General features: G+C 34.5%; 8 protein-coding genes across 10 annotated transcripts; 3 read left to right on the forward strand and 5 right to left on the reverse strand.

Annotated features, from left to right (window-relative positions):
* Window positions 1-8749: 8749 nt before the first annotated feature.
* Window positions 8750-10573, forward strand: LOC145111125 (uncharacterized). Its single transcript, XM_079047424.1, has 3 exons — window positions 8750-9094; window positions 10089-10471; window positions 10564-10573. The coding sequence occupies exons 1-3, from the start codon at window positions 8750-8752 to the stop codon at window positions 10571-10573; spliced, it is 738 nt and encodes a 245-aa protein (XP_078903550.1).
* An 11485-nt stretch (window positions 10574-22058) lies between these two features.
* LOC145117576 (uncharacterized) lies at window positions 22059-25067 on the forward strand. The gene is made up of 8 exons (XM_079053876.1): window positions 22059-22378; window positions 22540-22704; window positions 23144-23209; window positions 23319-23387; window positions 23667-23750; window positions 23861-23929; window positions 24008-24120; window positions 24949-25067. The coding sequence occupies exons 1-7, from the start codon at window positions 22100-22102 to the stop codon at window positions 24098-24100; spliced, it is 825 nt and encodes a 274-aa protein (XP_078910002.1). The 5' UTR covers window positions 22059-22099; the 3' UTR covers window positions 24101-24120; window positions 24949-25067.
* Window positions 25068-30278: 5211 nt separating this feature from the next.
* LOC145111127 (V-type proton ATPase subunit C-like) lies at window positions 30279-33713 on the reverse strand (the record flags this gene model as incomplete). Its single annotated transcript, XM_079047425.1, has 8 exons — window positions 30279-30650; window positions 31187-31266; window positions 31351-31434; window positions 31913-32038; window positions 32226-32342; window positions 32455-32596; window positions 32731-32798; window positions 33666-33713. Coding segments are annotated over 8 exons (762 nt in total), but the record flags the coding sequence as incomplete, so codon positions are not given.
* LOC145115503 (uncharacterized) lies at window positions 32731-35712 on the reverse strand. Of its 2 annotated transcripts, XM_079051799.1 has the most exons (8): window positions 35652-35712; window positions 35120-35193; window positions 34977-35031; window positions 34756-34806; window positions 34446-34537; window positions 34279-34356; window positions 33666-33855; window positions 32731-32798 (listed from the first exon to the last, which is right to left on the reverse strand). In XM_079051799.1, the coding sequence occupies exons 2-7, from the start codon at window positions 35173-35175 to the stop codon at window positions 33714-33716; spliced, it is 474 nt and encodes a 157-aa protein (XP_078907925.1). In that variant the 5' UTR covers window positions 35176-35193; window positions 35652-35712; the 3' UTR covers window positions 32731-32798; window positions 33666-33713. The 2 variants fall into 2 exon arrangements, with proteins under 2 accessions (XP_078907925.1, XP_078907926.1); XM_079051800.1 differs by lacking the exon at window positions 32731-32798 and having other exon boundaries at window positions 33477-33855.
* Window positions 35713-37427: 1715 nt separating this feature from the next.
* On the forward strand, window positions 37428-41678 carry LOC145117468 (Glycosyltransferase family 29 (sialyltransferase) family protein). Of its 2 annotated transcripts, none has more exons than XM_079053757.1 (13): window positions 37428-37656; window positions 37750-37823; window positions 38443-38532; window positions 38675-38752; window positions 38987-39087; window positions 39309-39501; window positions 39587-39677; window positions 39753-39817; window positions 39906-40060; window positions 40174-40255; window positions 40372-40481; window positions 40811-41118; window positions 41431-41678. In XM_079053757.1, exons 1-12 carry the CDS (start codon window positions 37569-37571, stop codon window positions 40998-41000), a joined length of 1317 nt encoding a protein of 438 aa, XP_078909883.1. In that variant the 5' UTR covers window positions 37428-37568; the 3' UTR covers window positions 41001-41118; window positions 41431-41678. The 2 variants fall into 2 exon arrangements, with proteins under 2 accessions (XP_078909883.1, XP_078909884.1); XM_079053758.1 differs by having other exon boundaries at window positions 41554-41678.
* A 997-nt stretch (window positions 41679-42675) lies between these two features.
* Window positions 42676-43823, reverse strand: LOC145111335 (uncharacterized). The gene is made up of 2 exons (XM_079047623.1): window positions 42902-43823; window positions 42676-42799 (listed from the first exon to the last, which is right to left on the reverse strand). The coding sequence occupies exon 1, from the start codon at window positions 43786-43788 to the stop codon at window positions 42952-42954; it is 837 nt and encodes a 278-aa protein (XP_078903749.1). The 5' UTR covers window positions 43789-43823; the 3' UTR covers window positions 42676-42799; window positions 42902-42951.
* Window positions 43824-44683: 860 nt separating this feature from the next.
* LOC145111128 (uncharacterized) lies at window positions 44684-45106 on the reverse strand. The gene has a single exon (XM_079047426.1). It carries the CDS (start codon window positions 45104-45106, stop codon window positions 44684-44686), a length of 423 nt encoding a protein of 140 aa, XP_078903552.1.
* A 189-nt stretch (window positions 45107-45295) lies between these two features.
* Window positions 45296-47260, reverse strand: LOC145111129 (PKS-NRPS hybrid synthetase cheA-like). The gene is made up of 4 exons (XM_079047427.1): window positions 47228-47260; window positions 46105-47149; window positions 45575-46015; window positions 45296-45495 (listed from the first exon to the last, which is right to left on the reverse strand). The coding sequence occupies exons 1-4, from the start codon at window positions 47258-47260 to the stop codon at window positions 45296-45298; spliced, it is 1719 nt and encodes a 572-aa protein (XP_078903553.1).
* Between the last annotated feature and the right edge of the window lie 24829 nt (window positions 47261-72089).

Below are 72089 nucleotides of genomic sequence, written 5' to 3' on the forward strand. Positions count from 1 at the left end.
TGTAAACCTTGGAAATTATTATTTGCATGTATTTTAGAGAAAACATAGATCCAAGGTTTATTAGGGTTGCATGTACACTTAGGTGTGTTAGAATGCTCAAAACCCAACATGTTTTTATGAGTCAATTAATTAAAAAGAAATTTTTGGACTTGAAAATTGGGATGTTACACGGAGGGTTGTCATACGAGGGAGAGTAGGATGGAGTAAGTGGAGCTTGTGCTATAAGAGACAGTGGTCCTCCGAAGTCAGCACATTCTTTAAGTACGGTGGATTCTTGTGCTTGCAGCTCACCGTAGAGCTTGTAGAGAGATAATGAATGGATCTTCCTGTCTCCTTGGACTATCATCTTCGCAGTCGTCCAGTGTCTACCCAAACCATTGAGAAACTGTAGATTTGTCTCATGGTTACTTCGGACCGTGCCAGCATTAGATAACTTAGTGACAATCAGGTTGACCCTTTTGAAGGAGTCTTCCAAACTTTCGCCAGTATGAGCTTTGAAATTGTTGAACTCATTGAGTGCGGTTGTGAGCTTCTTATATTGAGCTTGTTCTGTGCCCTCATATAAGTTTTTGAGAACATCTCAGATTTCTTTTGCTGATCTGCAGTTTATGATAATGTCGAAGTTGTCAGGAGCAACTCCACAATTTCATAAAAAGCAACAGCATCATTTTCCATTTTATCGAGATCATCTTTGGTGGGACGATTCATGGTTGGTTGACCTCCTCCTAGTCTAGCTGTGGCACCGTCGATTTGAACTAGTGTAAGAACAGGGACATGTGGTCCTTCCTCTACGGATCGCCATACATCTCTTTCAAGTCTCTTTAAGTATCTTTCCATTCTCTGAGACCAGTGATGATATTCATTTGCCACCAATATTGGGGCTCTATTAGAACCACCAACACTGTTGGAAACATTGAGAGATAATGCCTGTGCCATATTTCCTTGTTTTGAAAAATTTGTTGTTTTTTTTATATGTTTTAAGAAACGAGCTTCAGTGGTATACAAGGCCTTTTGAAAATCAGAGTTTTACTTCAAAAAGCAACCACTTTGGCTCTGATGCCAATTGTTGAGAGAAAAACTTGAGTCACACTTGAACAAACGTTAGAACAAGTGATAATGCGGAATAAAGTTTAACTCAAAGGATCATTAAAGCTCAACAATAATAATAAGTTAGAGTTATAAAGTTATAGAGTTAGATGCGGAAATATAAGGAAATATAAAGACAACAAGTATTATATCAAGTATACACTTAAGTTGATTCATAACAAGGAATGCAATCAGACCAAGTTAGTAAGTGAGATCAAACTTAGTGATTAAGTCTAGAAAGACTTGCTCCAAAGAGAGATTTCAAACAGTTACGATTCTATATAAGTGATAAGTAAGAAGAGAGTAAGATGAGTGATAAGATTCAGATGCGTAAGAGAGGTAATTCATTGAGAAAGAGAGAACTCTATTTATAGAGTCTCGAAGATTACATACAGTCTAATCTGTTAAAGAATTGCCATGCAGGACACACTGGATAAAAGGAAGTACTTATAGAATAACAGATAAAAGACTGAGACTAAGAGTTGATGATTGTGGCTGCTGATCTTGATTGCGGTGTTGAAATTTGACTGCGGTTCTTGAAAGGTAGCTTCAGATCTCTTTTAAGTTTAAGAGGGTCACTTTTATGTTTCAAAAAAAACATTTGAACGTTTTTACAAGACCAGTCCCTCCTCACCAGATCTTCTTCAACTTTAATCCAATATTTACCCTTTAGCCCTTGATTCTATAATTTCATTTCTAAAACTTACCAAACAACCCATTAGCCTCCACAATCTCTTCAAATTAAGTCCCAATAATTTACCAAGCAGTCCCTGTCTTCATAAATATTTACAAACCAATCCGAAACTTACACTTTTAACCCCCAACTTCTATAATTGTAACAATTAACTCCTCGAGACCAGCACCTTGCCATATTATTATTGATTTTTAGGGCTACTATTCATTCATTAATTCGTCTATTTATTTATTTAATAAACGGGGTGTTACACTACAATCCTTAAATGAACCCTTGCGGTGCTGCCACTGAACTTTCACCAACTCAACAACCTTGTTCCTCAAGGTTTTCGTCTTTCTGTTAAGAATTGTCACCAGTTTCTCGATATAATTCAGGCGATCATCCACCTGAATATACTCCAATGAACCATCGTGGAATCATCCAATAAACATTTCCGTAACTGAGAGACGTTGAACGTACTATGGATCTTACTAAGCTCCTCGAGAAGATCCAAGCGATAAGAAACCCGACCCACCCGGGTCAAAACCCTGAAACGACCGATGTACCTGGGGACCAACTTTCCCCTCTTCCTGAATCGGATGACACCTTTCCAAGGTGATACCTCCGCTGCTCTGCACCATAACTGTCACGCCTGTCTCTTTCACGCTGGCGAAGGTCCGGCCTTGGCCTCGGACTTGGTCCGACTGAGTTCAGCTCAGGCCAAGTCGGGTACTAGTTTTGACTTCTCTTTTTGACGTTTCCTCTGAGGGATACATTAACAATTTGATTGACTAGCACAGGGATTTTCCGGTTCAGCAGCCCGATCATTTGTTTGACTGTCAGCAGACTGAGGTGAGTTTGCTCACTATACTATAGGACACTAGCATATGTTATGTGCTTGTTGTCTTTGTGTTATATGCATGTGTGCCTGTTTGCTATATGTATGTGGGGTGAAATAGACCTGATATAGTCTCGTGCTGGCACATAAATTGAAATAGACTCGGGAGTGAAATAGACCTTGTACGGCTTTGGGTCGACACAAGAGTTGAAATAGACTCGGGGGTGAAATAGCCCCGGGGGTGAAATAGCCCCGGGGAAGAAATAGACCCGACACAACTTTGAGCTGGCAGATATGTATGGTATGCGGTATTTTGGGGAACTCACTTAGCTTCATGCTTACAGTTTTTAGTTTATGTTTCAGGTACTTCCGGATCGAAGGGGAAGAGCTCGGATGATCACATCGCACACACACACACACACACACACCATGATTTCCGCTTTACGTGACTTTGATGTATTTGGGGATGTTTGATTTATATACACTGTTTTTCTTATGGATTTATGAACATGTTTGATTGGTGATTTTAATATTAAAACAAAATTTTTGGTCTTAAATTTTGGGACGTTACAACTGAGCTCCTCACGTTAGATCCAAATGGTAGGTAACCTTGCCTACGTGAATAATAAACCATAAGGGGTCTAATATACCTAGGGCCCAACTTGCCTCACGTCCAAAACTGTATGACACCCTTCCAATGTGACACCTTTAGAACCACAAAATCCCCAACTTGAAACTCAAGATCAGATCTCCATTTATCTGCATAGCTCTTCTACCGACTTTGCACAATCTGAAGTCCCCCACGTGCGTGTTGAATAAGCTCGGTAGTCTTGAGCATGTCATTAGTGCTACTCATGACTATCTGAATAACATTTCCCCAACAAATTGAGGTCCTACACTTCCCCTCATAAATCATTTTGAAGGGAGACATTCAAATATTGGATTGAAATTTGTTGTTGTAGGAGAATTCTGTCAACGTTAGATACAAATCCCAACTCCTACCCATGTCAAGTACATAAGCCGTTGACATATCTTCTAAAGTCTAAATCGTCCACTCACTCTGTCCATTTGTCTGAGGATGATATTTTGTCCTGAAGTGAAAATGAATGCCCAGATCCTCATGAAATCTCTTCCAAAACTTGGAAGTGAACCCGACATCCCTATATGAAACTACTGAAATAGGCACGCATGACTGGAAATCACCTACCCGACATAAATATTTTCTAGCTTCTCGGTTGAGGTGCTCTCCTGAATAGTAATAAAATGGGCCCTACTGGTTAACCTATTGATGATGATCCAAATCGCATCAACATTCCGAAGAGTCTTCGACAACTTCGTAATCAGATTAATCGTGATGCGATCCTATTTCAACATCGGAGTATCCAAAGGTTGCAGCTTTGAACCTTGAGTTTCCAGCAAGTCAAACACCTCTCTACATACCATGTCAGTGTGCCACATCCTTCTTCATAGCCGCTCACCAACAATCATCATGAAGGTGTCTATACATCTTGGTCGTGCCCGCATGGATCAAAAATTTGGACTTGTGAGCCTCATCCAAAGTCTGAGGAGCCACATATGACACCTATATCTGACCAAATCAAGTCAACAAACAACAAACCTCGACTGTCTCTAACATACGAAGGGACATGTCCCTTGACTCTCTTTCTCTTATGATTCTCAATGCTGACCGGCTTGGTCTGCACCTCTTTAATAATTTCCAACAATATAGTAACTATTGTCATCGTCAAAGATAAATCACGAATAGGTGCACTAGTCGTCTTCCGACTCAATGCACCAGCCACAACGTTGACATTGCTTGGATGATAAAGAATTTCATAGTCATAGTCATTTACTATGTCCAATCATCTGCACTGCCTCATATTCAGATTTGGCTGATCTATGGAATTATTTTAAAAAAAATATCTTGCTTGGATGATCTTTGAGAACCCAACATAGAATTTCTCTATCACTTCACACTCCAAAGTACACAATATTCAAAGCAAGATCACCTTCTTCTTCCTCCTTAGCTTTTACAATTTCTTCGAGAACACAAAGACCAAAACCCTAGCTTATGGAAGCTAGGTTTTACACAATTTTAAGGGAGAAGAGAGCCAAATTTCATGGCTTGACTTAAAGAGAGGGAGGGGACACCAAAGGGTTGCCTTATATAAGTAAACCCTAATGCCAAACTTGCCCACCAAAAAATCTTTTAATTAAGGACATAATTATCTAAAATTAAATGATAATTATCTAGTCATAATCAAATGTTCTTAATTACAAATTAAATATTTCTCTATTTTGTAGTTTCTAATTAGACCATCAAACTACTAAGAATAACAAAGTAATTCCTTTATTTATATTTATTTATTATTCTTGCTTTTAGATTTTATTTTGTGTGCAACACAAGTCACCAACATATTATGAGAGTGGACATACCTCCAACAAATGGATCCTATAGGCTTCTTGGTTAATTTGAAAAAAATAAGTTTTTTTCTTATAATTTCCATTAAATTATGGTTGGTTAGTTTACTGGATATCTCAAAAGTTTATTTCTTAGAAATAAGTTATTTAATGAAAGAATTACCTATTAGTTGTTTGCTTCTCTATCAAACAGATACAACCAGATACAGTTAAAATTCTAAAAGTGCAGTATACTTTAAAGGGAATAAGTATTTTATCAGGAATGTGGTGTCACCACACTATCTCAACTTTTGAGGGGTGTCCTACTTAATCTAGACAACGATTTTTAAATTTTATCTAATAAAAATGAAGGTGCCACACAACTTTGTTTTGTTATTTTAGGAGAATAAAGTTAATCAAATTATTATTTATTAGAAATTAGTCAATTACCTATTTCAATTAATAAATATCATTTTTAATTAAGAATTACCTTATCATGCATTTAATAATTGCTATTCGTATGTTTACTTTTAATTTTACGTGTTCATTAAAAAAAAAAAAAAAAAAAAAAAAAAAAAAAAAAAAAAAACAAGATATATAATTAGCCAAATAGACAATATATATAATCTATGACCATATTAAAATTTATTTTTAAATAATATAAAGGTCCAATTTAAGAAATCATATATATATATATATATATATATATATATATATATATATATATATATATATATATAAGAATGATCATTTGAGAACCTATATTTTCCCGAGAACCCGAGAACCAAATAAGGACCGTTAGATCAAAATAACAGAGGGTCAATATGATTTGTGGCATTTTTGTAAAAACTTGAAAATAAAAAACACGGGGGTATCTTATTTCAATTTGTTAGAGGGCATTTTAGGGATAGAAAACTTATACCTGATCCTGTCAAACCCTTTCCTTATACTATTTCTCTATGTTCGTCATCAAATCTCTCTCCCTCTCACGTTCTTCATTGACGACAAAGACGACTGCATCCCCCATCATCCGTCGTCGATCGCCTCCCTCCTACCTTCACCAGCCACCTCTACCTCTGTCGACACCACACTCCTTGATCTCACATTCTTCATAGAAAAAATTCCACTGAAGATGCTTTGATTTTGAATCGTTTTATCCTCCATCAATTCGTTCCCCGGAGTACACCATAATCGCCGATTTCATCTCGGCCTCCTCTGTGGATTGAAGACCTGAACGGAGAAGAAGATCCTTTGTCGATCAAGAATTCAAAGTGCAAACAATATGAAAAGTGCATCTGGTCTCGATCGCTATACTTACGCCTGAAGCACTTGACCTTAGCCTATCAGACTATCCCTAACTCTCGATATCGGTCTCAATTTTCCTCCACTAGAAGTTGCCTAAACAGAGGTTTTTATTTTTCTGCATTTCTTCGGTTTTTTAGATCAGATGTCACTTTTGCTTTTCTGCATTACCAAAATTAAGTTGACAATCTATATGTTTGTTCGTATTCTGATTTAGTTATCAGATTCAATATAGTATGTGATATTGAAATTACTTAGAGTTTAGAAGTTTTCTTATTAAGAAGAACATTTTCGTGAAAATATAAAACTCTAGTGCTCTTTTCCTTCATGTGTTGCCTTATGAATATTGTTGTTCTCTTTAACATGGACCTTTCTGGTGAAAATATAGTCAATTTGTATTCAAAGTGTTAGGTTTTCTGAAGTGCACACAAGTTGCTCGATGAAAGTCCTGAACCAGATTTAGTTCCTTTGCTTTAATTTTAAGGTAGATTGGCTTAATACAAGTATACAACTTTGCATTCCTTTGTTCACTCTAATAATCCATGATATTTTCTTAGGATTTTACCACAGTTTCAACAATTAAGGCACCAGACTTTGGTTAGGTGGGAGGTTGGTGGTGCTGATATCAGCCACGAGAGAAGTTTTTCCAAGGACAAAATGGGAAGTAAAGAGTTATTACCTACTTTGAGAAGTATATTTATTCCAACAGATAAATATAGAAAAGATGATATTATATGTCTTTCCCCATTTGGAATCACCCGACTTAGTAAAAAATATAGTACGGTTGTCCATTTCAACTACCATGTAGACTCGGCTATGATTATGAATGATGGTGGTCAGGAAGAGGAAGTTACTGTAGGAGATGCAGTTGGATGTGTGTTTCATTGATGTTTTTATTTGGTCACATCAGATGGTATTTCTGTAATTCTACCCTCTATTTCATTGGAATTACCTTTTGGTTGTATTCCTGTTGAAGCTATTGGATACCGCCAGAATAATATCTGCTCTATGGATCAAACTGTAAACCTAATTGAAATAAAAGGATTGAAGCAGCTATGGCCAACTTGGAAAATTGAGGTTTTAGATAGAGTTCTTTTGTATGAAGGATATGAAGAAGCAGATCATTTATGCTTGGAAAACGGTAATTTCGTTTTAATTCTAAGTGGAATTAAGATAAACATATGATTACAAATTTGATTTTCCTTGTTAATGTTTAATGTTGATATCTATCTGTAGGGTGGGACCTGAAGGTTTCCCGGATTCGTCGGTTGTAACTGGCACTGGATTACTTGAACTTTCAGGAGATTGAGATGTAAGATTTATTATTTATAAACTTCAGTTTGATTGATACATAACCAAATATGACATCATCTCATTTTTTTATGGATAATTAGTTCGTTAGAGATGCTTGCTGGTGTGAGTTTGGCAGAAGAAGGCGTCCTGAGATTGGTCTTTGCTGCAGTTTATTTGTCATTGAATAAAGGTGGAAATGATAATGATGTATCATCTACATCAAGGTATGATTCTTTTTATACATCTTATATTTTTTATATGGTGTATTTTCTTATAGAATAAAGGTGGAAAGTTGCGTAAGGCAGCTGGTTTTTGGCACTGTTAGGAGATCTCTTCGAAACCAAATAACTGAAGTGATGAGAAGTCAGGGGTATTTTGGACCATATGAGTCGAAGATATTGGAAGGGTTATCATTTGTTGAGGTATATGTGTTTTCTCAATCCTATTATCAACAGTTGCTCTTGATTCTGATCGTGCAACTTTTTGTTTTGTGATAGAGGGTCTACTCTTGCAGTAGTTTTCACGCAACATTTCTTTCCCAGGAAAAGGACTTAATTGTCAATTTACCAGAAGACATCAAGCTGCCTGTGTTGCATATACTATCTAACAACCTTACGATTGAGTGTGGTGAAGTTGATGGAGTTGCTTTAGGTTTATGGAGAGATGTGAGCAAATATTCAGAGATTCCTGTGGTTGATGATGATGACACTCATGCTTGTTACTGGGCTTCTGCTGCAGTCTGGTCTGATGCTTGGGATCAATGAACCATAGATCGTGTAAGTTTGTTTATATCTTATTTTTCAAACATGCTTGAAAAAAACTAGAAAGTAATTTATATGTTTGTCATTGTGCAGATAGTGTTAGACAGGCTTTCTCTTGTTGATTTTGATGTATCATGGAAGTCACAATTTGAGTACCACATAAGCCACAGTAACTCGGAGGAAGCTTCTAGACTCATTGACATAATTCCATCATACTCATCACAACATGGAAACCTTCGAATCAGTTTAGATGGTTTACCAAGTGCTTCTACTGAAGCCAAAACCGATTTCAATGATTATTGAAACTACATATATTCTATACAAGACTTAGATGTTGTATGCATGGATGTCCAAGATATAAAAATACTAAGGTTCCCATCGATTAATACATCCTCCATGTGGCTAAAATCACTTGTGGAATTACATCTTGCTAAAAAATTCATATTTCTTAAAGAATTATGGGATGGTACTGCGGAAATAGTATGTCTTCTCGCAAAGTCAAACTTTGTCACAAATTCCAGTGATGCAGCTTCTGTTGACCAGTCAATAGAAGGAGATTCAACAGATCTTTATTTCCCAAATATTGATAAAGACATGAGTGGAGGTTGTTTCCAGGGTCTTCATAAGCTTTTTCTGCACCATTGTATTCAACATAACTTGCCACACTTACTTGATCTTTACCTTGATCATCATAAGTTGGGTGCAGATCGTGAACTTCTTTCTGCCTTGCTAGAAGCTGCTGTAAGTTCTCATTAATTTTTGTCATTGTTTCCAGTTGTTTTTCTTTATTTATGTATTTCTCATCAACATTAATTAACTTGTACTTTTATGAGCAGACTACAAGAGAACCACTATACTTTTGGCAGTTTTGCGGTTTAACCACTAATACTTTTGTTTTTCCCAATCAAACCATGAAAGTTTCATTTTGACCTTTTATATTATGTGTCATTTTTATAAAAAGTGAAAATGGCATGCCATTAGTTATTAACAATTATATATATACAGCAGTTTAAATTTTGTGGTTTAAAATAATTTTTTTTTCTTTTCAATCAAACCATGGAAGCCCCAGACATTAAAACAAATTAACCATTTGACATGTTGTTATATCAGGTTTCACCTGTAATTTTGCTTATGTGGCATTTAAAAAAGAAAAGAAAATGACATGTCAATTATAATTAGGGTAAATTACAGAAAAAAAACATTTTATATTTAGCAGTTTTGCGGTTTAACCAGTACTTGAATATTATTATTATTTTTTTATTTGTTTTTTTTTCAATCAAACCATTATATTTTGAGTAGTATTAGTAGTTAAACCGCACAACTGCCTATTTTTTTTATTATTTTATTTTTTGTAATTTGCCCTAATATTAACTAACATGTCAATTTCTTTTATTTTTCTTAAAATGCCAAATAAGCAAAAACTAAAAGTACTGGTGAAACATGAAATAACATAGCAGGTTAAAATGGTTAATTTAGAAAAATGTCAAAACCTTTTATGGTTTGATTGGAAAAAAAATAAAGTATTATTGGTTAAATTTCATTTTCTTCTCTTTTTAGAAAAAATGCCACATAAACAAAGTAACCGGTGAAACCTGTTTGGAAACATGTCTTAAACCTCATCTCTATGGTTTGATCAGAAAAAACAAAGTATTAGTGGTTAGACTGCAATGTAATTCACCCTAACTTTAAGGTTATGAAGCAATTCTTAATTAATTTTGGGAGAAATGATTCACAGGGAGATTGTCAATGGGCAAAATGGTTGGTGTTATCAAGGGTTAAAGGGAACGAATACGAGGCATCATTCTCAAATGCTAGGTCAATTGCATCACGTCCTGGAAATCTGGAAATAGAGGAGGATATAATTCATACAGTTGATGACATTGCTGAAGGAGCAAGAGAAATGGCTACAATAGCAACATTGATATACGCGCCTCTTCCTATTCAAGACTGTTTAAGCAATGGTAGTGTAAATAGAAACCGCAGCTCTTCAGCTCAGTGTACTTTAGAAAATCTAAGGCCAGCCATGCAACGATTTCCTACACTATGGCGCACGTTAGTTGCAGTGTGTTTCGAACAAGATCCAACTTCCAACTATTTTACCTCTAGATCAAAAAGCAAGTTATTTATTTATTTATTTATTAAAATGTGTTGATTTTTGACATGATTGATTGTTTTTTTAAATACAACATTCAGAAATTTTGCTTTATCAGACTATCTTAACTGGCGTGACAATATCTTTTACTTTGCTGGACATGATACTTCACTTGAACAAATGCTCCCTGGATGGTTCTCTAAGGCTGTCCGTAGACTTGTTCAGCTTTATGTGCAGGTTATATTTGATTGCATTTATTTTGATTTTGAAGGGTTATTGTTAAAATTAAAAAGCCCTTATTCTTTTCCAAAAAAGGCACCTTTTTTGTCAGTGGCTTTTGTGAAAAAAATGTGGCCTTTTTTTTCAAAAAGAAAGAAAGTGGAGTCTTTTTTGGTCAGGTAGGAAAATCATAAAAAAGAATAAGTTTTTGCAGGGTCCTCTTGGTGGGCAATCTGTACCGGGGTTACAAGTGGAAGAATCTTATCTTCTTAGAGATATTGATTATGAAGATAATGGTAATGAACAATCAAAGATCAGCACATTGTCTTGGGAAGCTGCTATTCACATTATCGTTAATTACTGAAGTCAAAGGAGTTCCGACACACCGGACAAGTAGGATGGACCTTCAACCAAGTATCTATACAACTTAAATAAATAAGTGACAACATTCCGGCAACAACCTGAGGACGTCTGATTGTTTATAATCCATCAAGCAAATAGCGCAACCGGAGCAACAGTTACTGGTGTGGGTGTCTGTTTCAGAGTCAGCGTTGTGAGTCATCACGTGTAACACCGTAATTTTTCAAACAAAATTTTCATATTAAAATCGCATACTTTTCGTAACATATTGTATAGAAATCTCGTTTATTCAAATTACAAAACACAACTCCATTAATAAGCCAGGATCCTCAAAACGTGACTCTTTCTCTGGTGTGTACAATCAAACCGGTGCCTTCCCGCGATCCTCTGAGATACCTGAAACACATAACACATAACACGGTAAGCACGAAGCTTAGTGAGTTCCCCAAAATACCACATATAACACATATTAGCCACTCGAGGCTATAACTCTGTGGGCCCACTGGCCCTAACTCTGTGGACCCTGTGGTCTTAACTCTATGGACCCTCTGGTCCTAACTCTGTGGACCTTCCGTTCCTAACTCTGTAAACTCTGGAATACACACAGCATAAATCACATAGAAATAATGCAGTGCAACACATCACATACATAGCATACAAGATACTCTGTCACATAACTCTTCTTACCACTCAAGGTAAGGTATAGTGAGAAGACTCACCTGACCAGCAGCAAGTAAAGACCCCGCTCCCGGATCTCGAACTAGCCTCCACCTAACACAAGGGATGGATATCTCTAAGTGATACTCTAATCACAACTCTAATGACCGAAGGCTATTCTTCCTCTCTTTAACTCTTTGAAGTGGATAAAAGACCATTTTAGCCCTCCATGGTCTCTACTACTTATGTTGATCAAAGCCCCAAAGTCAACAGAAGTCAAACTCGAGTCAACAGTCCATGTTTGACCCGAATCGTCGAGTGCACCCTTGCGACTCGTCGAGTCCACTTACTTTCCTCAGAAATCTCGTGACAGTCAAACTCAGCTCGTCGAGTTGACCCCCAACTCGTCGAGCTATCGCCTGATTCGGTTCCTCGGGACAAACCCTAACCAACTCGTCGAGTCGGCTCATCGACTCGGCGAGTTCATTCAGACCAAATGTTCATTCAGACGATTTAAGGCAGATCCATCACCCCAAACACTAGATCTACCATCCTGAGGGTCGATTGTCACGTAAAGCTGCAAGCTTTACGTTTAAACATGGCATATAAAGCTCATAATGCCAATATAACTCTAACAAGGATGATTAACCACAATAACTCTTCTATGGTTAACTAAAGCTATAATCTTTGGACTCTCTGGACCTCATAAGGTCCAGATCTGAAGTCTAAGCCTCATGAGAGACCTTATGCATACAAAGTCCCAACAATGGTGGAAGAAACCCTAATCTTCCATATCTACAAGATCTAAGCAAAATAACAAGAAAGGTGCAAGCTTTTACCTCTTACTCAAGCCCTTGCACGAAGTTACACCAGATCCACTGATTCTCTAGCTCCCTTGATGGGTGATCTCCTCTTCTCCTCAAGAGATTCACTAGTTTACTCCAAGTTTTAGCTTTTAAGACTCTCATGGCTCTCCATACACGTTTAGGGTTTGCTCTCAAGGAAGGGTAGCCGCAAATAAGGCTATAAGTTCCTTTAAATAGGTCTCAAACCCGGGAAATTAGGGTTTCTCTGCCCAGCACCTACTCGGCGATTCCCTCCTCTGACTCGTCGAGTCCATTCATTAAGTTCACGTGATCAACTCGACTCGACTCGGCGAGTTGGTCCCTCAACTCGTCGAGTCCCTCCTTAAATCTCAAGATTAACATATGAACTCCTCCCTGGAAAAGGACAGACCCATCTGCCATTATGCTACCCCTTCTGACTCTCAAGAATCTGGAACTCTAGTAGCCTGACACACAGCCAGACTGCCATCTCCAGATGTCACCACGTTATTCGCTTCTCTGACTCTCTAGTGGGGACCGATAAAACAAGTCCATGCCCAAAACTGGAAACCGATCACTCGTCCCAGTCATGATAAACAATCTCGGTCATATACCAAGGAATGGAAGGATCACATCACACCAGAGACTCATCCACTGAACTGCAATCAAACCCCAGCTCCCTTCTCCAAATCCCTTTCAACACTGAGCACCAGGTCATCTCTCGACCTAGCAGTTGAACCTCCAAAGGTTACCCATTGCGTGTACCAACACGCCTCACTGAGTTCCTTATCAATGCAACTATCTCGGCTCTGTGTGACACACGAGTCACGAAGTTCACTTCACCTCAAGCGAGTACGGAATTCGACTCGCTCTCGACCTCTGCCGTCTACTACTCATTAGTTCCATGTGTTTCGCGGTTTTCTCATACCAACGAATTGACCCACTCCGGTCTAAGACACCAGATGGAACAATACCCCCTTCCAAATGAAGTGCATCTCTGAATCTGGAATCTCATTCCGTCTACTCAATACACCACTAGAATCGAACTCAACTCAAGAGTCTGATCCGGCACAGAATTGGAACCACTCGTCCCAACGAACCACTCAACTCATGACTCATGACCCGCAACTCATGCGTTCCTCACTTATCTACGTCCCTTTGGTTGCGACAACCATTACTCAATTTCAGAATATAACGACTCCCGACAAATATGGAGACTCCAGTCTCGCCCCTGGTTCGACCACCAGGCTCCCACAAAATCAAATATTAGGGCTACCCAAGCCCAAAACTCTTCTGCGCCACGCTCTGATCAAAGAGAACTTCGTCACAACATTCTCTTGCTGACTAGCGGGTACCACGGCTCCCCGCAGTATCACAACGACCTCTCACTGAACAGTGAGTACTACGTCTCCCCGCAGCATCACCATAACCCCTCACTGAATAGTGAGTACTACGGCTCCCCGTAGCATCACCGCAACCTCTCACTGAATAGTGAGTATTACGGCTCCCCGTAGCATCACCGCAACCTCTCACTGAATAGTGAGTATTACGGCTCCCCGTAGCATCACCACAACCTCTCATTGAATAGTGAGTACTACGGCTCCCCGTAGCATCACCGCAACCTCTCACTGAATAGTGAGTACTACGGCTCCCCGTAGCATCACCGCAACCTCTCACTGAATAGGGAGTACTACGGCTCCCCGCAGCATCACCGCAACCTCTCACTGAATAGGGAGTACTACGGCTCCCCGCAGTATCACAACACCCTCTCCCTGACTGGCAATTACTGCGGCTTCCCGTAGTATCACCGCACTCTCTCGCACTAACTCATGGATGCTATAGCTCTCTGTAGTCTTACTGTGCTTTCTCTTACCACTCCACGATCTCATCCTCAAGTCGACGCCATCCTGCGTTCACTCACTCATGCTTCGCGGCCGAGCGTAGATAGGTACACACACGCATCCCGGCTATGCATCACTACTTCGGACGACCACCGCCGTGGCAAAACTTCTTTTTCTCGTTGCCATTCACATTCTCAGATAATCCCGTTTGGTGACAATTAGCTTAAGGGCCCCCACCGGAACCATAGACACTTATACACCACTCGACATCTCATAACTCAAGTCTCGAAATAATCCGAAACTTATAACATTAAACTCGGATACCTCGAAATACTCCATCTCCCAAACTGAAACACGGAGAAATCGCCAACGGCTCAGAACACGAAAATGACCCTCCGAAACTCTTTCCTCTATTGCTCAAAACCAAGCGAGATTACGCATGTCATCCCGGAAATTGGCTGCCTAATCATCTCTTACCCTTTCCAAAGAGCATAGAATAGACCATTCATCGAACCAAAATCTCCCAACTACCGAAGTATCCCTATGAACCAACCACCTCGAAAAATTCTTATCTGCCACAAGGCCTCTGACCAACGGCCACCTGCCGTGCAGACACTCATCCTTTCTTGAACGAGGACAACATGCATTAACTCCCTCTACAACTCACCTCGACCACCGATAACCCTGGTCTCGGGAATCCACACCGCATGTCTCTATATCCAGTTTCTCTAACCACTCTTGAACAAACCTCTGATCTCCTCAAAAAGTACCCGGTTCTCCCCTACTCAGGGTTCGAACCATCACTAATTGGTTCACCAACAATCTATCCCACAGACTATTTTTACCAGTAACATCGCACCTACTCTTGGAAGGTGATACACTATGCTCGATGATCTCCCCGATGGAGATCAAACAACTCCAAATACCCCAAATCTCAGATGGAATCCTCAGAAGCTTCTCATCATTACTGCCTCTAGTCGTTCAGAATCTCGCACCATCCCACTACCGGACATCTCAACTGTCCAGTAGTAACCCTAACTCTCTGTCTGAAAATAATGAACTAACATACTCCTCATCCTCGACTCCTCAACTGACGTCCCATCACGTGAGTTATCATAAGAGCAGAGACCTCATTTCCATACTCGATACCCATCATAGACACTAAGAGCCATTGCTCCGATATACTCCTCTTGACCGTCCGTTGCTGCAGCTAACACATGCCCTACTATGCTCAAATAGGGTGTATCCTGGTCCTTAACCATCTCAGTCCCCACTGACAACCTGCTCTTGCTCTAACATTATCTCTCGGCAGACATACTGCCCAAATACTCTGATGGAAGGTCGCCATCAATGCTAACCCGCAGGGTTCTACCCCCAAGCTCGGAAACTGAATTCTCAACACCTCTTATGTTTCCCACAGGAAACAGAAATAATACCATCCATGTCACAGAAGATGACATCTCCACTATCGGCTGATTTCTCAACTCATGCCGCAATCCTCCATAACTGCCATCTCTACTCATCCTTGAGCCTTGCGACTTCATCTGCCATCTTACCAAAAATCCCTCGGAGCTAACTCAATTTCCCTCTCAAGGGATGCTCCACTAAAACTCGTTCATCATGGCCCTCTGGCCCCATACTCTTTCACATCTGATCTCAGTCTAACCAATTTCAACGGAATAACTGGTAGAACCAGTAACACTAACCGCCACGGGTCATGGTACTCGAACCATGTGGCCACTTCTCGATCTGATATGAATCATGGTACCCGAACCATGTTATCTCTTCTCAATCCGCTACGAGTCATGGTACTCGACCCATGACATCACCTCTCGATCTGCTACAAATCATGGTACTCGAACCATGAAATCACCTCTTGATCTGCTACAATTCATGGTACTCGAACCATGAAATCACCTCCCGATCTGCTACAAATCATGGTACTCGAACCATGAAACCACCTCTCGATCTGCTACAAATCATGGTACTCGAACCATGAAACCACCTCTTGATCTGCTACAAATCATGGTACTCGAACCATGAAATCACCTCTCGATCTACTACTTAAAACCTCCGGAATGTTCCCTGTATCGAGTATGGGTCCTCTGCTTTCAGTAGTACGGGCCCATACTACCTGCCACATCTACCCATACTTTCCACACGGACCATCCCCGAGTTCCTAAGTAGCTGCTCGACCTTCTCAATCACCAACCCCGTCATGCGTATTCGCGCCTCTTGCGAAATATCCAACTCTGTCAGCGTACTCATCTGACTAGGGTCACCCTTTCCTAGGCTCTTCCTAGGTTTTCACACTTCTCCGCCATCAACTGCTGAAGAACTCCTTATGATGCCAGCCGTCTACCTCCTGAATATCGTCATATTCACTTAGTAGCTGACTCTCATCATTAAGAGTTCCACAAAGCACGAATCAAGCAACATTCGGGCATCGAATAATCTCTACCAACATGTAAAACCATTCTACGTTATTACCCACTTGCTCTCCTCATACTCAAAGGATACCACCGAACTCAAGCAACTTTACCCCACGCGGGCGTCTGACTACTCTCTCAGTAGACCCCTCAAATGCTCATCTAGGTATCTCTCCTAGATTACTCCTCTACTCAAATCCCTCTCTAGAGGATTCCTGCTGGATACTCTTACTCAACACATGCTCGAAAGCACATCACATATAACAATAACTCCTAGGCTAAGGCATCACAAATCAGGCCACTCTAGTCCTAACATATGAAATACTTAGCCTATATCTAGCATGCATAATATCTCATAGCATATCTCATAAGTATCTCATAATACAAACGTAAGGGTATTTTGGGAAATCACCGTTCGGGCTCTGGCTGATTGTACACACTGCTCCAACTCGTATTCTTTTAGAAACTCTTGCTCGTTTTAGAAAAATCATTTCCTTGAAAAATTTTCTCAAATCCTCAGTTTGAGTCCAGATCTACCCGAAGGTGCATCCGAATCCCTCAAACCAAGCCTCTGATACCAACTTGTAACACCGTAATTTTTCAAACAAAATTTTCATTTTAAAATCGCATACTTTTCGTAACATATTGTATAGAAATCTCGTTTATTCAAATTACAAAACACAACTCCATTAATAAGCCAGGATCCTCAAAACGTGACTCTTTCTCTGGTGTGTACAATCAAACCGGTGCCTTCCCGCGATCCTCTGAGATACCTGAAACACATAACACATAACACGGTAAGCACGAAGCTTAGTGAGTTCCCCAAAATACCACATATTAGCCACTCGAGGCTATAACTTTGTGGGCCCACTGGTCCTAACTCTGTGGACCTTCCGGTCCTAACTCTGTGGACCTTCCGGTCCTAACTCTGTAAACTCTGGAATACACACAGCATAAATCACATAGAAATAATGCAGTGCAACACATCACATACATAGCATACAAGATACTCTGTCACATAACTCTTCTTACCACTCAAGGTAAGGTATAGTGAGAAGACTCACCTGACCAGCAGCAAGTAAAGACCCCGCTCCCGGATCTCGAACTAGCCTCCACCTAAAACAAGGGATGAATATCTCTAAGTGATACTCTAATCACAACTCTAATGACCGAAGGCTATTCCTCCTCTCTTTAACTCTTTGAAGTGGATAAAAGACCATTTTACCCCTCCATGGTCTCTACTACTTATGTTGATCAAAGCCCCAAAGTCAACAGAAGTCAAACTCGAGTCAACAGTCCATGTTTGACCCGACTCGCCGAGTGCACCCTTGCGACTCGTCGAGTCCACTTACTTTCCTCAGAAATCTCGTGACAGTCCAACTCAGCTCGTCGAGTTGACCCCCAACTCGTCGAGCTATCGCCTGATTCGGTTCCTCGGGACAAACCCTAACCAACTCGTCGAGTCGGCTCATCGACTCGGCGAGTTCATTCAGACCAAATGTTCATTCAAAAGATTTAAGGCAGATCCATCACCCCAAACACTAGATCTACCATCCTGAGGGTCGATTGTCACGTAAAGCTGCAAGCTTTACGTTTAAACATGGCATATAAAGCTCATAATGCCAATATAACTCTAACAAGGATGATTAACCACAATAACTCTTCTATGGTTAACTAAAGCTATAATCTTTGGACTCTCTGGACCTCACAAGGTCCAGATCTGAAGTCTAGGCCTCATGAGAGACCTTATGCATACAAAGTCCCAACAATGGTGGAAGAAACCCTAATCTTCCATATCTACAAGATCTAAGCAAAATAACAAGAAAGGTGCAAGCTTTTACCTCTTACTCAAGCCCTTGCACGAAGTTACACCAGATCCACTGATTCTCTAGCTCCCTTGATGGGTGATCTCCTCTTCTCCTCAAGAGATTCACTAGTTTACTCCAAGTTTTAGCTTCTAAGACTCTCATGGCTCTCCATACACGTTTAGGGTTTGCTCTCAAGGAAGGGTAGCCGCAAATGAGGCTATAAGTTCCTTTAAATAGGTCTCAAACCCGGGAAATTAGGGTTTCTCTGCCCAGCACCTACTCGACGAATCCCTCCTCTGACTCGTCGAGTCCATTCATTAAATTTACGCGATCAACTCGACTCGACTCGGCGAGTTGGTCCCTCAACTCGTCGAGTCCCTCCTTAAATCTCAAGATTAACATACACGATAATGTCCCTAGAAATCCGGATGTTACATCACAGCCTCCGAGTAGAGAAGCATCGGAAAAGTCGAAATGACGTCATCGCAAAGACCAAATATGTATGTATAAAGTATCTTTACGTCTTTAAATATTAGCTATTTATGATTCAAAGCCAAAACGCATGTAATTTTCAAGTTGACTAAAAAAATTTCATTTCTTAAAAAAGAATTAAAAAAAGTTACTAAAACGCGTTCCTTTTTTATTGATTAATTATTGTTCTTGAATCACATGTACTTCCTTTACAGTAACCTAGACAGTTAGTTACATTACATGTCTGATTGATAAAAATCACATGTAATTCACATATGAATTATATGTAATTCACATATGAATCACATATGAATTATATGTGATTCACATATAAATCACATGTTATTCACATATAAATCACATGTTATTCACATATGAATAACATGTAATTCACAAGCGAATCCCATATGAATTACATGTGATTCACATATAAATCACATATAAATCACATGTGATTCACATATAAATCACAAATGAATCACATATGAATTACATGTGCTTTACATATAAATCACATGTGATTCACATGTAATTAGCCTCTTAACAGACATGGCATGTCAAACAATAAAAATGTCATCCCACTCACAACCCACTCATCAAGGTACAAAATATTTGGTGGAAAACAAAGTAGGTTGCACAAATAGGAACTTGGATTTCTTTCACCATCAATTCTCATAGAAGGACTTTGAAAGATTGTTTTGAGGCTTATTGGGTGACTCAAAACATGGTTTAATCTAAACAAACAAACAACAAAATCATGAGCACTCTTGTATTTATTTCTTTTCTTTCTCTGTCTCTATTGTTGGTTTGTGAGTATGCAGAAAGCAATTTTTCTGACTCCTTGGACATGCTTGAGGATAAAAGTTTTAAAAATAGAAGATGATTCTGACTTGCCATCATGGTCAGGTGATGAACGTGGTGTCAGGATGCTTATGAATGTTGATAGCTTTGGTGCTGTTGGAGATGGAGTTTCTGATGACACAAAGGTGAATATACATATATAGTCTTTCTTGAGTGTATTGATGGAGTCATTAAGGGGATTCTTTTTATTTTCATGTATGTTACATAACAGGCCTTTGGAGATGCATGGAAGGAAGCATGTTTTACAGATTGCATTCACGGGAAGCAGTGCAATATATAATGATATGTGCATGAGAACTCAACTGTAAAAATGGAAGAACAAGACTCGGAAGAAGAACAAGGATCTCCATGTGGATATGATTCAAAGTGTCATCCAACAACTCTTCTATCAGGTCAATCATAATTGATAATGGTTCATGTTCGAATTTTCTTGAATTTTTGTATTTGTCTGAATCATGGTGTGACGGTTATAAGTAAATCACATGTAATTCATATGTGAATTACATGTGATTCACAAGTAAATCACATATGAATTACATGTGATTCACATGTAATTATGAATTACATGTGATTCACATGTAAATCACATAAGAATTACATGTGATTCACATGTAATTCACACATGATTCATATGTAAATCACATGTAATTCACATATGAATTACGTGTGATTCACATGTAAATCACAAGTGATTCACATATGAATTACATGTAATTCACATATGAATTACATGTAATTCACATATGATTCACTTGTGATTCACATGTAAATCACAAGTGAATCACATATGAATTATATGTGATTCACATGTAAATCACTAGTGAATCACATATGAATTACATGTGATTTACATGTATATAATATCTAATTCACATATGAATTACATGTGATTCACATGTAATTCATATATGATTCACATATAAATTACATGTAATTCACATATTAATCACATGTAATTCACATGTAAATCACAAGTGAATCACATATCAATTATATGTGATTCACATGTAAATCACAAATGAATAACATATGAATTTCATGTGATTCATATGTAAATCACTAGTGAATCACATATGAATTACGTCGCACACATGCATTTTGTGTGAGTGGTCTTTGTTAATTATACTTTTTTTAATTTTCTTGTGAATTTCACATTTGAATCTTAAAAGATACAATCACATGTGAATATCACATTATATAATCACATTTGAATCTTACATGATATAATCACATGTGAATCTTACATGATATATAATTGTGTATTTTTCTGAGTGTTCTTGCATTAATCAATTTTTTTTAAAATTTTCTTGTAGGTTTTGAAGAATTTGTTGAAAATATTGAAGAGGTGAAAAGTCATAAATTGAAGAAAATATGGAAATCTTGATATAAATAAATGATAACACTGCGAATCTTTGTAGTTTTTTTATATTTTATTTTGTATCGAATAAAATACTTGTATTATATTTATAGATTGATTAATAAAAATGAGATTTTTTATAATTTACTTACGAATATTATAGTATAAGAAATATGCATATATGCATTTGAAAAATATGCATATATGCACCTAAAACGTTGATTTTTTTGTTAAAAAAAATGCAGTTTTGAAAAAAAGTGCACTTTTTTATAAAAATCGCAGTTTTTCTGGAAAAAAAATGCAGTTTTTTTTTTTTTAAATGCAGTTTTTTTTTTGAAAAAAAGATGCCGTTTTTTAAAAAATACTTTTTTTCATTTTTTTTTGAAAAATTCATGTTTTTTGAAAAAAATTAAAAATACTCCATTTTTTAAAAAAAACGAAAATTATTATTTTTTTTAAAAATAAATCCGAAATTTTGAGTTATTTTGTTAATTTTTAGACATTTATATTAATATATTAAATAACACAAAAAATTAAACATTAAATGAGATTGGTAAGATGACGATCATGTCCTTAACGAATTACTTTTGATCCAACGCTCCACTTTTAGTTCTCGGGTTCTCGGTAAACTTTGAGTTCTCAACCGATCTCAACCTTTATATATATATATATATATATATATATATATATATATATATATATATATATATATATATATATATATATATATATATATATATATATATATACTTGAACTTCCATGATTGTCAATCGACCAACATTTTCTTTGTCAAAATTCTCTATCTTTCTACCACAAAAAACCATCAATGGAAGCTTCCTCATTCCACGAGCAGCACCACCCTTTTCTTCTTGATCAATCTCAGCTTTACCCAGCGGCCACTGGCACCATCACCGCCTCCATTGGTTTCTCTAATGAGTTCCAGCTATCCCATGACGATCATATTATCCCCAATGGTGCCATTGAAATGAATGCTAATAGCAACCAAGTCGACATTTGCAACAATTTAAAAAGCTCAGAATCTCCGATGCCAATGGTGGTTCATGGTCACATACATGAGAAGACGATGCCCACAACTGATTCTTATGTAATCAATTAACTTTATTCAATAATTTATTTTTATTTTTAAAAGTTTCACAACCCACATTCCACCTTGGCAATAGGCCGTAGGTGAATAATAAAGTTACTTGATTTTTCTTATTTTGTTATAGTTAATTAATTGATTAATATTTTGGTTTTGTTTTGTAGGGTATGACAAAAAACACTTGCAACAAATGGAGGAATCAAAATAAAAGCAATATTGAGCAAGAAAAAAACAAAAAAATGAGATACTCTAAAGAAGGGCAAATTGGGTACGTTTACGTTAGAGCAAGAAGAGGTGAAGCAACAGATAGCCATAGTCTTGCTGAAAGGGTACTACTATATTCTTGAATTTTCATTTTTATCCTTCATCCACTTATTCCAAAATGTAGTTTGAATTATATTATATGTACAACAACACTACTTCCATCCATCAATGTTTATTGGAAAGCAGTTATTATAGATGACACATTTTTGTCTTGTCCGTTTTACACTTGAATTGAATCTTTTAATAAGATTGTGTTCATCTTTTTCTTTACATGCACCGTCCATGTGACAAACAAAAATCCTGGCTTCGATCATAAATGTAGATAAAATATTTAAACATATAAATATATATAGGGGGTCTTCAACTCCCAACTATAGAATTAAATAGAGGTTTGAAATATGGAATTTTGCATAAATGTATATATTCTTTTATTCTCGTAAGTTTTGTTTTTTATATAATTAAAAAAAGAACAAAATGCTAAGATGGATTTGTAATTTTTTTTAGGTGAGGAGAGAGAAGATAAGCGAGAAGATGAAGGCATTACAAGCCATTGTTCCGGGGTGTGATAAGGTAAAATCAATTAACTTTAAGTTTTTTTTTTGTTTTTTTTATGTTTAAGTATGAATGAATAGTCGATTATGAATAACTGATTTTTTTATTTTCATATTTTTATAATCAGATAACAGGAAAAGTTCTTATGTTGGAGGAAGTTATTAATTATGTCCGGTCTCTACAAAATGAAATTCAGGTTAGTATTAAATTAAATATTTTTAATGACAAATATATATAAAAGAAACATGTTTCTTTAATTAAGTTTTAATTACTTATTTCATAAGTTTATGGACATGTGTCATAAGTTAATTATCGTCAAATTTAAAATCTAATATGCTTCATAATTTTGTTATAAACTTATATACTCATAGACTCAAAATATATGTGATTTTAAAATACATTAAAAAGGAGAAAAGCATTGACTATGTTTTATCTTTTTTTAATTACTATTCTCATTAATAAATCATATTTCCAGTTCCTTTCTTCGAAGCTTGCTTGTGTAAATCCTATGTATTATTCTGCGTCGAATTTTGATGCATCCATGCTCAACACTCATCAGGTATTATTTATTGAATTATTGATCTCATTCTTAAATTATCTAAAACCCATAAATGTTTTCGAAATTATTTTTATATGTAAACCAAATTTAATTAAAATACTAACATGCAGAATATGACCACCAACCAGCAACGTCTGCTTTCATTTCAAGAACACCAGATGTCAAATGTGGGATTCGAGGTATTTCTGTCTCATGGTAATATATAAGTAGATAACATGTGTTTATATTGAATAATCAAAATAGAAATAATTTTACAGAATGATAAAGAGGTTGTGTGGGATCTAGAAGAACAAATACAAGGATTTCAGGAACCTTTTGCTATCATCAACAGTTCCAATTCATTTAATTAGTCTCTCCTAAACTATCGAAGGTAATAATACACATACATATGACGTGAGAGGAATGATAAATAAACCATATGCATGTTTTTTGCAAACCAAAATATTGAATCATTAAATAATTAGAAAAAATGATACGGAAAATAAATCCTAAAAGAAAAATAACGAAGATTCAAATTTTTGGGACGATTCATTAAAGTGGGAAAACTGAATCATCCTTTAATTCACTAAAAGAATATCACATGGAGGCGGTTATTTGGGATATTTTTTTTATGAATCATGTTATTTTCTTATGATTATCTAATAATTCATTTATCTGGTTCTCCAAAAAAACATAAAAAAAACATGAAGATGAATTGTTTCTCAAGCTTCTCATATATTTTTTATTTTTCACATGATCCTATATCTTTATACATAAAGTTGGATCAAATGGGAAATGGAATTTTGATGAAAAACTCAACCCTTAATTTCTAAAAGGCACGATCAAAATTGTTTATTGTTTAAATAGTTTGCTACGATATTTTTAATCATGTTTTTTGGGTCATTCAAATTTTCCAAAACCTGAGAAGTTGAGAAATTCTTTGTAGTAGTTATTGTGATTTGTTTTATACTATTCAACTATTTCAAAACCCTAGGTAATGGTTATTTCGTTCTTTGTCAATTGTATGATTTTCTTTATCAACAGTTGAATTTGTTCGATAAATTATCTACCTTAGATTTTTTCCCCTCATACATGTTCATGATCACTTATAAATATATTGATTCGTTCATTGGTTTATATATTTCTTAATTTGTTGTTGCTTATTTCCGTTCCTAACATATATTTTAATAGTATATATGTTATCTAATGTTTTTGACAGGTTCAACTGATTAGTGATTGTTTTCTTTCGAGCTTATTATGATATTTCAAAAGAAGGATATAGAGCAAGTATGTTCAATTGTGTTTTCAAGTTTTTCGTAATAACTGATTTAGAGTAATTTGGTCGAAATATGGTCATATCCATTGATGTTAGTCTTCAGTGATGATTCTATGTATATTTTCTTTTTGTTTATAAATCAAAGAATGAAAGATAAGTCATTGTGAAAGGATCTGCGAAAATTTTGTCATTATCAAGGACAAATGAAGATTTGTAAATCATTATTTAAGACCCAACAATGCGTACAACACCACACACTACCAATGCGTACAACACCACACACTACCAATGCGTACAACACCACACACTACCGTAAATGATTTGGCATCATAGTATGCGACAAACACCCTACCGACCTTAATCAAAAAAATGAGGTATCTATACCGCACGTCATTGGTTTACCGCACCTTTTTTCTTTTCTTTTCTGTTTTAATTATTATTAAATTATATATATATATATATATATATATATATATATATATATATATAATTTATAAAAAGATATATCAAAATTCATGGTTTTTAATTCCCTATAAATATAGTATAATATTGATATGTAATTTACATATATTTAAAATTAAATAAAAATGTGGTAAGTTGTGGTATGACATCCAATAGTTTTGTGGGATAAGGGAAAAATGAAGTGGTAATGTGTTAGTGCAAAAGTGTGGTATGTGTGGTATGCATTCCATCAGTAAAACTTTTATTTTGAATTTATAATGGTTTGTTGTTTGTATGAATCAATTTAGACTATGTTTGGCTTACCTAACTAATTTATTTGTAATTTTATGAAGTTATTCAATTTACCAATACCAATCAATATTATTTTTATTTTGTTGGTCTATTATGTTATACTTTCGTCAATTAATGTAGTTTAAACCATTGTTTGTTTGTATGAATTAATAAAGTAACTCCTACACATTTGTTTCGATTTAGGTAATGAATCATTTTACCAACAAGCCTGAATCAATGTGTGAATACGTATGGTATCAAATCATATAAATACTTATAATATTTACGTATTTTAAAACTCTTTTTAACATATTTGTAAAAAAAAGTCATCATACTTTATAGAGATTTTGTCTATGGACGTGTTTGGAAACGGATTTTTGAGAAATTCTAGTTTTTAGTTTTTAACAAAAAAAACATGATTTAAATAAAAAAAATTGTTTGGAAATACAAACTTTTAGTTTTTAGTTTGAACAAAAAGTTTCAAATCTAAAAATTGTTTTAATAGTTACTACATTAATAAAATTTTGCTTGAATCAAACCCCACATGTGTTTCCTCCCAAAATTGCCATTAGAGTCTCTTCCTTCAAAACCGTTGTTAGGGAGGAACGGGTAGGAGGTGCTCAACTTAAAAACCTATTTATAGTTTCTACCCTCAAAATTCATGCTTTGACAACTACAATCCTATTTTACTATTTTACCAATTAGTAGCTTTTAACTTTGGAAGTTGACTCATATAGTCCTTCCCCGCCAATTTTATAAACTAAATGGTCAAACAATCAATTAAGTGAGTCAACATTTGTCAAACACATTTTTTTTTTTTTGGCATTTTTAACCCTCAAACCATAAATGATAAATTTTCAATATTTAACCATTCCGACTAGCATTTAAAGTATTATTATGATTTATTTTTATTAATCCCATAATTCTAGAATGTTTATTGATTTATCTATATATTTTAATTAATTTCAGTAGAGTTCTAAATTTACTCAAAATATTTAGCCCAAAAAAGCAAGTGTTACACATTCATCCATTTGACTAACACCACCACACGACTCTAATGGCTTTGTCTAGATCATTCGCACATAAATAAATAAATAAATAAATAAAAAAACGAAAACCATAAACGGACATATATATTCACATTTGAATGTGCATATATGCACATTCAAATATGCATATATGCACATTATAAACATAAATAGTTTTTTTCTCATTTCTAATCGAGCTAGACGAGGCCCTAGTGGTGGTTTTGAAATTTTTTGGCAGGAACAAAATTTCTCAATTTCCCATGTAGATAATGGGCGTACCGACAAAAATGGATAACGGATACACATGTGTTTTCCAACCAAACATGTTTCCTTAAACTATACTAATCATTACCTTAATATACACAAAAACATATATTTTTTTTTGTTTTTTTTTATTTTTAGAAAACTATTTTTATCAAAAAAATTATTTTAAATATATCAAAATTCATAATTTTTTATTCTCTATAAATAGACATTCATATTGAATATTGATATAGTTTTAAGATAAAATAAAATAAAAAATTATAGTTTCAGCTCTCGTTATTTATAAGTGAATAAAAATCGATCAGATTTTTATTACAGTACATTCGTTATTCATTTATAAATAAAATGTATGTTTAATTTTTTTACAGTTTAAGTATCATTCATATATAAATATAACACGTAATAAAACTTTTTTACCTAAAATATATATTTTTACATCATTTTTCGTCACACGTTATATTTATATATGAATAAAATGTGCATTAATTGTCGTTATATGTTATAAAAGACGACGTGTTTTAAAATTTTGAACTACTTATTCATATATGAATAACAAAATGAACTGTAACAAAATTATGATAAATGTGTTTTTCATATATGAATATAACATGTGAGGAAGACTAATACACGTTTTATTCATATGTGATTATAACATGTGACGAGAGTTGATGTAAATTGTAAAGAGTTTATATATGTTATATTTATATATGAATGATATTTAAAAAAAAAATCATACTTTTTATTTATAAGTGAATAACGAATGTACTGTAGTAAAAATCTGATGCATTTTTATTCATTTATGAATAACAAGAGCTGATTTTTATTTTATCTTAAAACTATATCAATATGGATGTCTATTTATAGAGAATTAAAAATTATAAATTTTTATGTATTGAAAATCATTTTTCGATAAAAATAGCTCCTTAAAAATTAAAAAAAAAAACGAAAAAAAAACTATGTTTTTGTATATATATTAAGGTAATGATTAGCATAGTTTAAGGAAACATGTTTTGTTGCAAAATACATATGTATTCCTTTCCCATTTCCGCGTGTACCTTGGAGGCTTTTGCACCAAAAATAAATTATTGGCTGAGAATAATTCTTAAATTCTCAACCTTTTTTATTTTCTCAATTGCTTATTTATATATATATATATATATATATATATATATATATATATATATATATATATATATATATATATATATATATATATATATATATATATATATTGAATATTTATGGTCTGTTTAGGAAAGAAAGGCAAATGAGTGTAAGTTGTATTTTACTTTATCAAGTTCCTATTTCTTTAATCGAATAATGAAACAACTTTCTTACCATGGTATTTGCATGTACTGTAGTTTTGTTATAAACCAATCATTTATTTGTAAAAAAATACAAGTTGAAAGCATCAAAGTTACCAATCATTTGAAATGAAAAATTAAACTTACTTAAGTGTAGCAGCCTTGTGTTTCCTATTTCCTTATGTACATTTTTTCGTATTAAGACATATGCATGAATCGACAAAAAAGATAAGAAAGATATCGTATATCAACCGCTGCTCATTCCAAGCAAGTTACCAATCATTTAAGACATGCATGAATCGACAAAAAAGATGCAAGATAAGACTTAAGCGCAAATTACTTTTTCCGATTAAAATACCTCAATGGCGGAGCTACATGGGGAGTTGGGGTACTACAGTATCCCTAAAAAAATTATTTTAGATATAAAAATAAATTATTTGTAAACAGGTTCTATGTTATTGTACCCCCATGTAAAGGCATTGTACCATGTCTTTAATGCATGAGATTGAATAACTACATAAAATATATATTTTATGATTGCTATAACAAGTGTAGAGAGAATAAATCCAGGAACAGCATGAATGATCAATTTTTAAATGATTGTTTAGTCACTTTTATTTGCAAGGATGTGTTTCTACAAGTTCTTGGTGACATGGGCGTAGTCACTTACAAGCAAGGTGGGTCCTAGGACCCACCTAATTTTTTAATATTATATAGTATTTGTATAAAAAAAATACGAATTACCTCTAAAAGAAATTAGGAACTACCTAATACTATTTGACAAAATAAGAAAAACAAATAAATAAAAAATAATGGCGGGCTTATATTTAAATTTCAAAGCAAATGGTTAATACTTTCAAAACCTAACACACATCAGAGATAAAAAGAGAGTTGAAGCTGTTTGATGTTATAAAAATAAATTATGAATAGTTATTAGGAAATTTAAAAAACAACTCAACTCCTCTCATATTGTTGGTCGTACAAAATGGTTGTTGCAAATGAACTTTTTAAAAAGGAAAGAGACTCGGTCGTGTAAAGTAGTTTTTTTTTGTTGCAAAAATCAGGTTTTAGGGTTGAGTAGACTGATTTTACCAGTTTTTAGCTATTCTATCGGTCCGGTTGAACTTGAGTTTTTACAAACCGGTCGTTTTTTTATTGGTTCGACCCGACCCGATATGTCATATATAACGTTGACTCTTTGGGTTTTCCGTCTGCACTTAATTAGGAACCATGTGCAATTCTATTCTAGATTCGCCATTGCTTGGTGACGATATCATTGATCGATTTCAAGTAATGAAGCGTTGGCGGATTCAATTGTAATTTTTGCTTAAATTATATTTTTTCTCATTTACGAATTTAAATACTAAAAAACTATTTGCATTACTATTTTGAATCTTAATAATGTTTGTATCCCTGTATTAAAATTTCTGGCTCCGCCACTGAAATACATTATATTGTAGCTTATAATATTTGTTAGTTTACAACTTGGTGATAATGTAAGGTTTTGCTATATGCATATCTAATACGTTGTTTGAGAATTTTGACATCAATTCATTAAGAGAATATCTGCTGTTCAAAAAAAAGTTCATTTAATATCTATCATCAACCACTTTTTAAATGGATATATCTCAAATTTTGAAAACCTTCATAAGAGCACATATTAATTCTTGTCATTTGTTTGTATTCATTAAATTTATTAATTTATCTTTATTATATTAATAAATATGATATATCTATCTGAGTGATTATATATTTTATATAGTGGATAGTGGATATGACAATCCCATTTGAAATATGGAGTTGGGTAACTTTTGTATCAGCCGTACCCATATACTCCCTCCCCTGGAATGAGCAAAAGAAAACATTCGTATTTTTATATTGTTTATTTTCTATTCATTTATCTTTTATTACAAAATACAAATAGACAATAGAAAAATAAACTGAGTAAAAAAGTAATAATCTCAATATTTCAAATATCACAAAAAAAAACCTTATTTGGAGTTGAGATTTTACATGGTTTTGAAGCAAATCAAAGATTATTACACAACTTTGGAAATATAACGGATAACCGGGTGCCCGTTTCGCATCTTCCTAAAACAATTAACAATAAAAAAAAAATAGGGTCGGGATGAAGCAAAACTCATGAGTGAATTAATACAGCTTAAAATACAGAAGAGATTATTGAGTTGAAACCGAGAAAGACTGGTGACAACACAAGGCTCATATAAGATTAATGGTGAAGGAGACATAAGGATGAGTGTCAGCATCACCACCCAAGCTGCCCATTCCTCCATCATCTTCTGTTTTCCAGAACGTGCTGCACAACAATACCCAAATCCAATCTCATCAAAAACGGTTATTCAGTTGGATCAGATAAAACAAACAAACAAACGGATTGGGGTGGGAGGGATAGCGTGGGGGAGGGGGTATTGAAGAACCTCCATTCCTCTTTTTTTTTTTTTTTTTTTTTTTTTTTTCTTTTGGCTTATTCAATTGTATTGTTGAGTGTTTGTGGTCTACAAGAGTCTTAATGTTGAATACCAACACCCATATCCTGTGGCTGTATATATCCAAAATTCTAGTCATGAAAAAGACAAGTTTTACCAAATGGTCCGCCCTCAATGGATAGGGTAACACATGCAAGAGGATTCATTCATTGTACCAGAAATACCTACATACACATTACACAATGGGGACTGGACCTCGTTTCTTGAACTCAATATAGGGTAAGGGAAGGGATATTGTTTGTTTGTTTCTTCAAGTATAAGACTTAAACTAACTAGTTAATTTTAGTCAGTGATGGAAGATTGATAGAAAATTAGAAATTATATTATAATTTATATGACAACTTGCCTGTTTGAACTGCTGCATAGAGTTTCAAGGATGGAACCTACTTTCTTCTCACTCTTGACCGATGGTGACAGCACAACAGACTGAAACCAACCGAATAAAAGTTTTATTTATTAAAAAAAAACATATGAAGGAAACCGTTTGGATGTGATGCAAAATTTAATTACCAGAAATGAAGGTGGCAATCCGTATCTCAAAATGCTCTCAGCAAACAAACGTACAACACAAAAGTGCATCCAGGAAGTGAAAACCTGCAGTTGGGTTGAAGTTAAGTTGGTAACATTTAGGTGTGTTTTAATTTTCTTAATCAACTTAGTCTGTAACTTATATATGGATATGATTATGGGTGGCTAACAGAAGGGCCTAGAAGGAGCCCAATCCACATTGAAATGGAAAAGCCCACACTACCAGTACCACTATGATTATGCTTGTTGAGATTCAAACAAACCCTTGACCATTTCTGCAATTATACCACCCTCAAACCAACATACTCAAATTGTTTACAACAAAAGTCAAATGGATTTATTCAACAAAATTTAATAAATAGTTTTGTACTCATATTTAATATATCACATCATATCATATATGATGCAAAATAAAGAGTCAATCTACCCTCTACAAACTAATTTCTATTGAGGTTTGCTAGCTAATAGTTGTGAACAAGCATGACTTAACCATAATAAGTTCCAACATTAATAGCAAGAAGAAGATTCTCAGAGATACAAGTACCTCCCCATAACTTGTATAACACCAATTCAAAAGAGAGTTTCTCAGGGATTCCTGGTCTTCAATCAGTTTTTCAAGCTCCTGCTTTCGACTCTCTTGAGTTTCTGAATTATATTCAAAATCGCGAATCTGAACCACAATTTCAAATCAACAATCAACCTTAACAAAACTTGCATGTTACCACAAATTAAGACAAAGGAAAAGGTTTCCAGTTACATGTTTTAATAACCCTAGCCCCTAGGTTTTATATAAGTAGATTGATTGTTCAACTTCAATCACAGTAACAAACAAGCAACTTGATTGATGAAAAACTCACTTGAAACCCTCTTTCGCGTGCCTTGGTTCGAAAATTGTCAGCATCACGCACGAATAATGTCACAGTATAGATAGCATACTCATTGTCCTCATGTAAGTTCTTGGAGGATCTGGGGACCTAAAACAATTAGTTCAATCAAAGGGTAGAATTTCCAGAATAATATTCTTCAACTAAATTATGAAAATTATATGCAGCATCAATAAAAATCAAAACAGCATGGCTCCATTACCACATAAGTGGTCAGTGTCTCATAACTTGACAACCAATCCTTCTGTGAAAACTTGGGGACAACAGCAATGAGAGTGACCAAATGTTCTGAAGTCACAAGATCCTCTGGTGCCACTAAATTGGACAGATCACAAACAGCTAAGCTACAAAATTAAATGAGTCAGATCAGGTCAGGTGGATTATAAGAAATACAATAGAAACCTTTTTCTGTCCCTTGAATCCTACTACCTCACACTACTTATAAATCATTGATAGGCATTAATTAACAGATTTTTACCTTCCAGTCTGCTTTATGTTAATTGCATTGAGTTGACTGCGAACATTGTTATACTCAGCAATGCGTACCTGTCACAGTGCAAGCCACAAAAGCATCAAAAACCCAACCAAGTATATTCCAAATACATAGTATCAACTCAAGTAAGTAATTTGTGCTTCAACAAGGAAAACAATAAGGATAGTGTTGCAGATCACACGATAAAATGAGCAATCAATGTAATATTGTAGTGCATAGTACCTATTGATTTGTTTCTTGTATGTTTAGTGGGGCAAGAGAAGACAAATTAAATAGATTATTTTGGAGACGAAGTACATTTTGTACAACATTGTTACAGAAGAAAAATGAATGAGAAAATCAAAGAATCGAAAGAGTTTAATGGTGAATGGTGGAATCGATTGACCATTCTTTTTTTTTTTTCTATATTGTTCTTGGTCTTCTTCTGCATTGAGGACGTTTAACTAATCAAATCTACCATGCAAACACCTACATAACTTAGGTGATCGTACTCTCTCGGGTACATAATGGCTAAAAAAACTCTATAAGAATTCAAATTGACTAATTGAGTTCTTACAAACTCAAGCATGAATCCTTATTTGTTTTGCGTTCATATTTGTACTCAAACTTGAACAAGTTCAAATCAAGTTTGAGCTTGAATTACTTGATAAAAACTCAAAAGTATTCACAGCCCTATTTCTACCAACTAATACATGATATGCAATATTATGCATGTTGAAAAATGCCATGTGTTCCCAAACCATTTAGAGTATTCTATCATATGGAATTCAAAACTTTAAATCGAATTTATGATCAAACCGTAGAATCTTAGTTCCTCATTGCAGAAATCAACTCTGCTGCCTTACAAAATGAAATATTCAAATGCCATAAATGTCACTACAAACTCAGTATATCATTCTAAAAGTTGTTTGTTTCTAAACCTTCTTATTTCCCTTTGGAATGAATGATTCCAATGACAAAAAGGCTTTTTAATCCTCACTTTTGACATCTTTAGGAGGTGCAAAACTCCTGCTAAGCTGAGATCTTGTCCATGGATCCAATGCTGGCCTTTGAGGTGGTTGTGGAGCTGGGGGTTTCGACTGCCTAAGCTCATTCTCCCTATCTATAAACCTGTTAATAATTAAAAATATTCACAATACAAAAATACTGAAAAAACATGCATTAATTATAAATCCTCAAAGTCATGAAAAAAAAAAGAGCCATCAGACTGATAAGGTTTCAATGACAAATGAACATCATTAATCAATTTCAACTTAAGAGGAGTTGGGAGGGAAAAGAGAAGGGAAATAGGTAAAGGGTTAAGTGTCTGTCTTAATATATGTTTTTTTGGCTTAACCCATTAAGTCGTTCTGTCCAGATTAAGCCAAAAAAAAAAACATCCATTAAGCCCATTAAGTAAAAAAGAAACAGCTTACAAGTGCTATATGGATAAAGTGCTGCCTAGATAAATGACATTCAACATGCTTTGGAAAATGGAAGAAAAAAGTAAATGACAATAAAGGACTCGAAGCCAAAAGTGATAACAAATCTTACTCTATATGTGCCATTGGTGCAGCATCACCAACTCTTATACGAGTTCTAAGTACTCTTGTATATCCTCCTGCCCTATCTCTGCAGCAACAATATATTGTTTAACCATGGTTAATATTTGAGTAAATGAGAATAAAAAATTTTGACCAAAGGATGGGTTTGATGTTCACTTGTATCGGTAAGCCAGCTCTGTAAATAGTTTGTGAATGACATCATCCCCTCGCACAAAGGCAGCAGCACGCCTGGCAGCACAAAGGGTACCCTGCAAAAGTTATAGGGAAATACTATTAATCAATTGTATATGAAGTACCAAATGATAAAGAGAAACTATTTTGTAATGATTATATGGACAAATATGTAATTTAGCATCAAAACTTTAAAGTTTTCATCTAAAAGTGGAAAACTTTGCAATATTCATGAGGTTCATGATGGAGAGAATATGAAGTACAATAGTAATAGTAAGTTGCAGGCTGCACACACCTCTTTACCAAGCTGCACCATGTTATCAGCAAGACGGCGGACTTCTTTGGCCTAAAACTACAAGTAAAGGAAATGAAATATACAAAAAATACTAATAATAATAATAATACTAAAACAATGAAAGATAAAGAAGAAAACAGGGCCTATAGAACACATGTATCAACTGAATTGGCGAAACTACTAAAAACAATGAAATATAATTTACTAGGCTAGTAGTTCACCTTGGCAGCAGTAGTTTCTATTCGTTCATGCTTCACCAACTGAGAGACCATGGTCCTGAAGAAGTAGAACACTTTAGCGTTGTCTTCCTAGGTGGCATGCAATGGTAGATGCAAAAATGTTTGACAAAATGAGTATCACAAACCTGAGCATGGAGATTCGATGACCTGTAGGACGATTGAGCTTCCTGAGCTTTGTCATGATGTTTGACCAATGACTCTGTTTATGGTAGCATCATTCAGAATCATCTTCAATATAGTAACATTTCAGCTCAGATCATCAAGAAATATCGTATCAATGGGAATCTAGAGATAAAAACTAATGCATACTGGACTAAAAGTTCAAGATTGAAGCCTGAAATGTGTGCTATCAGATTCTTAATGCTTTTTTATTTTAATTAGCGAACAGGAAGGGATACCGCCTCGGTGCTAGATGGTTGAAATTATTACTGGTTAACAATCAACGAGAGCCATATCTTAATTTCCTACCAAATAAAAAACAAACTCCACTTCATTTTGAAAGAAAATGGAACAACGAATTATTCAACTTATAGAAAGTTGTATCAAAATTAAAACCCTAACAAGAGAGAAAACCAAAATTGATATTCATATACACACTTACTACTCTCTATGAGTATGCGTGTTTGCGAGGAGAGTGAGAGCGACCAGAGAACTAACCAGTCGAGATGGAGGAGCTGCTTCTGCTATTACTGCTGGTGTTGGCTAGACGGCGGAAACGATGATCCCATGCTTTATTACTAGAAAGAGGGCTAACTAAACGAGTCGCCTCCCCAACGTTTTAACTAGTGACAGAAACTACCCTCAAGGTAAACAATTGACAAAAACAAACCTTTTTTAATGAATACAAAAAACATGACTTGTGAATGTTAACAAAACTAAAAAATGAAAAAATATAATTAAGAATGATGTGCTTACGAAGACGTGTCTTTCCATAACATGGCATCAATGTACACATTTATACTTCAAAATATTAAATAAAATATAAATATAATTTGGTTAAAATGACAATGGTCAACACTTTAAAAGCCGCACACCTTAGTATAATAATGCATGATAAATTCTATAACTAACGTCTCGAGCAAAATGGACTAAACTACTTGAATTGTTAAACTATCTATTATACTCGTTATTCATTTTTTTTTATCATTTTGTGTAATGTCAATATCACATTACTCCCCTCCTACATCGTTCACACCCTCTTTCAAACCATATTATACTTATTTTTCATCTTTCAGGTGTAAAGTACAAGCAAACACAAACACGATATACGAATGAGAAAAAGGAAAAGACAGAATGAGAGAAGAATGACGACTCACAAAAGAATGAAAATATATGAGAGATATTGTAAGTAAGTCCCAAGCAAGTGTCACCAAGGGTCGGCTTGATGTTCCCGTTGGTACTCGAAGCCACCTTAGCACTCCGATCCTTTTTTCGAGGGATACGTAACATATAGCCTTATGGCATACATAGTGGGAGCTCAATAGAAAATGGCATATGGCTTAATGAAAGTTCTATGTATAATGGGTTGATGACATGCCATTCAATAACATGAAGAGTTCAACACTCATTAAACTATACGGTGAGTAAATGGTTGACCCTCATTATATATTATATTCGCTAAAAATCATATAGATATATTTTGATACTTCAATAAAATGTTTGTTTATTGTGTATTATATATAATAATATATTACGTTAGATAAAAAAAATTATTTTTGATTTATATACTAGTTTTTATTATATTTTAAAATAATATAAAATGTCATTTAAAAATGTATATTAATAATTTAAAGTTTTAATAATTAGCAAATAAATAATGTATAAAAATTAACATGATAAAACATCAATATTTTACTTGGATCCAAGTGACATGTCCGTGAAAAAACATGAGATTTTGAGGAACCATTATGAGAACATCAAAATAAAATATAGTAATTTGTACATATCATATCTTTTAATTAGTATATTTTTAGGCATCGTAATATTTGATTAATATCCTTTTATTTATCTAAACTTTTAGTTTTCATAACTTTTAAAATTTAGTTTATGTGTTTTTAACTAATGTATCTTTGAATTTTATGCAATATCAGTTCTATCTAAAAGTATTTAAAAAAAAGATAGGGAAATAATGATGCAACAATTTACTGAATTTTATAAAATTTAATGCATAGTAAAAAGGATGATAGAATTTTAATGGATTGTGAAATGTTTATATAGCAACTCATTGAACTTTTATAGAGTTCAATGTATCTTGGCTTCCTATAGTAGTTTTATATCATCTGAATAATTAGGACTTTTGAGAAGTTGTGATACATTAACAAAAGTATAGGGGATAGAAAGCAAGATAGTACATACTATAAGGGTGTTAAGTGCTACTTTTTGTTGCAACTATAAAATGTCTTCCATTTGCAAATCAGATCGAGAAGCCTTCAGAATCACTTCGTGATTTCCAACACCGACTGTGGTATTAGTATTATTCTCCGAAGAATTAGGGGCTTGGATTCTGTCGAATGCCTAGTGAATTGAAGTAACTGATCGAAAATCTCAGCGGATCAGTAAACGAAGTGGCATTAAATGAGGCTCTTACATTTGGCATTCATCGTTGCTTTAGCATCTGGAGTTGCAGCTATTCTCATCTATATCACCGGCGTTTCTAACCTAAGTATGTTTACTTTTGTTTTCTCTGAGTTGCATCTGCAAATTTTATATTATTTGTTTAGTTTGATTTGATGTTATAATTGCTACTCGTGAGTAGACGGAACACTCAACATTTCGGATGAAGAAATGGAAGCGTTGCAGTCGTTGCAAAGTGGATTTCAAAAGTGTGTGGTGAGTTTTTCATATAAATTAGTTGGATTCTTGATTATGAACTTGACATGAAATATTTTGTAGTAAAATGGAGTATTTACAAGTAGCTATATGACCTTAGATGGTTCAAAAAGCCAAATACGGCTATAGGTTGTTAAATTTGTAGCTATACTGAGTTCACTAGAGATATTATTGAATTGGGAAGCGTTAGCTAATGGATTATACTGTATTAAGTTTTCTGATTAAGCCTTCATGGCGTGAAGATCTAGGATAAAGCTACTAAGCTGATTCAGAGCATATTTGCGCCTTGATGCATATAGAGTACCAATTTATATATTGAGAATATAGAACCATCAAAAACGTAAAAGCCTGTTGTTTGGTAATTTCAGAGGTTTGATGTGTGCAACTGCATGCTGTGAATTGATGGAAAGAGTGCAAACCCTAATCCTAATGGATGCCTGGTGTACATTTTCATATATAACAAATATAAACACCTAACACATGCATTAATGTATCTGTTCCATACCAAAGTCAGGCTTGTCATATATGATTAAAAAGCTTATGCAGTAACTGTTAGAAGAGGAGCACTAATTGTCCATCACTATGATATGATGTGCTTACTTTGTTCACATTGATTCAGAGGGCCAATGGATTAGGACTGCAGGCTATCAATGGCAGAGACTACTGCAAAGTTACACTACAGTTCCCTAGTGATACCATCCCCAAATGGGTAGGTTATCTCAAATTTTTGAATTTTCATGATCTAACATCGTAAAGGTACCCTCAGGTACAAAGGGGTATTGCCTCTTGTTGGACAGATGTACCTATACCTTGCAGTTTGTAATTAATATCTGAATTATCGGCTTTCACAGAAAGACCCCAAAACTGGGAATGTAGAGGGCTTATCTTTCGAGTTCAATCTGTGTGAAGCAGTTGCCACATGGGAGCAGGTTAGTATCTAATGTCTACTCAGTTCTATACTTGTCGCCTTTTTTAAGCAATTTGTTTTTATGCCTAAGGAAATCTACACATGATGCCTTCTTATTTAACACAGAAAAGTTTGAATACATGATCTCGATATGTTATTATTTTGTCATGAGGCCACCTTATACTAAAGAAATTCCATGTGGGGGTTTCATCTACATTCTGTTAATGTTCTGTTTCTAATAAGCTGAGTTGTCCAGGTACGAAACAGTACAACCATTCTCACCAAGGAATTCATTGATGCTTTACCTAATGGATGGAAAGATTATGCATGGCGGAGGATTAATAAAGGAATACTCCTGTAAGTCTCAAACCATTACAAAAACAAAAATGCACTGGTAAATTCTAGTAAGGCATGTGAAACAGGCATTTCATTATTGTATTACTTTTATGTTCTATCTTTCAACCATACCCTCCTTTATCCAAAGAAAAGAAAAGAAACTCAGGTTGCCAAAAGTTAAATTTCTTCAAATTTCAAGAAGTAGTGATTTTTCAGTCTGATGTGTTGCATGTCTTATGCAGTAACAACTGTGCAAATAAAACTCTATGCATGGAGAAACTTTCTTTGGTATTACCTGAAACACCACCATATGTCCCACACCAGTTTAAACGCTGTGCAGTTATTGGTAACTCAGGAGATCTGTTAAAAACAAAGTTTGGTAAAGAGATTGATGATTATGATGCTGTTCTAAGGGAAAATGGTGCACCAATCCAGGTATGTATGTATCTATTACATCTAATTTTCAGCACATAATTAAAACTATTTAACTCTCTCTTCTCCCTCTTTTGTTGCAATGAAGAATTACACAGAACATGTGGGTCATAAAAGTACATTTCGCCTACTCAACCGAGGTTCTGCTAAAGCTCTGGATAAAGTTGCTGAGTTATATGGTATTGTAATAACTCTGCATGTGTGAACTTGATATGCTTTCACTACAAGCATACTAAACTTTTCACATTCTACAGATGCTGGAAAAGAGGTGCTGCTTGTCAAAACTACAATCCATGACATCATGAACAAAATGATTCGGGTGAGCATAATCGTTACTTGGCATCCTACTTTGACATGTCATTTTATGTTTTTTACAGGAGATAACAGTTGTGAATTTTATATTGTAGGAAGTTCCAATTCTCAATCGCGTATATCTCATGTTAGGTGCATCATTTGGTTCAGCAGCAAAGGGAACTGGGCTCAAGGCTCTTGAGTTTGCTCTTTCAGTATGTGATACAGTTGACATGTATGGATTTACAGTGGATCCCGGCTATAAAGAATGGTACACAAACTTATATAAACTTTTCTCCTATCTTTACATTGTTGATATTTGATAACAAAATATCGGTTGCTAAGAATTGTGCATTGTAACTGATATTTTCTTATTGCTTTCAGGACAAGATATTTCTCAGAGTCTCGACAAGGTCATACCCCGTTGCAGGGTAGGGCTTACTACCAGATGATGGAGTGTTTAGGAGTAAGTTCAGATAATCCACCTACTCCTTGTACAAGATTATTGTATAGTGTATACTGCTATTCCTGTTTTCCACTTTTTCCTAACTAATTTAATGTTTTTATTTTCTAAATGGAAAGCTTATCAAGATTCATTCTCCTATGCGGGCTGATCCAAACCGTGTTGTGAAATGGGTACCCAGCCAGAGTACTATCACTGCTGCCAGACGTGCATCAGAGAAAATGCTGAGGTATGTAGTTTTCACATTTAGTATTGTAATCCTCTTTATAGGGCGGGTTGATCCACCAACACTTTTTTGTTGATTTTTAATTGCATTAGCGATTAGTATGTTAAATATGATTAATGAAACTATTACTAAATAATAATCCGTTTAAATAAAAATCAAATTAGAGATTTGTAAACACTTGAGTATATTTCACGTTCACGTTTGCTGTAGCGTTTGACCCGTTATCAAAAACATATAACCAAAATTGAGCACCCATTTTTCACATGAATGGGTTGAAATGAAGATTGATTTGAATAATGAATAATGAATAATGAATAATGAATATGATATAGGTGGGTTGCAGCAGGGTCAGATGACCCACTGGCATCTTGTTCCATGATCAAAAAGAAGCTTCAGAAAAGTCAATATCCAAGCCTCAGAAAGGCTGCTTTGGATCATCAAAAATATGTGAAAGAGACGACAATGTACCCTTTGGAGCATAGTCCAGGACATAGTCAACTCTGCACAGTGTCCAACAGCTGAACCAACAACACCCATCCAATACGCATGTATGCTCAGAAAGTCAGTCAGAAGAACGAATGCCTGGAGTTCTGTGAGCTTCTGCAGGAGTAGCATACTAGCATAGACTTAACCATATACTGTAAGTTTCCATACCCTATCATACTAACCTATAAATTAAGTCGCATGTGGTTTGTTTACACACGAAAGGACTGGAACTGAATTGGACAAGCTTTCCCAAGCTATATTCTAATGATAAGGATGAGGGCATTTACGTCTTTTGCTACAGACGAGAGATTGACACTTGAGAGCGAATCACTGTCCTACCTTTTTGGGCGTAGTCAAAATCTTGCTAAGAAACACTGCCTTAGAAAACTGAATCCTACAGTGTTATTGCCCTGGCACTGTGGCACATTATTCTTAATTTGGGTTTTGTACTCTATTTTCCTTCCAGGTTGGCTGGCATTTCTGATCACATCTGGAGGAAGTTTTGGTTTCATTGCAACACACTTGTAAAATTATGTATTCATTGCTCTTTCATTTTGTACACATCATTTATGTTTTTGCTTCTTTATAGGTTTTACTGTATTCACTGCTTGGGTGCCAATTCTGAAGAGGTTCTGGTTCTAATATTTGTAATTGAAATAGTTGCTAGGAATCTGATATCCTCCGTGTCAACTGGTTATATATATTTTTAACTTATTTTTTAACATTCAAACTAGATAAAATCTGGCTTCAACAAGCTCAAGTCACTTAAACTTAAATAACCGAATAAGAATTGTATTCATAATATGCAAACCAAATGGCAAGATGGTAAAAACAATAAAGTTCTTCAGACTATCATTTCTCTTTCTTCTGCTCTTTGTACAGCTTCTATTTACCGTTTTCATATACAATTGACAATTGTTTCAATGAATAGTGTAAACTACATTTTTAACTGGCATCCAGTGAATGCTAATGGCCAAGTAACATAAACATGATGCACCACACAACATATGTTTAAAAAAGTATCACAATCAAAATGTCTTAATAAAGCTCATCATATACAAAGTTTACAAACAACAATCGATAATCCCATTTCACCAAATTACTACTTACATCCATGCCGCCACCTCAATATTAGCATTTTGTCATAAACTAGTTGAAGCATAACTCAACAGCAAAACATCCATTTCCAGGCCTCGTGGCTTTGTGAGGAGCCCGTAAATTACAAATAAAACAAAACCATTTTATCATAAATGCTTCTAGCTACTGATATACAAGAAATGGCTTAGATAACTCCATTTTTAACCATTGACTTGCTAAATTACAGCAGTTATTAGCATTCTTCTTTAAGAAAGCATCAGCAAGATTACAGATGATTTAACTACTAACATTTGAAGCCAAAAAGTGAGGCAAATTACACGCAAACAAACCATTTTTTACCAAAAACACTACTATATCTTGATAACTCTTAACCATTAACTCACTAAATTGCAGCAGTTATTAGCATTCTTCTTTAAGAAAACATCAGCAAAATTAAAGATAAAATGCATCCTTTGAAGCCAAAAATGAGGTAAATTATAGATAAATCTTTCTTAAACCATTAATTCACTAAATTGCAACAGATATTAGCATTTTTCCTTAACAAAACATCATCAAGGTTAAAGATAATCCAACTGGTATCTACAAACCATAAAACTGCATCATTCAACACAACTTGAACAACAAAATCTATCCGGTAGCTCTTTCCTCATTGAACTTCAAAAGTTATTGACATTCTTCCCTAAGACAACATCCGCAAAAATTATAGCTAATCCGACACTAATCTACATACCATAAAACTGCATCATTTGAGGTCAAAAAGTGAGGTAAATTAGGAGTAAAACAAACCATTTTATGACAAACAAATTATTACTATCAAAGTACAAGAAAAAGGCTCAAACCAGTCCAGTTTTAGACCTTCTGTCTTTGCAATTAGCATGAATCGCATTCATCATGAGAACCCTTTACCGAGTTTTTCAATCGAACAGAACATTTTTCTCCGTGATCCTACTGCATTTATTCCCATATCTTTAAGATCCTCTAATGTCAATAATGGCAAAACTTCATCATCAACTTCATGTACTTCAAAAACTGGAGCATACCTTCCCAAACCTAATTGATTCAACCAAACCCTAACTCCATTCCTTTCTGGATGGTTATTGTTCCAATTTCTTGCATCAGTATCAGAAGGTCCATCTGAAACCCTAACCCTAGTTTCTTTACCTCTATTCCCACCACCGTAATCCAATTCCATTTCGTTATCCATCGAAAAATTCAAACTCTGATCATCATCATATTCGAAATCATCCGCATCATCAAATTTCTCATCTCCTTCATCCATTTTCGATCCCCAATTGGATCTAACACGTTTTGTTGCAGAAAACCCCCTTTTTGATTTCGAACAACCCCTAGCTTTCCAACTCCCAATCAAACCGTTAGTATTATTATTGTTACCATTGTTCATATTATGATGATTCACATTTCCTCCATCTTTATCTTCAACGACATCTTGTAATTCTCCGTTAACTGCGCCACCGCCGGTTGTTAGATTTACGAGGGGCCGGGTTTTCGAAGATTTGGAATCCTTAGATGAAAACTTCCATTGATGTTGCTTGGTTCTTCGTTGACTATCATATATATGTTGATCTCCGATGTCGCCTAGTCGAACGCTTGGCCTACGCTGCCGTTTTGGTGGAGCCACCACCTCAGCCTCTACCGGAACACCCACCAAAGGCCCCCCTCCACCTCCATTGATTTGACCCTCCACCGATGGTGGTAGCTCAGACATTTTCCCCGTAGTGTAGAAATGTAAAGAGATACTTGTGAAGTGCCTATGTATGTGTGTATATATATATATATATATATATATATATATATATATATATATATATATATATTTATCTCGTCAACATAAATGTATAATCTTGATTTTGTTTAGGGGGCGTTTGGGATTGCTTTTCATGCTATAAATTTTTTTTTTTTTTTTTTACAAAAGTCCTTTTTGTTTTTTTTTTTATTTTTCACAAAATATAATTTTAAAATGTGTTTTGGTTCATTTTTTGACTTTTCAAAAGCTAAAAATCTAAAAGTTGCAAAAAATCACAAATTCATGACTTTTCAAAAACTTATTTTTGTTTTTTGGGTCCTATTTTGGACACGCCACTCTACAAAACACCAACCTATATATTAGGTTTGCTTTTTAGGTGAATTATGGTAATTATCATCATATAATTATTATTGACTTTACTTTTTAAATCATCATCACAATATAATTATTATCTGACTAACTTTTATTATTATTTCATTATTATATAATCTATAAATCATTATTATTTAATAATTACATTTTTTACTAACTTAATTAATATTAATAAATTTATATTTATTTTTTATTAAGATAAAAAAACGACAATAATATAGTTTTTATAATATAATAACATATATAATATTATAAAAAAATAAATTATAAATAAATTTTCATCAACCTAATATCATTGATATTATAAATAATATTATAAGAAATAAAATCCGAACAAATCTTCATCATTTTTTTTAATTTTAAATATTACATAACAAAAATCCGAGACAAAAATAAACAACAACTAATCATCTATAGTCATAAAAGATCTTTCCGTAGGTCTGAGTCGCTTATAAAATTCTAGACGCGACTTATACATAGTTTGTCATTCGGCTGCGGACGGGTCTTTGTGGCGGATCCATAATGCTGAAATAGGAGGCATCGGATACTCTCCTTCTAACTGTACCATCACATAGTGGTTGATGTATACAAGTGCAAATGTAAGGACACGATGATTTTGAAACTCACTAGGACCTCTCCATAGAGGGAAAAAGGTTACAGGGCCCACTGTGGTCAAAAATTGGACAATCACACCAAACCTGTTGGCTATCAGGATACCTGTCTCAGGCATAAGCATATAGTGTTCTGGTGGTGCTGTCCTATCTGTCATGAAGAAAGACAATGAATCAAGTACTCCATTGCATCCAATGAAAACTCTAGAATAGTCTTCATATGACGTCAATAACTCATCATACAATTGCTGGCGAATGAAAAGCCACTCATTTTCATCATACCCGAGTCGGTTCATCGTTCAAGTCGAAGAATGATGAAGTATGCCTAGTCGGTTCATCGTTCAAGTCGAAGAATGATGAACTATGCGTAGGTGGTTCCTGATTCAAGTCTGAACAACTGTATCGGTGAGGAGCTTGACTTTGATGGTGACCATGCTTCACTTTTGGGCGTCCACGGTTATTTTTCTTAACCGAAGGATCATTGATCATAATTTTTGAGGATCGATTATCTCTTCCATCTTTCTTATATAACTGTATTTGACATGATCTGGTTGATTGTTGAATTTTTTCTTCCACCTTTGCATATGATCATCAACATTAAGATTTCCATAATCCACAAATACACAAGGCTTAAAATCAAGCGTTCTCCAAAAAATATCAATTGAATCCAACGGAATAAGTGAACCTATAGTAAAAAAGTCAAAATGTTATAAACTGATTATACATATAAACCTTGTCAATTTAATACAATACATGTGACATACCTGCATCGACATACATCGCAAGTTCGTGAGCGCATGGTAAACCAAAACATGTTCGTAGTTGACAGCCACAATTCTCAGGAGTTGGGACAAATCCTTTTAACCGATGAAGCTCTTCCAAGATTTTATCCAAAGCATGCTCTGAAACATGATGTCGTAGTGAATTGAATATCTCATCCTTAAACTTTGGCTTACGAATGATTATGCTCCTTGTGAAACTCTCTTTGATAGCTGTATCTTGTGACTGTACAACTGTTTCAATAACATATATGAATTTATCCAAATCACGTTTTCGAGATGTCAGGTGTTTTTTTAGCTTAGCGTGCTGGCTCTCAACTCTATTTGTTGTTGAATTTCCAAAATTGGTGCTTTTGTCAGTCCACAATGATACAAATTTGTCGGGATACTTCTCCAACCAAGTATTGTAAAGATACCCAAAAACAACTAAAATGTGAAGAAAAATCAAATTAGTATGATTGAATGAATAATAATTATTAAAGAAATTAAGAGTTTAGGATATATATTAATGATACCTGGATCTTTGGACAATAACGATTGAAGTTCTGCATACGCTTGCATGTATGCACTCGGTGTCGGAGATTCGACTAATTTCTTCCACATTGGATGAAGAGAACCCCAAGTCTTATCTGATTTGATACGTTTCCTACAATGCTTTGTTATATCGTTGAATATATGCCACCTACAAAGTAAATGATTACTTTGTGGAAAAACATCTTCGCACGCCTTCATCAACACCAAATCTCTATCTGTGACGATGACACGAGGACAAAGAGAATCGTTAATCGTCAATTTCAAACAAGTCAATGCCCGCACGTAGTTGCTTGTTTTTTCGCTATGCATGAATGCGAAAGCTATGGAAAACGTTAGTCTCGTAGAAGTGACACCAACAATCTCCAGAAAAGGAAGATTATACTTGTTTGTTTTGTATGTAGCATCCATCAACACCACATACGGAAATGCTTGCCACATCTGTAATGATATTGGGTGCATAAAAAACAACTCCTCTAACTCGTTAGTGCTCTCATTTAAACGGTACTCATAATTATACCCTTTAGTATGCAAAATGTGCATGAGATTTTGTATCGGGCTTCTACCTTCTCGTTGAGATATCGTAAACTTATGGCCACAATTGTATATAGTTTTCAGTGAAGACACGTTATTTTCATTTTGCCGCTTTATTGTTGACAAAATATCTAGCGGTTTAACATTCAGCTCTGTCAAATCATGTACCAAACGAGTCTCTTTATCCGACAATCGCATTGCAAATGAACGACCCTCCATATATATTGATGGTTCGTGATTGTGATCATCACGTACGACCTGTAACTTCCAACCATCTTGTGCCTTCAAATACTTTGCTATCAATTCGAATGGACAATTAATTTTTTTTGTTTCCGCATTTTTACTTCTGGGTATACCACTACGATCACAACAAAGAAATACTTTAGATTTGAATCCAAAAGTTGTTGCCTTCGATCGTTTAGTGACTGTAACATAACCTTGAGAACACACAATATTTTGTACCCAATTCTTCAAATCTTCAAGAGATCTAAAAACCTAAAAATTAAGAGTTAAAAAATCGATAAATATATCAAATAAATATACACATATAAATTACATATTAAAAATACATACTTCGTTGGTAGAAAATTCTGAAATCTTCGCCATTTTCTCCTGCAAAATTGAATAAGAATTTTTTTATTAAGAAATAATAAAAATTAATTAAAAACACAATTTTTTTTTAAAAGAAAAATCTGATTTAATATTGAAAGTTTGAATAGGCTAACGTCTTATATTGTTTAGCCCAAAGTCTAATTTGTCTTAAGCCCAAAGTTTAATTTTTTTAGCCAAAAGCCCACGACAAATGCAACCCATATTTCCCACATAAATACATAAAACCCTAAATTTTATCCTCACATTCATCCAAGTTCCTCCAGGTTCCACCCTCTCTTGCAGCCACCGACGTCGCAGCCTTGCCGCCTCGCCGGACCACGAAGTCACCGCCTCGCTACCATCGATCGTTGTATTCTCTCTCACTCTCTCTTCACACGTTTTCCAGTCAGACCAAATGGGTATTTCATTTTAAATCAAGTGAGAGTAAGAACATACCTGAGTATTTCCGGCCAACTATCAGGCTCCGACGACGTTTTTTCCGATTATCAATGCACGTCCAACAACGCCTTTTCCATCCAAAACTGCTACGACGACGTTTTCTCCGTCCAAAAATGCTCCGGCGAGGGTTTTCCGTCCAAAAATGCTCCCACAGTTTTTTTTTTCCTGCGATGTATTTAAGTGGAGTTTTTTCTGTTGTGTATAATTTTTACTTCTGATTTGAACAGTAAATTAAATAGGATGGTAATTTTTAATTTTTATGGTATTTTGTGCATTTGATTTGTGTATATCAATAAAGTTTATTTTCCAGTAAAATTAAATTTCTTCTTGAGCATAAAAGAGAGTGAACGGACTTGCAGATCGTGATTTTTTGTTGAGGTTATTTTCTTTTTAGATTCATTGACTTTAAAGCCCTACAAAATAAACATTTTAAGATAAAAAACAAAAAAAAAAGTTAATTATCTAGGGTAATGAAAGTTGACTGTATTGGAAAAAAAAAGCCAACGAAAGTTTGACTGCATGGGAAAAGAAAAAAGAAAATGTCAGCACATAGACTTAGACTAGTGTGTAGTAGGTTTCCCATAGACTGGTGTGTATAAAGAAATTCCCAAAAGTTGAGTATAAAGAAATTCCCAAAAGTTGACTGTAGTAGGGTTTTTTTTGCCAAAAAGTTGTTTTAAAAAAACTTCTTGAAATGCCCAAACATCTTTTTTTAACTTTTAGCTTTTTGGAAAAGCTAAAAGTTCTTAAATTTATTTTAAAATATTTCTCAAAAACCCTCTAAAATTTTAAGTTTATATATATATATATATATATATATATATATATATATATATATATACATATATATATACATATATATATATATATATATATATATATATATATATATATTTGTTTAGTGTAACATCCGGATTTCCAGGTATCATAATTTAAATATTTGTTTTGAAATGAGAAGAGGGACTCGACGAGTTGACGCCTAAACTCGTCGAGTGGGATCGCGACTGATGACTCGGATTAATGAATGGACTCGACGAGTCCGCGCTGTGGACAGAAACCCTAAATCTTTGGGTCAGTGCCCTATTTAAAGGCACTTATGGCCTTCATTTGCGGCCACCTTTCCAGAGAGAGAACCCTAACAAACTTTGGGTGTGTAGAATGAGAGAGAGAGAGAGAGAGCTATCTTGAGCTAGTTGGTGTGATTTTGCAAGGAGGAAGAAGTTTCCAACTAGAAGGAACCAGAGGAGGTTGTTGATCTGAGTTATTCAAGCAAGGAGCTTCATTCTGAGGTACCAAATCGACCCCCCCCCCCTTTCTTCCCTATTGTGTAGATTCCATTTATTGAGGATTAGGGCTTGAATCACCTCCTTATTGGGGTATTAAATGCATCAAACCCCTCTTGAAAGTTGTGTTATAGATATGGACCTTTCTAGGTCCAGAGAGCCAGAAAGTATGAAGCTTTAGTAGAGAAATCATAGGGTTTTGAAGCTAGGAAGCATTAATGGGGTTTCTATGGTATATTATGCAAGATACACCATGCATGGACACCAAGTTCAGACCTTTACGTGATTTTTGGGTGTTAGAAGGCCAGATCTATAAGTTAGAGAAACAGATCTGACCTCAGAAGGTCAAATGAGTAATACCATGGAGGAAACTCGTCGAGTCCATAAGAGAACTCGACGAGTCGGATCGTGTTGCTCCGCGATTCGTGATCAGTGGTAACCCGTCGAGTGAAAGGTTAACTTGGCGAGTCGAGTGAGGCCTTAGGAGGATTCAGAGGACACGCATGGACTCGCCGAGTCACCCGAGTGCACTCGACGAGTCTGGTCAAAGTAGGACCGTTGACTGGAGTTGACTTTCGTTGACTTTTAGGGTTTGGTCAACATTTGGACATTTGGACCATTGGAGGGGTAAAATGGTCTTTTCCCCTTCTGGGAGATTATAGGAAGGGATTAGTCTAGCCTATGAGAATCGTTGTTGATTAGAGGTAAATTACTTTATGTGATTAGGCGGAGGCTTGATCAGTATTTCGAGTTCGAGACTTTCCGAGGTTATCCGAGGTGAGTCTTCTCACTATATATTACCTAGAGTGGTATCTATGTGCATACCGGAGGGTCTTATGTGTATGTGTATGTTTGAGATTTATGTGCTTTGTGTTATATGTATGCTATGTGTTATATAGACCGGACCAGTGGGTCCAACGACTTATGAGGCCAGAGGGTCCTCGATCAGACCGGACCGGAGGGTCCAACGATTTAGACCGGACCAGAGGGTCCAACGAGCTAGACCGGACCGGAGGGTCCAACGAGCTACGGGACTGGAAGGTCCTGCTGAGACACATTGGCCAGAGGGTCATACCGAGTTGTAGCCTTGAGTGGCTTATGTGCTGTACGTGGTATTTTGGGGAACTCACTAAGCATTTATGCTTACCGTGTTATGTGAATTGTGTTTCAAGTACTAGCGAGGATCGCGGGAAGGCGCCAGCATGATTTGTACACACTGGCTGAGGATTATGTTTTGAGATTTTGGGATATGTTTTATTGTGATGACATTTGATACACATGAGATTTTGAGAATATTATATGAGTTTTATTGTGTTGGAAAAATGAAAAATTGTTTTAAAATTTACGTCATTACATTTAGGGCCATAGGGGTACCCTTACCATATTGTTTTTGTTTGAAGACCACGAAAATATATTAGGCTATTCGTGTCGTGTCTTGCGTATGATAATAACTATGTTGTTAAAATATGTAAAAATTTACAATTTACCTACGTTTTCTTTGTCATTTATATATCGTTATCAAAGACTTTTATAAACACATATTTTTTAATGAAACTGACTAACCTATGGTTTAATTAGTTTTTGAAGATACGAGTCTTTGTGTAATGTGTTCGATAGTAAATGACGACAGATGTGCTATATTAATATTATGGTGAAGTTCATAAAATCGATATATTTTATCAAGAAGATGTACCTAAAAGTTACTTTGTAATGAAGTAAAGAAGATGACATTATAAGACAAAAAATGTTGCATATGTCGTTTGTTTATGTTAGATTGCAATAGAAGGTTGATAAAAGTTAAATGGCCTTAACAGTATATTCCAATAGACCAAACTTTATATATCAAAATTTATGATATGAGTTAAATTATTAAATATAAAATGATAATTATAATTTAAATAATAAAAATAAAATAAAATAAACAAAGATTGTCAAAATAGGCGTTTCATGTTGGTTAAGCTTAATTTGAGAAGTAAAAAAGGAAAATTCAATTTGTGAAATTTTGAGCATAATTGAAAGATTTTTTTTTAAAATTTCTTATTAATACTATTCTCTACATTTGATTTAATTAATATTCCTGAATCTCAAATACTTTTTAAATCAATCAACCCCTGAGTACACTCTTCTTATTTTGAAATTTGAGTTCCTTAAGGCAATCGATGTGTAACATCCTAAAATTTAATACCAAAAATTTCATTTTTAATTAAGTTATTATAAAACCAACAATATAAAAATATTCATAATAACATCCCATGTCAAAACCCAAGTTTCAATAATCAAAACATGTTATCATAAAACAATATCAGACTGTAATCCCAAAGATCTCATGTGCGGAAAATCATAGTGTGATGCGCTGCAATCGAGCCGGCTCCTTTCCTTTGATAACGAAGTACCTGAAACCAAAACTATAAATCGTAAGCACGAACCTTAGTGAGTTCCCCCATCATACCACATAACATATACATTGGCAAGCATATATGGGTGTTGGCCTCCCCTTCGGTCTCTTTCAACCGGATAACTGTCTAGCATATATGGGTACTGGCCTCCCCTTCGGTCTCTTTCAACCGGATAACTGCCTAGCATTTCTGGGTGCTGGCCTCCCCTTCAGTCTCTTTCAACCGGATAACTGCCTAGCATATCATGGTGACCCATGGATACTCCATGGAGGTTAAAACCCATGGAGCATAAGGAATGGGTAAAGTCATGAGTTACATGGTGTGACCCTAATGAGCACACTATATAAAGACCCCATTAGTTGGTGAAATTGGTACTAGTACATAATATGGAGGGCAAGCCAATTTCTAACTATCATATCTTCTCTCATGGTTATTCCAAGATGTTCATGGTGTTGTGTGAACCATTTGAAGTGTCACACTTGGGACACTAAGCACTCAATCCTCATGGAGTCAAGCTACATCAAGAGGTATGTATTCTAACTTGTTATATTACCCAAGTATATGATCTTCGTATGCTAGTATAGGGTAATATCTTGGAAACTTCATATTTGCATGTATAATAGAGAAAACATAGATCCAAGGTATTTAGGGTTGTATGTGCACCATAGGATGTTGTAGTATACTAAAACCCAACAGTGGTATCAGAGCCATGGGTTGTTTACTATTATATTCATGCAAATGTTTTATTTTCAAAGTTGAAAAAAAAAACGAAAAAAAACATGAAGTTTGTCAAAATTTAAGATAATTACTTGTTTTGTGAAAAACTAATTATTTGTAAAATTTGAATCATTTTCTATATGATTTGAATTAGGTCAAATTTAGTAAAAGATAAAATGATATGATTATTTTATTAGTTTTAAAAGTTTGATCTAAATGTTTTAAGGAGTTACAAATTTTGTCATAAAATTTTGGAGCTCAAAAGTTTTTTTTTTTTAAGTTGTGATCTTAAGAGTTTTGAAACTTCCATAAGTTATGGATATGAAAGTTTTCTTTTAATAAAAAAAATTGATTCAAAGTTTTTATGGAGTTACAAAACTTGGTGTTAATGTTTTAAAGAATTCCATAACTTGTTCTTAAGTTATGGAACATGGAAAGTTTCATCATAAAACACCATTAATTTCATAAGTTATGGAATCCAAAGGTTTTCAAGAGTTACAAAATTGCCCTCAAGTTTTGGAATTTGAAAAAAAAAATTATGAAAAAAAAATAATTGAATTGTAAGACTCTTGGGTTCATAACTTAAACAATTAATTAAATGGTTTTAATTTTGAATTTAATAATTGGAATTATGATGTTTTGTTGAATAGTTCAAATTAACTCTTATGGACTTTATTAATAGTTAATTAAAGCGTTTAATTAAAAGAGTATTATTAAATCCATAAATAAAGATATGGTTTGAGTTTAATTAAATTAAAAGTTTAGTTTAATTAATAGATTAAACCACCAAGTATTTTAAATTTCTAAAATACACCCTTATACTATTATAGTATTAAAAGTTTAATATATTATATGTATAAGAGCAAGTCGTCTTACCATTAGTAGACCTCATTCACGAAGCCGGTCTATAAGGGGGTATAAGGTTATTGCCTATAAAATGGCAGTTTAATGGGTGTCCATTCTCACCCACCGCTTCCTTGATCGGTGGAGGGTCATTAGCCGAACGGGTAGGACAAGGACTATAATTCTCCCTTCATTAAAAGTATTAATGATAAATACTAAGTAACTAAACATTTATAAATTCCCAATCTTAGTTACTTAGGAAAATGTGAATTTAGTGCTAACCCATGAAATTACACTTTGCACTTTGCTTAAGTCGTTAGTAGAGCGTGTGTGGTTAACCGGCACACTAACCTGGATTTAACAAAGTAGGCAAAGGGTAACTTAATATTTATTATAGTATCGGTGGAGCGCGTGTGGTTAACCGGGACATCGATTGAGTGATAAATATTAAGGGTACCAAGTATATTTTCATGGTTATTCACACCTTGTTTTGTGATCCTCGGCATCCCAGTCACAAAACTTAAGGCACAATCGAGATTGAAACATTCCATTGAAAAGTTCAATAAATCTCAAAAGATCTAGGAGTTTCAAATCCAATTAAAACTTAATTATATTTCGTTTTTCATGGTGAAAATTGGTAAATCGTCATTTACCTACCTTCAACTATTTTATAACTTGGATTACGGCATCCCTCTTCCAGTTATAAATAGGTTGTTGGGTCCTAGCCTTAATATTTCATATTGGGTGTTATATTAAGGACTTTAAATCAACTAAACTTGAATTTCTCCCATTATAGATGTCTAGTTAAGACAACTATGGTCTTCCCGAATCTTTAGGAAAAAGCTTTCCTGATGAAGATGATATTCCACATGGAAATCAAGGTGGAAGATTAATCCCTTTGTTGAGCATTAATGGGACTGGAAATCATGCTTCACTTCCTCCACCTCCTCCAATTATTCTCCCTATCCCACAAGTTCAAATACTTGAAAAGTTCAAGGTCACTTAATCCCTATTGGCAACCCGGGAGAGTCGGGTGTCAAAGTCTCAAGGTAGCTGGCTGTTGACTTGGTTCTTCAGTCACTCCCTGATGACAGACCATGACATGACCCTTAGTGATCTTACCTATTTGCTTGATGCTGCTAAATCAGTAATGATTTGGAGCATTAGTAAAGCAAAATTTTATTGGAAGATCAACTTCCCAAACTTCCATGGACATTGACAATGGTAACATTAGAAGTCCAGAAAAAAACTTTCTCTTCCCAATGGAAAGGGATCGGCCATGGTCAAGTCACTTGACCTAATGGTAAAAAGAAAGGATAAATCTGATATAGTCTCATGTACCATTTCCAAAGAGTCCATATGTTTCTTTTGCCAAAAGAAGGGGGCATTGGTTGCGAAGCTGCCAGATTTACCTGAAAGATATGGTAAAGTCAAAAGTTTGACTCTACTTCAGGTAAAGTCCATTATCTAACTCTATTAAGTATCTTTTGGAGATTCCTAATACATAATGTAATCTAATTACATCTTGATGTTTTAGAGAATCAAAGGAAGCTTAAAGAAAGAGTATGTTGATTCTGATCGCGAAGTTGGTTTGGTGATTAGAATTTTGAGCAACTGCTTAAGAGTTACGATAGATTGCTTAGGAGTAGATATCAACATAGTTTTCATATGTATTTTCATTGTAAGGGTAAGATTTTTCCGCAAGTTTTAAAATAAAATAAACAGTTTTGATTTATTTATTTTAAGTATCCTTGCAATGGCATTAGTGAAAAATTGTTGTTTACATGTTTCCATTGATAGCAATATTGGAAAATGGATTTGATTCCTTCATTTGTGGTAGTGTCATAATTTACCAAATAAGGAAAGATTCTCATCACCCAAGTTTCAGTTGGATAGAAACTTGAAATCATGCAAGTTGTATTGTGTGATGAATGAGAATTGTCATATTTAGGAAATTAAGACTAAATTCCTTGTTCACATGTATATGTGAGTCAAGTAAAGGACTAAGGGATCGAGTACACATTTTTGTGCACTGGTCAAGTCCACCAAAAAAGATCGATAAGACTATTCGTCATGATTTACTAAAATTTAGTAAATATGGTTATACTTACAAGTTTAAGTATAATTCTGAAGCATTAAAAAAATTTCGATGTATGGCAGAACGAATAAGAAGAATCAAATGAGGCAGAAAGATAAAAGTGTCTCAAATCTGAAAAGATGGGAGAGCACTTTAAGTATCATGTTTTATGATCATCTTAATGATTGTGAGACCTTATCACAATTCATCCTCTAAGTGCATTCTGATGGCTAAGAAGATGAGTCATGAATTGTTGAAGTGGTTAAATCAAGAAGATGATCCATACTTCATTCCAAAACAAATCTTAGAGTCATACTCCAAGATTGTAACTTGAGTGACATATCTTAAAAAAGGTTTATTAACACTTGTCAAATGTAAGAGTAAAAGTTTTCTACTTTTACATTCGAAGTTGGTAAGTTGTGATGTTTTGGATAAAACAAAGACCAACTAAGGCCAATTGTGTGAAGTGTTTGTCTTGATTAGAATCCACACTATCTCTTGAATATTTGACAAGAAAGTCTTATAGGTCAAGAAGACAGTGGGAGTATAAGAGACCATGAAATAGTTTCAAGAACTAATCAAGAATAAAACCTGTATTTCATCACTAACACACGACTAGAGGTTTATAACCTATCGTGTTGACATTTCTGTGCCCATTCCAGTAAAGTTGGCTATACATTTGAGTTCTACATGTTCTCAGCATAACTACTTGGAAGCAATGGCAGGCCCTGTAGTTAAGATTGCACAAGTTTAATCCATATGAGTTTGAATTTGTCACTAACCTTGTCTTGTGATTATGGTTTTGACAAATTCACATGGATACGAATGTTGGATTAATGTCTAAGTCCATAACTATATTTGGTATGTACTTGACCCGACCCGGCATGGTCCATTTGGGTTGCACTTCACCGGCATAATTTATATGGATAGTCTTTTGAGAATAGTATATTTATGATTTATATTAATATATTATAAGTTCTAATATATTAGTATGAAATCATATTATTTAATTAGTATTGATCAAGAATTAATTTAGAATTAATTAAGTGATCAAAAAGAACTAATTAAATATGGACTCTTATATATATGGAATGGGCCAAGTTCATTTAGGTTGGGCTAAGCTTTCATGGATGGTCTATGGAGCTTTTAACCCATGGATCCTATGTAAATGAAAGGTCATGGGTATTAGGGTTTACATGGATGTAACCCTAATCCTCCATAATATATAAAGGGGTCCTTGGCTCACAAAATTGGCACAAGTGTGTGAAAATAAGAGTGGGCCGATTTTAGTGTGCATACATATTTTCTCAAGTTCTTCCAAGGTGTTTTGGTGATTTGTGATTCCATTTGAGGCTTCCACACTATTGGGGCTAAGCTCTTAAAGCTTGAAGACATCAAGCTACATCAAAAGGTATGTCATCTAACTAGAACTTTGTAGTATTGGTGCTTCATAATATGCTAGTTAGGATGAAACCTTGGAATAGTTAATATTTGCATGTATAATAGAGAAAACATAGATCCAAGGTTTATAGGGTTGCATGTACACCATAGGAGTGTTAGAATGCTCAAAACCCAACAGTGGTATCAGAGCCATGGGTTGTTTTCTGTTATATTGATGCAAATGTTTTATTTTCAAGTTGAAAAAAAAAGGAAAAAAAAACATGACGTTTGTCAAATTTTAAGATAATTACTTGTTTTGTGAAAAACGAATTATTTGTAAAATTTGAATCATTTGTTATATGAGTTGAATTAGGTCAAATTTAGTAAAAGATAAAATGATATGATTATTTTATTAGTTTTAAAAGTTTGATCTAAATGTTTTAAGGAGTTACATATTTTGTCATAAAATTTTGGAGCTCAAAAGGTTTTTTTAAAGTTGTGATCTTAAGGGTTTTTGAAACTTCCATAAGTTATGGATATGAAAGTTTTTTTTTTAAAAAAAAAAAATTTTTGATTCAAAGTTTTTATGGAGTTACAAAATTTGGTGTTAATGTTTTAAAGAATTCCATAACTTGTTCTTAAGTTATGGAACATGGAAAGTTTCATCATAAAACACCATTAATTCCATAAGTTATGGAATCCAAAGGTTTTCAAGAGTTACAAAACTTGCCCTCAAGTTTTGGAATTTGGAAAAAGCTTTTTATGAAAAAAAAAGAATTGAATTCTAAAACTCTTGGGTTCATAACTTAAATAATTAATTAAATGGTTTTAATTTTGAATTTAATAATTGGAATTATGATGTTTTATTGAGTAATTCAAATTAACTCCTATGGACTTTATTAATAGTTAATTAAAGCGTTTAATTAAAAGAGTATTATTAAATCCATAAATAAAGATATGGTTTGAGTTTAATTAAATTAAAAGTTTAGTTTAATTAATAGATTAAACCACCAAGTATTTTAAATGTCTAAAATACACCCTTATACTATTATAATATTAAAAGTTTAATATATTATATGTATAAGAGCAAGTCGTCTTACCAATAGTAGACCTCATTCACGAAGCCGGTCTATAAGGGGGGTATAAGGTTACTGCCTATAAAATGGCAGTTTAATGGGTGTCTACTCTCACCCACCGCTTCCTTGACCGGTGGAGGGTCGTTAGCCGAACGGGTAGGACAAAGACTATAATTATCCCTTCATTAAAAGTATTAATGATAAATACTAAGTAACTAAACTCTTAATAATACCCAATCTTAGTTACTTAGCAAAATGTGAATTTGGTGCTAACCCATGAAATTACACTTTGCACTTTGCTTAAGTCAGTTAGTGGAGCGTGTGTGGTTAACCGGCACACTAGCTTGATTTAACAAGGTAGGCAAAGGGTAACTTAATGTTTATCATAGTATCGGTGGAGCGTGTGTGGTTAACCGGCACATCGATTGAGGGGTAAATATTAAGGGTACCAAGTATATTTGCATGGTTATTCACACCATGTTTTGTGATCCTCGGCATCCTAGTCACAAAACCTGAAGGGCACACTCGAGATTGAAACATGCCTTTGAAAAGTTCAATGAATCTCAAAAGAATCTAGGAGTTTCAAAACCAATTAAAACCTAATAATACATTTCGTTTATCTTGATGGAAATTGGTGAATCGTCATTCACCTACCTTCAAATATTTTATAGCTTGGATTACGACATCCCTCTTCCAAGTTATAAAATAGTTTGCTGGGTCCTAGCCTTAATATTTTATATTGGGTGTTATATTAAGGACTTTAGATCAACTATCTTGAATATCTCCCAAAAAGATCTTTGGTTCAGACATCTATGATCCTCCCAAATCTCTTGGAACTTCACTTCCACCACCTCCTCAAATTATTCTCCCTAACCCACAAGTTCAAGGTCACTCAAGCCCTATTGGCAAGCAAGGTCTATGTGTGATCGCATCTTGGAGATGAAGTCACATATTGACAAGCCGGGAGAGTTGGGTGTCAAACTCTTGAGAAAGTTGGTGGTTCAATCACTTTCTAAGTCACATAGTGAATTCCTTTGAGACTACTATGAAACAGACTATGACATGACCCTTAATGATCTTATCTATTTGCTTGGTGCTGCTGAATCAGCAATAATTTGGAGCACTGGGAGAGCAAATTTGATTAGTAGATCAACTTCCCAAACTACCATGGACATTGAAAATGGTAACATTGGATATCTAGAAAAGCCTTCTCTTCCCAAGGAAAGGGATTGACCATGGTCAACTAGGTTGACCAAATGGTAAAGAGAAAGGATAAGTCTGCGATAGTCCCATGTACCATTCCCAAAGACTCCCTATGTTTCTCTTGCCAAAGGAAGGGGCATTGATTGCGAAGCAGCCTATTTACCTGAAAGATCATAAGGTTGATCAAGTCAAGAAAATTGATTCTACTTCAGGTAAAGTCCACTATCTAACTCTGTTAAGTTTCTATTCTGAGATTCTTGTTACATAATGTGACTGGGTCACGTGTTGATGTTTTAAGAATCAAAGAAAAGTGAAGAAACTTAAAGGAAGTATATGCTGATTCTGATCGCGAAGATGGATCTCGATCGCATGGTTTTGTGATCAGAATTTTGAGTTGTTGCTTAGGAGTTATGATATATTGCTTAGGAATAGATAACAACAAAGTTTTTCATGTTCTTTTTCACTGTAAGGATAGTTTTTCCGCAAAGTTTTTAAAATAAAAGAAAAAAAATTTTGATTTTATTTATTTTAAAATATCCTTACAATGGCATTTGTGAAAAGGAAAAAAATTGTTGCTTATATGATTCCATTAATAGCAAGAGTGGAAATATGAATTTGATTCTTTCATTTGTGGTAATGTCTAAATTTACCAAATCAGGAAAGTTCCTCATCACCCAAGTTTCAATTGGAGCGAAACTTGGAATCATGCAAGTTGAATAGTATGATGAATGAGAACTTTCAAGCATTTGAAAATTAAGACTAATTACTTGTTCATATGGATGTGTGAGTCAAGTAAAGGACTAAGGGATCGAGTACACATTCTTGTGCACTGATCAAGCCCACCACAAATGTAACTTGAGTGACACATCTTAAAGAAGGTTTATTAACACTAGTGAAATATAAAAGTAAAAGGTTTTCTACTCTTGTACATTTGAATTTGGTAAGTTGTGATGTTTTGGATAAAACAGAGACCAACTTAGGCCAATTGTGTTAAGTGTTTGGCTTGATTAGAATCCACACTATCTCTTGAATATTTGGCAAGAAAGTCTTATAGGTCAAGGAGACAGTGGGAGTCTAAAAGATCCTGAAAGGGTTTCAAGAAGTAATCAAGAATAAAACATGTATTTCATCACTAGCACACAACTAGAGGTTTATAACCTATCGTGTTGACATTTCTGTGCCCATTCCAGTTAAGTTGGCTATATATATTTGAGTTCTACATGTTCTTAATTGTTTGCATAACGACTTGGAAGCAATGGCAGGCCCTGTAGTTAAGATTGCACAAGTTCAATCCATATGAGTTTGAATTTGTCACTAACCTTGTCTTTTGTCTATGGTTTTGACAAATTCACATGGATAAGAACACATATACCATAAAATCTAAGTGTCACAAGGTTTCTCTCCGACTCATGAAAATGATGGTGAGGAAACACTTTCACTAAGTAGATTTTAAGAAGATAGCAACTGTGATATTTGCAGTTCTCAAAGTCGTTAGTGGAGCGTGCATGGTTAACCGGCACACTAACATGGACTTATGAGAAATAGCAAAGGTCTAAACAATTGAGACTATGATTACGGCATCCCTTTTCATAGTTCTGAAATTGTTTAGACACACATGTGAGCTATCTAAGAAAAGGTGTATGATTTTGATAAAGTCTTATCAAAGCAATCTCGTATCAGAAATCTGAACTTTGGTAAGAAAGTCAATAAATTATTGACTTCTAGAAGTCCAACTGTTTTCTGGATACATGTCAAAGCTAGTGGGAGCATAAGTGTTATGCTAATAATCATCATGTTAGTGGGAGCATGATAATTATGATAAGTATTGCAAGTTAGCAATGTTAATTATAGAAAACAAAAGTTTCAATTCGTGAAGTTGCAGGGGTTGAAAAAATTGTTTTTCTATAATTAAGGGAGAGGATATACTTCATTTCAGTTCTAAAGGCTTAGATTGAGACCTTAATCATCTTTAGTCAAGAATATAGATACGAATTTCATGTTGGATTGGTTCAACTTAAGGAAATTCTATATATTGCGTTCTCAAAATTCGATTATGATTACGGCATCCCTCTTCATAATCAAATTTTGAAAACATGGCAAATAAAAATATTGTAGCAAAAGACTGGTCTAGAATCATGTCTTTATGTGAGACATCATGAATCGTGTCCCATTTGCTTTGGGTACAGGATCGATTGCATGTGCTATAATATTTGTCCTTTCTAAATTTTCCAAATGCCCAGAGGCATTAAGAAGGGAAAAGGTCTAGAATTGGATATGACTAAAATGATTAAGCAATTGTCGAGGACAATCTAAGGTTTACCAAAAATTGGTTGCTCAGGGACAGTTGGAAGTATAGTGCTAATTTTGGAAGGACCATATTGACATATTCTGAAAAGAGGCATTTCTTATTCAGAAGTGATAGTCAAAATGAGAATATGGAGTTGTCTCCATAGGTGGAAGTTATCTGTGTAAGATTAGAAAACTTAATGCAAGAAGCATGTCCAAAGCAATGTACTTTGAATATGAGACTTAGTTTCCATGGAGTTGATCTCCATTGGAATACCTTATAATGACTGTTGACAAGTCTTTGTGACTTTGTACATATTCATTACAGGAGGGTCAGTGCATATAAGTTTAAAATCTAAACAGATTTCGATAAATGATAGGAATTTGAAATTCTCACATTTTTCGATAAGGATTTGGGAGTGTGAAATTAGAATCATTGAAATTATGTTCAATTGGTTTATTTCACATAGTAAGGATCATAGACAAACATAGAGTGCATACTTGGTGTATGGCAAAGCTATTGTTTAAGAAATACATAGTGTACATGCTTGGAGCATGGGACAACTAGTGTTTTTAATTCAAGTATAAAGTTGATAAAACCGAAACAATGAATAATGAGTAATCAGTATGGTGATAAATAAAAGTGTTTATTTATATTCATAGGGTTTGATACCATATTTGATTCATTTATTCTTGTGTTTCATTTTGCATGTTTTGACTTCCAGAATAACTAAGTCGCTCTTCCTGAATGATTAAGTTATTCAAACCATCCACAGTCGGTCATATGTTGGAAGTAGATATGAATCAAGACTGTCATGGGTTGGTTTGTAGAGGTCCAAGTTGGTGGACAAAGTGGTGCTACAACACTCATGAGTGCTCATAAGTTCTGAGTATTGGATTCAACCAGCGCTCATTTGAATCACTTCATGGATTTTATCACGAGTGATCATGAGACGATAATATCTTATATTCTGTTGGGTTTTAGTATACTACAACATCCTATGGTGCACATACAACCCTAAATACCTTGGATCTATGTTTTCTCTATTATACATGCAAATGGTTTCCAAGGCATTAAACCTATAACTAGCATGCATTTGACATAAACCATATAATATACTAGTTAGGGAAACATACCTTTTATGTGGCTTGAAGTCTTGATGTATTTGGCCTTAAGAGCTTAGCACCAATAGTATGAAATGCCTCAAATGGAATCACAACACGCCTAGGACAAAGGTGGCTCTTGAGAGAGAATTACATGCACCAAAACACCTCCATATTTCTCTAAGAAAAGAAGTGGTGATTTTGGCTATGGAGTAACCTATTTATATGTAGGATTCCAAGGGTCATGGGTATAACCCATAATCCATACCCATGGGTTTTATGATCCATGGTTCATGTGGCCCAACTCTTTATGTATCCATACATAAACTTGGTCCAACATGGATCATAAGCCCAACACATATAAATATAACTAATTATCATAATTAGTCCCCATAGATTTAATTAGTCTCTTTTGATCACTAAATTAATTCCAAATTAATTCTTGATCGATACTAATTAAAACATATGATTTCATATTAATATATTATAACTTATAATATATTAATAAACCATAAATAACCTTCTCTCAAAAGTCCATCCTAACAAATTGTCCTGATGATATGCAACCCAAATGGACCATGCTACTCTCGGGTCAAGTACATACCAATAATAGTTATGGGCTTAGACATCTAATCCAACAGTCTCCCACTTGGATAAGTCTAAAACTATTATTGCAAGTACGACTTCATAACCCGACTAGCAATCGTAGCACTTAAAGCCGCTGTCGAACTCTGAACAAATCAATGACGCGTCCATTAGATAAGGGATCATATATTCCTCCATTCTAGATATCATATGGACTGAGACATGGATTATAATCATTCTCTCTGTCCATTTGTTGTTTCCCGATTTTCGATTTATGATGACTGACTGATTGAACAAATCAAATCAGTCCTGGCTTGGCCAAGCACTCACATGTGTCATCGCTAAATCATCGAGGGGCCCACAGATATCGCTTATCCCGAAGGTAAAAGGAATGGATAAACTTCGACTCATATGGCTTGTTCTACTACTTGTTGAATCATACACAAAGGCACGTTTTATAACATCGAGTTACCAAATGCGTTTTCGTGCAATCAATGTATAACCAACTCATAGTAACAACTCATATCTCTAGGTTTGAAGAATATAAGATATTATCGTCTCATGATCACTCGTGATAAAATCCATGAAGTGATTCAAATGAGCGCGGGTTGAATCCAATACTCAGAACTTATGAGCACTCATGAGTGTTGTAGCACCACTTTGTCCACCAACTTGGACCTCTACAAACCAACCCATGACAGTCTTGATTCATATCTACTTCCAACATATGACCGACTGTGGATGGTTTGAATAACTTAATCATTCAGGAAGAGCGACTTAGTTATTCTGGAAGTCAAAACATGCAAAGTGAAACACAAGAATAAATGAATCAAATATATCAAACCCTATGAATATAAATAAACACTTTTATTTATCATCATACTGATTACTCATTATTCATTGTTTCGGTTTTATCAACTTTATACTTGAATTAAAAACACTAGTTGTCCCATGCTCCAAGCATGTACACTATGTTTTTCTTAAACAATAGCTTTGTCATACACCAAGTATGCACTCTATGTTTGTCTATGATCCTTACTTTGTGAAATAAACCAATTGAACATAATTTCAATGATTCTAATTTCACACTCCCAAATCCTTATCGAAAAATGTGAGAATTTCAAATTCCTATCATTTATCGAAATCTGTTTAGATTTTAAACTTATATGCACTGACCCTCCTGTAATGAATATGTACAAAGTCACAAAGACTTGTCAACAGTCATTATAAGGTATTCCAATGGAGATCAACTCCATGGAAACTAAGTCTCATATTCAAAGTACATTGCTTTGGACATGCTTCTTGCATTAAGTTTTCTAATCTTACACAGATAACTTCTACCTATGGAGACAACTCCATATTCTCATTTTGACTATCACTTCTGAATAAGAGATGCCTCTTTTCAGAATATGTCAATATGGTCCTTCCAAAATTAGCCATATACTTCCAACTGTCCCTGAGCAACCAATCTTTGGTAAACCTCAGATTGTCCTCCACAATTGCTTAATCATTTTAGTCATATCCAATTCTAGACCTTTTCCCTTCTTAATGCCTCTAGGCATTTGGAAAAATTTAGAAATGACAAATATTATAGCACATGCAATCGATCCTGTACCCAAAGCAAATGGTACACGATTCATGATGTCTCACATAAAGACATGATTCTAGACCAGTCTTTTGCTACAATATTTTTATTTGCCATGTTTTCAAAATTTGACTATGAAGAGGGATGCCGTAATCATAATCGAATTTTGAGAACGCAATATATAGAATTTTCTTAAGTTAAACCAATCCAACATGAAATTCATATATATATATTCTTGACTAAAGATGATTAAGGTCTCAATCTAAGCCTTTAGAACTGAAATGAAGTATATCCTCTCCCTTAATTATAGCAAAACAAATTTTTCAATCCCTACAGCCTCACGAATTGAAACTTCTGTTTTCTATAATTAACATTGCTAACTTGCAACACTAACAATAATTATCATGCTCCCACTAACATGATGATTATTAGCATAACACTTATGCTCCCACTAGCTTTGACATGTACTCAGAAATCAGATGGACTTCTAGAAATCAATACTTTATTGACTTTCTTACCAAAGTTCAGATTTCTGATACGAGATGCTTTGATAAAATTTTATCAAAATCATACACCTTTCCTTAGATAGCATGCATGTGTGTCTAAACAATTTCAGAACTATGAAAAGGGATGCCGTAATCATAGTCTCAATTGTTTAGACCTTTTGCCATCTGCTTCAAATCTACTTGGTGGAAGTGTTTCCTCACCATCATTTTCATGAATCGGAGAGAAACCTTATGACCCTTATATTTTATGGTGTATGTGTTCTTATCCATGTGAATCGTCAAAACCATAGTCACAAGACAAGGATAATGATAAATCCAAACTCATATGGACTGAACTTATGCAATCTTAACTTCTTTCCACCTGACAGTACAGGGCCTGCCATTGCTTCCAAGTTGTTATGCAACCAATTGAGAACTTTCAGAACTCCTATGCAAAGCCAACTTTAACTGGAATGGGCACAGAATATATCAACGCGATAGATTATAAACCTCAAGTCGTGTGCTAGTGAAGAACCTCAGGTTTTATTCTTGATTAGTTCTTGAAATTCTTTTTAGGATCTTTAAGACTCCCACTATCCTCTTGACATATAAGACTATCTTGCCAAATATTCAAGAGATAGTGCGGATTCTTTATCAAGACAAACACTTCACACAATTGGCCTTAGTTGGTCTTTATTTTATCCAAAACATCACAACTTACCAATTTCAAATGTACAAGAGTAGGACACTTTTACTCTTACATTTGACAAGTGTTTTAAACCTTTCTTTAAGATATGACACTCAAGTTACAATCTTGGAGTATGACTCTAAGAATTGTTTTGGAACGAAGTATGACTCATCTTCCTGATCTAACCATTTCAACAATTCATGACTCCTCTTCTTAGTCATAAGAATGCACTAAGATGACCTTTAGAGGACTAATTGTGATATGATTTCTAAATCATTAAGATGATCACAAACATGATACTAAAGTACTCTCCCATCTTTTCAGATTTGAGAAACTTTTATCTTTCTGCCTAATTTGATTCTTCCCATTCGTTCTGCCATACATTCAGATTTTTCCAATGTTTCAGAATTATACTTAAACTTGTAAGTATAACCATATTTACTAAACTTTAGTAAATCAAATAGTCTTAACGAGCTTTGTGGTGGACATGACCAGTGCACAAGAATGTGTACTCGATCCCTTTAGTCCTTCACTTGACTCACACATCAATGTGAACAAGTAATTAGTCTTGATTTTCCAATGCTTGAAAGTTCTCATTCATCATACTATTCAACTTGCATGATTCCAAGTTTCGGTCCAATTGAAACTTGGGTGATGAGGAACTTTCCTGATTTGGTAAATTTAGACACTACCACAAATGAAAGAATCAAATCCATTTTCCAATATTGCTGTCAGTGGAATCATATAAGCAACAATTTTCCACAAATGCCATTGTAAGGATACTTCAAATAAATAAAATTAAACAATTTTCTTTTATTTTAAAACTTTGCGGAAAAACTTATCCTTACAATCCACATGGAAAATTGTTGTTATCTATTCTTCAGCAATATATCATAACTTCTTAAGCAACTGCTTAAAATTCTGATGTGATCGAAATCCACCTTCGCGATCAGAATCAGCATATACTTGCTTTAAGATTTCTCTCTATTCTTTGATTCTTAAAACATCAACATGTGACCCAGTCACATCATGTAATGAGGATCTCATAATAGAACTTAACAGAGTTAGATAATGGGCTCTACCTGATGTAGAGTCAAACTTATTGACTTTAACATCCTTAGGTAAATTTGGCAGCTTTGCAATCAACGCCCCTTCCTTTGGCAAAATAAACATATGGACCCTTTGGTAATGGGACTATCTCAGACTTAGCCTTTCTCTTTACCATTTGGTCAATCGGGTTGACTATGGCCAATCCCTTTCCATTGGGAAGAGAATGCTTTTTCTGGATTTCCAGTGTCACCATTGTCACTGTCCATAAATTTTTTTGGAAGTTGATCTTCTAATCAAATTTGATTTACTATCGTTCCAAATCATTGCTGATTCAGCAGCACCAAGCAAATAGATATGATCATTAAGGTTCATGTCATAGTCTGTTTCATAGTAGTCCCAAAGGAACTCACTATGTGACTTAGAAAGTGATTGAACATCCAACTTTCTCAAGACTTTGACACCCAACTCTCCCGGCTTGTCAATATGTGACTTCATCTCTAAGATGTGATCACACATAGACCTTGCTTGCCATTAGGGCTTGAGTGACCTTGAACTTGTGGGTTAGGGAGAATAATTGGAGGAGGTGGAGGAAGAGAAGTATGACTTCCATGAGCCAAACTCGGGAAGTCATATTCATTAGGAAAGCTTGGTTTGGGAAGATCATTGTTGTCTAAACCAGACATCAACAATGGGAGAAATTCACGTAAAGTTGATTTAAGTCCTTAATATAACACCCAATATGATATATTAAGGCTAGGACCCAACAAACTATTTTATAACTTGGAAGAGGGATGCCGTAATCCAAGCTATAAAATATTTGAAGGTAGGTGAATGACGATTCACCAATTTCCACCAAGATAAACGAAATGTATTATTAGGTTTTAATTGGTTTTGAAACTCCTAGATTCTTTTGAGATTCATTGAACTTTTCAATGGCATGTTTCAATCTCGAGTGTGCCCTTCAGGTTTTGTGACTGGGATGCCGAGGATCACAAAACAAGGTGTGAAGTAACCATGCAAATATACTTGGTACCCTTAATATTTACCCCTCAATCGATGTGCCGGTTAACCACACACGCTCCAACGATACTATGATAAACATTAAGTTACCCTTTGCCTACCTTGTTAAGTCCAGGTTAGTGTGCCGGTTAACCACACACGCTCCACTAACAGCTTAAACAAAGTGCAAAGTGTAATTTCATGGATTAGCACCTTATTCACATTTTCCTAAGTAACTAAGATTGGGAATTTATAAGTGTTTAGTTACTTAGTATTTATCATTATACTTATAATGAAGGGAGAATTATAGTCCTTGTCCTACCTGTTCGGCTAACGACCCTCCACCGGTCAAGGAAGCGGTGAGTGAGAGTGGACACCCATTAAACTGCCATTTTATAGGCAGTAACCTTATACCCCCCTTATAGACCGGCTTCGTGAATGAGGCCTACTAATGGTAAGACGACTTTATCTTATACATATCTATATAATTAAAATTATAATAATAGTATAAGGGTTGAATTTTAAACTTTTAAAATTCTAAGGTCTAGTTTGGAATTAAAGTATACATGGGGGGTAACTTTACAAATTCCAAAACTTGAGGACAAGTTTTGAAACCTTTCAAAACTCTTGGATTTTTCATAACTTATGAGTTTAATTAAGGTTTAATGAAAAAAAAAAATTCAAGTTCCATAACTTGAGGGCAAGTTATGGAAGACATTAAATCATTTAATGATGACATTAAAAATAGTGATTCTTCTATTTTCATAACCTATGAGACTTAATGACACTTTAAAAAGAAAAACTCTTCACTTTCCATAACTTGAGGACAAGTTATGGAGTTCATAAAAACCATTAAGATCAAATATTCCAATTAACACAATAATCAAATAATTTTTCTATGATCTAGATTAAACTCATAAGTAAAGATAATTCACATCAACAATTTTCAAGAAATTAGATAATCATATAAACTAATACAAATCTTGAAACTTTGACAATTATCCTTTGAAGACTCTTGGAATTCATAACCTAAAGAGTTAATAAATGAGACATTTCACATCCATAACTTATGGAAGTTTCAAAACTCTTAAGATCATAACTTTAAAAAAAAACTTTTGAGTTCCAAAATTTTATGACAAAATTTGTAACTCCTTAAAACCATTTAGATCAAACTTTTAAAACAAATAAAATAATCATATCATTCTATCTTTTAATAAATTGACCTAATTCAACTCTTGTAGTAAAGTGACTCAAATTTTATAAATAATTAGTTTTTCATAAAATCAAGTAATTATCATAAAATTTGACAAACTTCATGTTTTTTTCTTTTTTTTTCCTTCAACTTGAAAAAAAAAATACATTTGCATCAAATATAATAGAAAACAACCCATGGCTTTGATACCACTGTTGGGTTTTAGTATACTACAACATCCTATGGTGCACATACAACCCTAAATACCTTGGATCTATGTTTTCTCTATTATACATGCAAATGGTTTCCAAGGCATTAAACCTATAACTAGCATGCATTTGACATAAACCATATAATATACTAGTTAGGGAAACATACATTTTATGTGGCTTGAAGTCTTGATGTATTTGGCCTTAAGAGCTTAGCACCAATAGTATGGAATGCCTCAAATGGAATCACAACACGCCTAGGACAAAGGTGGCTCTTGAGAGAGAATTTCATGCACCAAAACACCTCCATATTTCTCTAAGAAAAGAAGTGGTGATTTTGGCTATGGAGTAACCTATTTATATGTAGGATTCCAAGGGTCATGGGTATAACCCATAATCCATACCCATGGGTTTTATGATCCATGGTTCATGTGGCCCAACTCTTTATGTATCCATACATAAACTTGGTCCAACATGGATCATAAGCCCAACACATATAAATATAACTAATTATCATAATTAGTCCCCATAGATTTAATTAGTCTCTTTTGATCACTAAATTAATTCCAAATTAATTCTTGATCGATACTAATTAAAACATATGATTTCATATTAATATATTATAACTTATAATATATTAATAAACCATAAATAACCTTCTCTCAAAAGTCCATCCTAACAAATTGTCCTGATGATATGCAACCCAAATGGACCATGCTACTCTCGGGTCAAGTACATACCAATAATAGTTATGGGCTTAGACATCTAATCCAACAGTCTCCCACTTGGATAAGTCTAAAACTATTATTGCAAGTACGACTTCATAACCCGACTAGCAATCGTAGCTCTTAAAGCCGCTGTCGAACTCTGAACAAATCAATGACGCGTCCATTAGATAAGGGATCATATATTCCTCCATTCTAGATATCATATGGACTGAGACATGGATTATAATCATTCTCTCTGTCCATTTGTTGTTTCCCGATTTTCGATTTATGATGGCTGACTGATTGAACAAATCAAATCAGTCCTGGCTTGGCCAAGCACTCACATGTGTCATCGCTAAATCATCGAGGGGCCCACAGATATCGCTTTTATCCCGAAGGTAAAAGGAATGGATAAACTTCGACTCATATGGCTTGTTCTACTACTTGTTGAATCATACACAAAGGCATATTTTATAACATCGAGTTACCAAATGCGTTTTCGTGCAATCAATGTATAACCAACTCATAGTAACAACTCATATCTCTAGGTTTGAAGAATATAAGATATTATCGTCTCATGATCACTCGTGATAAAATCCATGAAGTGATTCAAATGAGCGCGGGTTGAATCCAATACTCAGAACTTATGAGCACTCATGAGTGTTGTAGCACCACTTTGTCCACCAACTTGGACCTCTACAAACCAACCCATGACAGTCTTGATTCATATCTACTTCCAACATATGACCGACTGTGGATGGTTTGAATAACTTAATCATTCAGGAAGAGCGACTTAGTTATTCTGGAAGTCAAAACATGCAAAGTGAAACACAAGAATAAATGAATCAAATATGGTATCAAACCCTATGAATATAAATAAACACTTTTATTTATCACCATACTGATTACTCATTATTCATTGTTTCGGTTTTATCAACTTTATACTTGAATTAAAAACACTAGTTGTCCCATGCTCCAAGCATGTACACTATGTTTTTCTTAAACAATAGCTTTGTCATACACCAAGTATGCACTCTATGTTTGTCTATGATCCTTACTTTGTGAAATAAACCAATTGAACATAATTTCAATGATTCTAATTTCACACTCCCAAATCCTTATCGAAAAATGTGAGAATTTCAAATTCCTATCATTTATCGAAATCTGTTTAGATTTTAAACTTATATGCACTGACCCTCCTGTAATGAATATGTACAAAGTCACAAAGACTTGTCAACAGTCATTATAAGGTATTCCAATGGAGATCAACTCCATGGAAACTAAGTCTCATATTCAAAGTACATTGCTTTGGACATGCTTCTTGCATTAAGTTTTCTAATCTTACACAGATAACTTCTACCTATGGAGACAACTCCATATTCTCATTTTGACTATCACTTCTGAATAAGAGATGCCTCTTTTCAGAATATGTCAATATGGTCCTTCCAAAATTAGCCATATACTTCCAACTGTCCCTGAGCAACCAATCTTTGGTAAACCTCAGATTGTCCTCCACAATTGCTTAATCATTTTAGTCATATCCAATTCTAGACCTTTTCCCTTCTTAATGCCTCTAGGCATTTGGAAAAATTTAGAAATGACAAATATTATAGCACATGCAATCGATCCTGTACCCAAAGCAAATGGTACACGATTCATGATGTCTCACATAAAGACATGATTCTAGACCAGTCTTTTGCTACAATATTTTTATTTGCCATGTTTTCAAAATTTGACTATGAAGAGGGATGCCGTAATCATAATCGAATTTTGAGAACGCAATATATAGAATTTTCTTAAGTTAAACCAATCCAACATGAAATTCATATATATATATTCTTGACTAAAGATGATTAAGGTCTCAATCTAAGCCTTTAGAACTGAAATGAAGTATATCCTCTCCCTTAATTATAGCAAAACAAATTTTTCAATCCCTACAGCCTCACGAATTGAAACTTCTGTTTTCTATAATTAACATTGCTAACTTGCAACACTAACAATAATTATCATGCTCCCACTAACATGATGATTATTAGCATAACACTTATGCTCCCACTAGCTTTGACATGTACTCAGAAATCAGATGGACTTCTAGAAATCAATACTTTATTGACTTTCTTACCAAAGTTCAGATTTCTGATACGAGATGCTTTGATAAAATTTTATCAAAATCATACACCTTTCCTTAGATAGCATGCATGTGTGTCTAAACAATTTCAGAACTATGAAAAGGGATGCCGTAATCATAGTCTCAATTGTTTAGACCTTTTGCCATCTGCTTCAAATCTACTTGGTGGAAGTGTTTCCTCACCATCATTTTCATGAATCGGAGAGAAACCTTATGACCCTTATATTTTATGGTGTATGTGTTCTTATCCATGTGAATCGTCAAAACCATAGTCACAAGACAAGGATAATGATAAATCCAAACTCATATGGACTGAACTTATGCAATCTTAACTTCTTTCCACCTGACAGTACAGGGCCTGCCATTGCTTCCAAGTTGTTATGCAACCAATT

This window comes from Lactuca virosa, chromosome 5 (genome assembly GCF_052849685.1).
Source record: "Lactuca virosa cultivar CGN04683 chromosome 5, Lactuca_virosa_CGN04683_v6, whole genome shotgun sequence".
Taxonomy (NCBI): Eukaryota; Viridiplantae; Streptophyta; class Magnoliopsida; order Asterales; family Asteraceae; genus Lactuca; species Lactuca virosa.

Coding starts and splice junctions, on each gene's coding strand:
- LOC145111125 (XM_079047424.1), top strand. CDS start 8,750: ATGTGGCTAAAATCACTTGTGGAATTACATCTTGCTAAAAAATTCATA. Junction 9,095..10,088: donor CTGCCTTGCTAGAAGCTGCT/GTAAGTTCTCAT, acceptor AATGATTCACAG/GGAGATTGTCAATGGGCAAA.
- LOC145117576 (XM_079053876.1), top strand. CDS start 22,100: ATGGAAGCTTCCTCATTCCACGAGCAGCACCACCCTTTTCTTCTTGAT. Junction 22,379..22,539: donor TGCCCACAACTGATTCTTAT/GTAATCAATTAA, acceptor TTTGTTTTGTAG/GGTATGACAAAAAACACTTG. Junction 23,930..24,007: donor TGTCAAATGTGGGATTCGAG/GTATTTCTGTCT, acceptor ATAATTTTACAG/AATGATAAAGAGGTTGTGTG.
- LOC145115503 (XM_079051799.1), bottom strand. CDS start 35,175: ATGACAAAGCTCAGGAAGCTCAATCGTCCTACAGGTCATCGAATCTCC. Junction 35,032..35,119: donor CATCGAATCTCCATGCTCAG/GTTTGTGATACT, acceptor CTACTTCTTCAG/GACCATGGTCTCTCAGTTGG. Junction 34,357..34,445: donor GAGCTGGCTTACCGATACAA/GTGAACATCAAA, acceptor TTGTTGCTGCAG/AGATAGGGCAGGAGGATATA.
- LOC145117468 (XM_079053757.1), top strand. CDS start 37,569: ATGAGGCTCTTACATTTGGCATTCATCGTTGCTTTAGCATCTGGAGTT. Junction 37,657..37,749: donor CACCGGCGTTTCTAACCTAA/GTATGTTTACTT, acceptor ACTCGTGAGTAG/ACGGAACACTCAACATTTCG. Junction 38,533..38,674: donor GTGATACCATCCCCAAATGG/GTAGGTTATCTC, acceptor CGGCTTTCACAG/AAAGACCCCAAAACTGGGAA.
- LOC145111335 (XM_079047623.1), bottom strand. CDS start 43,788: ATGTCTGAGCTACCACCATCGGTGGAGGGTCAAATCAATGGAGGTGGA.
- LOC145111128 (XM_079047426.1), bottom strand. CDS start 45,106: ATGAACCGACTCGGGTATGATGAAAATGAGTGGCTTTTCATTCGCCAG.
- LOC145111129 (XM_079047427.1), bottom strand. CDS start 47,260: ATGGCGAAGATTTCAGAATTTTCTACCAACGAA. Junction 47,150..47,227: donor CAGAATTTTCTACCAACGAA/GTATGTATTTTT, acceptor CTTAATTTTTAG/GTTTTTAGATCTCTTGAAGA. Junction 45,496..45,574: donor TGCGATGTATGTCGATGCAG/GTATGTCACATG, acceptor TTTTTACTATAG/GTTCACTTATTCCGTTGGAT.